At 36.4% G+C, this 60,948-nt stretch overlaps 4 protein-coding genes, 2 long non-coding RNA genes and 2 pseudogenes across 9 annotated transcripts in view; 7 read left to right on the top strand and 1 right to left on the bottom strand.

Moving 5' to 3' along the window:
* Positions 1–7,447: 7,447 nt before the first annotated feature.
* On the top strand, positions 7,448–16,707 carry LOC103947979 (annotated as a pseudogene).
* A 928-nt stretch (positions 16,708–17,635) lies between these two features.
* Positions 17,636–18,767, top strand: LOC103947924 (senescence-specific cysteine protease SAG39-like). The gene is made up of 2 exons (XM_009358897.2): positions 17,636–18,074; positions 18,175–18,767. Exons 1-2 carry the CDS (start codon positions 17,636–17,638, stop codon positions 18,765–18,767), a joined length of 1,032 nt encoding a protein of 343 aa, XP_009357172.2.
* Positions 18,768–21,086: 2,319 nt separating this feature from the next.
* Positions 21,087–23,297, top strand: LOC103947922 (senescence-specific cysteine protease SAG39-like). Its single transcript, XM_009358896.3, has 2 exons — positions 21,087–21,643; positions 21,744–23,297. Exons 1-2 carry the CDS (start codon positions 21,202–21,204, stop codon positions 22,334–22,336), a joined length of 1,035 nt encoding a protein of 344 aa, XP_009357171.2. The 5' UTR covers positions 21,087–21,201; the 3' UTR covers positions 22,337–23,297.
* Positions 23,174–28,071, bottom strand: LOC103947921 (ketol-acid reductoisomerase, chloroplastic). The gene is made up of 10 exons (XM_009358895.3): positions 27,720–28,071; positions 27,250–27,342; positions 26,562–26,627; positions 26,274–26,414; positions 25,405–25,632; positions 25,194–25,311; positions 24,955–25,094; positions 24,689–24,856; positions 24,395–24,550; positions 23,174–23,739 (listed from the first exon to the last, which is right to left on the bottom strand). The coding sequence occupies exons 1-10, from the start codon at positions 28,008–28,010 to the stop codon at positions 23,374–23,376; spliced, it is 1,767 nt and encodes a 588-aa protein (XP_009357170.2). The 5' UTR covers positions 28,011–28,071; the 3' UTR covers positions 23,174–23,373.
* Positions 28,072–42,884: 14,813 nt separating this feature from the next.
* On the top strand, positions 42,885–43,561 carry LOC125469207. The gene is made up of 3 exons (XR_007251564.1): positions 42,885–43,163; positions 43,258–43,401; positions 43,502–43,561. It is a non-coding gene; the product is annotated as an uncharacterized LOC125469207 (long non-coding RNA).
* Positions 43,562–43,599: 38 nt separating this feature from the next.
* Positions 43,600–45,178, top strand: LOC103934677. The gene is made up of 2 exons (XR_007251651.1): positions 43,600–43,838; positions 44,975–45,178. It is a non-coding gene; the product is annotated as an uncharacterized LOC103934677 (long non-coding RNA).
* Positions 45,179–49,437: 4,259 nt separating this feature from the next.
* LOC103947978 lies at positions 49,438–55,710 on the top strand (annotated as a pseudogene).
* Positions 55,711–57,499: 1,789 nt separating this feature from the next.
* LOC103947918 overlaps positions 57,500–60,948 on the top strand; it is a 3,698-nt gene continuing 249 nt past the window's right edge. Inside the window, exons 1-6 of one of the 4 annotated variants that reach the window (XM_048566491.1) lie at positions 57,500–57,652; positions 58,450–58,628; positions 59,250–59,991; positions 60,116–60,184; positions 60,534–60,652; positions 60,779–60,948. The exon at positions 60,779–60,948 is cut by the window's right edge and continues 249 nt beyond it. In XM_048566491.1, the coding sequence (XP_048422448.1) occupies positions 58,533–58,628; positions 59,250–59,991; positions 60,116–60,184; positions 60,534–60,652; positions 60,779–60,948 (1,196 nt within the window). In that variant the 5' untranslated portion in view covers positions 57,500–57,652; positions 58,450–58,532. Of the gene's footprint in view, positions 57,653–58,449; positions 58,629–59,249; positions 59,992–60,115; positions 60,185–60,494; positions 60,653–60,766 lie in introns of all 4 variants that reach the window. The other 3 variants (XM_048566490.1, XM_009358890.3, XM_009358889.3) reach the window with 3 other exon arrangements.

The following is a 60,948-nucleotide window of genomic DNA, read 5'->3' as shown; positions in this document are numbered from 1 at the left end:
TCATCCTCCAGAAAAAGAAAAGCACCACCTATTCCAAGGACAAAACAACCAACTATATTAGCTACACTAAAGAGATCTTTTTCTGAGAGATCTTGGGTTTGGGATCATGTCACTAAGTGTACCGTCTTGAAAATACAATAAGTAGAAAAGGATGGAAAGAAAGAGATGGTGGAGGTACAAGTATTGAAGGCTAAGTGTAACCATTGTAAGTCCCTTTTTGCATGTGATACTAGTAAGGGTGGAACTAGTACGTACATTAAACATATCAATAAACATTGCAAGTCATATAAACCAACTGATGAGTTCCAAAAGGTTCTAGACAGTTCTGGATCTTCTGGGGATGTTAATAACAAGCTTGTTACTAAGGGGTGGAGCTAAGAAGAGGTAGTGAAAGGTATTGTTGAGTATATTGTGATCGATGAGGTAGCTTTTAGTTGTGTGGAGAGTGAGGGGTTTAGGTGGATGATGTGGAAAGTTCAGCCTAAATTGCATGTTCCATCTCAGAGAACTATTGTGAGGAATTTATTCACTATGTATGATACCATGAAAAATCAGTTAAAAAGGGAGATACACAAGTATAGAGTGAGCTTAACTACTGATACATGGACAAGTGTGCAAAATTTGAACTACATGGTGCTAACTGCTCATTTTGTGGATGATGAATGGAATATGCACAAAAGGATTCTAAACTTTTGTTTGATTTCAAGTCATGAAGGCAAAGAAATAGGGACGTTGATTGAGCAATGTTTGGTTGAATGGGAGATTGAAAATGTGATGTGTATCTCAGTTGACAATGCATCGGCTAATAATGTGGCAATTGAGTATGTTGTTCTTGAAATGCAGAAATGGCCTAATACTAAAATGATTATGAATGGCAAGTTAACACATGTGAGGTGCTTAGCTCATATTATCAACTTGGTAGTGAAAGATGGGTTGAAAAGATTGGATAGAAGAGTGGATGCTCTTAGAAATGCCGTGCCATTTGTGAGATCAAGTCCCTGAAGGTTTAGTTATTTCAAGAAATGTTTGGAGAATGAGAAGTTGGATAGTAGGGGTCTAGTTGTTATGGATGTGCCTATGATAGGATCATATTTATGCGACTTAATTGGCTTGTTCTCGTGTATTTACGTTGTGTTTCTTTAGTTATTTTAGTCATTTATGCCATTTTCGTGTGTTTCTAGGTTAATATGGCTAAGGAGGCAAAAAGGTGCATGTCGGAGCATTTTGGAGCAAAATTGGGCTTAGAATGGAAAGCTTATGCTTGGAGCCAAAGTGTTGGACGAACTTGAAGGCCTTGTATGCACTTTGAACATAAAACAAAGGGCCTAGCCCAATCAAACAATCCTTTGAGCCATGCAAAACCTCTAGCCCAATCAAACAATCCATCAAAGCCATGCAAAACCACCATTCACACACACATGCATCCTGAAATCCTTCTTTGCCATGCCTTCCCTTTAGATTTTCAGCATTTCACTTCATCATTGCACCACATTCTCCCTCTTTAGTCCACATGCATTCATCATAATTCACCCTAGCTACCACCATTCACACACATACGCACTCACATGCATTCACATGCATTTCAAGCACCAAAACAACCTTGTGCCGTGCATCCCTTATGCCATTTTCAGATTTCCTCCTTTACATTCCACATGCATTCCATACTTCTCCTAGCTGTTTTCCATCATTATTTCAGCCACCATTCACTTTTTAATCCACATGCATTCATCATTATTCACCCTAGCTTCAATTCACATGCAAACACATGCATTTCCAACACCAAACACAACCATTGCCGTGCCTTCCACACCAATTCCAGCTTTTCTTCATTATTGCAGCCACTTTGCCCTTTTTATTTCTGCATTAAACCTATTTCCTTTCCCTAAATTGCAGCCACATTCCACACCTTTCCAACCTAGCTGCACCCTACATACATTAATTAGTCATTCTTTTCATATTGCAGCCACATTCCACACCTTTCCAACCTAGCCATATCCATTTCAGCATCCACACACTTGGTGCCGTGCATCCCCCTTCCACTTTCCAGCCATTCCATGTCATTATTGCAGCCACATCCTCTCACATTCTCACCCATTCTCTCCCTATAAAACCATGCAATCCCATCACACAATTCATTCATTCACTCTCCATTCTCATTACCACACACAAACACAAACACTTCATCCATTGCCGTGAGTTTCTCCTTCCATTTCCAGCATCCCCCTTCCATTTCCACCACTCCCCATCCATCCAAAACACTACCCAACCATTCCTCCATACAAACACCAAACCAACAACATCCCTTAGACCTTATGCTACAACGAAGAGGAGGAGAAGAGTGCCTAAACGTTCATACAATTCAAGTTTGAGTTGTTGGAATGTTTAGGTGTTTCTTTTCCTCGATTACAATGTTTAATTTCAATTCTCTTTGTCTTGTACGTATGAGGAACTAAACCCCCCCTTGGCTAGGGGGGATTCGAAATACATGTTTATGCTTGCAATATGATTTGATTACTTCTAATTACGTTTCATAAGTTGTGGATTCAATTTGTTTAACTATTTGATTGATAACCTATTTATGTATGTTTATTGAGAGTGCACGCTTAATTTTCATGCATGAATATGACGCTAGAATATAAGTGAGTTTCACCTAATAGTTATGAACTTATATTCACAAGTAGTGGAGGTTGCTTATAAACAATCGCGTTAAGTAAATTCTTGGCATAAGTTTCATGCAATCATAGTAACGAATGTCTCGTCAACACTTATAGTTTTCAAAGAACTTAATGATTCTTGCTTGTATCTCTATTATGCAATTCATGTAGGGAACTTGTGGGGAATGCTTTGGGTTGTCGTATGCAATCATCCAATTCATTAACTTAAGGAAAACTTGACGGTTAATTTAAACGGACCTAATTAACCCGGGGTGTTGAGAATTCATGGTTTATTGAAAAGCAATTAGAAATCATTTTGTATGCAAGTATAACATGTGTGGAGATGAACCCCTTAGCTAGCTTCCCATCCATTCATTTCCGTCAAATTCGTATTTACAATTTGTTTTCTTTACAATCTATCCATTTTAGTTTAAATTCGTCGAAACCTCAATTCCCCCCCCCCCCCCCCCCATATTTTGTTTAGTCTTAGTCTTATTCTATCTTATTCTGAGTTTTGCATTCTTTGAGTCTAGTATAGTGTTTTAAACTTGTTTTTACGTTTTTGAGTCAAATCCAAGTGATTAACAATCCCTCATAATCCCCGGTCCAGAACGATCCCTACTTACATACTTACTACAATTGATAAAAAGAGGGTTTAATTTGTGTGCGTATAATTCTCGCATCAGCCTACTAGGTGGAATAGCACATACATGATGCTAGAATCTTGCTTGAAGTTTAAAAAAGCATTTGAAAGGATGTACGAAGATGATGAAGCCAATATATACTCCACCTATTTTAGGGAAAAGGTGCTTAATGATGAAGGAGAAGAAGTGGCGAGTAAAGGGAAGGTTGGACCAGAAAGATTGGGATGGTGCAAAAGTGTTTGTGAAATTTTTGAAGGCCTTTTATCTTGTACCTTTGAAAGTTAGTGCAAGTATCCCACATCTAATACATCTATTCATGATGTCATTACTGTGGAGAACGAGATTGAAAAGCATTTTTTGCCTGAATATATGCAAACTGGAGGAACTGTAGAGTTGGGGCTACATGATATGGCAATGAGCATGAGAGCCAAATATTAAAAGTATTTTGGTTCAATTGAGTCCCTTAATCAAATATTTGTAGTTGCCCTTGTCTTAGACCCAAGGTTCAAATTGAGGCACTGCATGCACTTATATAGAAAACAATTATAGCTTCTTGAAGAAGAGATTGAACAAAAAAGTAATGAAGTGAAGACATTGCTGAAGGCGATGTGCGATGAATATGTTCACCAAGCTTTCTGTTCACAAACACAACAAAAGGGTAGAGAAGATTTAGTTGTTGACACTTCTTGTTCAAGGGTAAAACAATCATCTTGTAGTGTGGCAACAGAAAATTCAATGATATTTAGTCAAATGATGGATGATTAGGACAAGGAACTAGAAGACACCGGGGATATTGCGCTTCCATATGAGGTGGATAGGTATCTCCTTGACACTCTGGAGAAAGCACCACATGGTTCACCATTTGACGTTTTGAAATGGTGGAAGTTGAAAGGGAGGAGCACATATCCCACACTTGCTTTGATAGTGAAAGATGTGTTGCCAATTCAAGCGTCAACAGTTGCTAGTGAGAGTGCATTTAGTGCAGGAAAGAGAGTAATTGACCCCTTTAGATCAGCTCTCCTTCCTCAAACATTGGAGTTATTGATATGCCTCCAAAACTGATTAAGAAGTGAACCAATTAACAACATTAAGTATGAAGCAAGTTCGATGGAGCTTGAATTTTATCATGAGTGTGAAGAAGGTAATTATTTTGTTTTGTATAGTTTGGTTTATAACTTTATAATTATTGGTTTACAATTAACGTGCTTTTGTTCTTTGTTGTAGAATATTAAAGAAGAAGAGCAACAGCAAATACTATATCTACAACTACAAGTTCAACAATCTCACCAAGTGTTCCTGAAATTGAAGCTCCTCAAACAACTCGAACGAATAAAAGAAAAGGAATTGCGGTAATATTTTAAACTCAAATGAATAAACTTTAAATTTTAATGATTCAATGAGGATAATATGACGTTGGACGTTAAATATGTCATGTTTATATTCTATTTTTCCTTACAGATTCAATGAGGAATGTTGTTGGAATGTGGACATTGGATGTGATTTGATTTTTGTTAATCTATGAATTTGGAGTCTTGGATGATGTGTTGTTATTTTGGATGATGTCATGTAATATTGTTATTTTGGACTCTCGGAATTTGGATATGTTGTTATTTTGGACATTGGTAGTGCGGTGGTAGAATCATAGAATTTGTGCAATTGCAATCTATGTAGTTGTTGCAATATTGCTGCAATCTGTGCAATTGCTGCAATATTGTTTCAATTTACTATCATAATTTAGTGTTAACAGATTTTTTTAAGATGGTATGATCGCATTGCTTATGTCATCACAGACTTAGCTTGGCTAATGAATGATGATTTCAACCATTCAAGAATGTGTTCTACCAGATTCACCAAGTGGATATATCTTTTTCTTTATCTAATATATTACTAAGATTCGGCTATAGTAAATCAGTAATCAACACATCCTTCACCTCTTTTTTTTTTTTTTCCAAATATGTCGATAGTGATACAGGTAAAGAGCAAACAAAACAATAAACAGCAAATTAAGCAGACAATATGATGAGCAACTTGCTGGAGCAAATTAAACAAAATGATAATTGTTTTTTCCCAAACAAAAAAAAGGAAAAAAAAAAGAGGGAGCCATGGACCCGGACCGGACCGGCTCGTTTCAAACAGGTCGGGTTTGGTTCAATTCCTGTAATGAAATATGATGTACCTCGCCCGACCCGGCCTAGCCCTTACCCAGGCCTACATGCGATGTTGAAATCTGCAAAGAAGGAAGTTAGTCGTGCTGCACCAGTGATTAAGGACCTTGACCATGTTAATTTGGAGCTACGATCCACTTGTTTTGCAAAGGATGAGGAGCTTGTCTTCATGTATGCTGAAGTGTTTTTTTCTCAAGGATGTTGTTAGTAAACTTGAGTTCAAGGAAGTGGATCTGCAAGGTGCACTGTTTGTTAATGAGAACTTGAAGAAGGAACTGGATAAGCTGAAGGATGCTCACATTAGGCTTGTTGAGGAGAATGTGTAGCTGAAGAATGAGAAGGTTGGTCACAAAGTGGCAGTTGCTTCTTGTCAGGCCAATTTCTACAAGCTTGGCTATGTAGACCATTTCTAGGGTAGGTCGTCAGATTATAAGTTTTTCAAGAAGGACTTCGAGACATTCTCCATTTCTCCAGTTGATTTGCTTGACTTCTCATTTAAGGCTTCCTTTGGTGGAGCAGGTGAGGGCCAATCAGTCTAGGAAGGGGCGGCTGAGGATGAATTGATGGAAGCTTTGGCTACTGAGAGTGGTATGGCTGCTGAAGGCGTGGCAGTTTGGGGACCAATGGTTGTGCAGACTTAGGAATTTTCTTTTTTTCTTTTTTGTTCTACTTTATTTGAACTTTGTTGGCCTTTGAGTCGGTTTATCAATTTTCTAGAAATGTAATAAATAGTTTTCCCTGCTTTGCTTCATCCTTGTTATTTCGCCATGTCTTTTGCAAAACTTAAACCATAGAATGTCGGTCGGAAGCGCTGCTTTTGACTAAGTAGACGAGTCTGCGTAGTCATAGTAGGTGTAAATCTTAGCTTACAGATTGCCTAGGGCTACCACCCATTAGGTCGTCGACCAGATGTCTTACTTACAGAAGTAGACGACCTGCGCAACCATTTTAGGTGTTGGCCCTGGCTCTCGGAACACAACTCTATTCATTTTGCATATTTTGAACATTTGTATTTTGTAATATGCAAAAATGTTTTTTCATTAGGCTTTTATTCTGAGGTATCTAAACTTGAAAGACAAATATGTATATACTAATTTAGTACTATGTTTTACATTTTTTTGGGTCAAATTATGTTTTTCATTTTCATTATTTATTGATTTAAATATATTTTTCTTAACGGGTAATGGGTCGAGTCATATTACCTAATAATATTAACGGGTCGATTCTAGTTTGGGTCATATGACCCGTTTATTTTAACGGATGTTACATGACACAACCCGTTAAGCTATCAGGTATGACATGAACACGAGAAACACGACACGAATGCCAGATCTAAAATGAACCATTAAAAGTATAAACTCTAGCCAAACACATACATGTTATAATATGGAAGAATGAGTGAGACTATCACACTCAAACTTTCAAATGTGACTTCAACACCAAAATATAACTGAGGAATGTGAATTGAAGTATTAGAGGAGTCGGTTATGGCGCCCCTTATATATTTTTTTCCATACAGAATTTGATCAGCAACAATGCACGAACCAATTGCGGAATCAAATAATCTAAGCTAGAGTTTTCCATACATCAGAAATTTTGGAACTTCAAAGATTACAAAACCGTAACCAACGCCTTCTGAATTATAAGACATAATTAAGTGTATTAGTATTATCCCTCGTTGTTTAACTAAGGACCCATTACCGCACAAAAAGATAAAGGTTTAGCATCAAACCCAAATTATATTAAAGATTAATATATTAATCTTACAGGTCCATGTCAACATAAGTTCTAGGGCACGTACGTATATTGCAGACCAATTTTGGGGCACGGCGATATATAGCTTTAGAGGCCATTATGTAGGACCTGGATGGACTAGTATATAAATTCCCTAGCAGTCTACCATTTCAGTATTACCTGCTCATTTCATTTACTTAATCAAAACTTAGCTGCTTCATTCCAGTACACTAGCTAGTTAGCTAGCTAACATGGGGTCATTAACCTGCAGACGTGGAGATATGTGTGCTTGAGCTTGATCCTCATGCTGGGGTCCTGGTCATCCGGAGCCACTTCTCGCACCCCACAAGATGCATCGATGTACGGGAGATATGAGCAATGATTGGCTCATTATGGTCGTGTATATAACGACATTAATTAATGAGAAGGAGACTCATTTCAATATATTCAAGGAAAATGTGGCATTTATAGAATCTTCTAATAAGGATGCAAACAAACCTTGCAAATTAAGTGTCAATCAATTTGCAGACCTTACAAATGAAGAGTTCAAAGCATCAAGAAATGGATTCAACGGACACCAGTGCTCCACGAAGACAACTTCTTTCAAATATGAAAATGTGACTGCATCATTACCAGCAACAATGGATTGGAGAAAGAAAGGAGTAACCCCCGTCAAGGACCAAGGCCAATGCGGTACTTATATAAACGTCTAGCTTATTTTTTATTTATTTATGTTAAATGTTTTTGTTTGATACTTATTCTAACTTTTAATTCCAATATCAAAATACAGGATGTTGTTGGGCTTTTTCAGCAGTGGCGGCTACGGAAGGAATTACACAGCTTACAACTGGGAAATCGATGTCTTTGTCTGAGCAAGAGCTCGTTGATTGTAACACCGCTGGTGAAGACCAAGGATGTGAGGGCGGCTTGATGGACGATGCCTTCTAGTTCATCCAACAGAATCGCAGGATTAGCACAGAAGCCAATTACCACTACGACGGTGTTGATGGTATATGTAACGCCAAGAAGGAAGCCAGTCGTGCAGCCAAGATAACTGGCTTTGAAAAGGCCCTTCTTTCCGCAGTAGCTCATCAACCTTTTTCTGTTGCCATTGATGCTAGTGGTTCCGACTTCCAATTCTATTCAAGTGGTGTCTTTACGGGAACCTGTGGAACGAGCCTTGACCATTGTGTTACCGCTGTTGGTTATGGCGTGAGTGAGGATGGGACTAAGTATTGGCTAGTGAAGAACTCATGGGGTGCAGAATGGGGTACATAAGAATGCAGAGAGATGTTGATGCCGCGGAAGGACTTTGTGTAAGAGGTAATTGAAAAACAAGTTACTAGGATCACAGATAAAATATAAATCATTACAATAAACCAATCAAACAATTAAGGGAAATAAACTTATCTTTCAAAGCAAAGGAAGAAGACGCCATGACTGCAAGGGTTTGAAAAGGAGTCTTCTACACTCAAGCAGCCGAGAGTCATTGCTATCAAATAGGGTTTTTAGCACGAGATAGGATAATATTGTGAGTGCAGGGACCTCCCTATATATATCCATACTCCCTTGATATCAGGCATATTAACTGATACCTTGGATATTCCAAACTTATTAGGGTTTCGGTATAGTCCTCATAGGTATTGAACTCTTGTCAAATCTTGATAATAGGTTACTTGAATATAATTGCATGTTATTAGGACTCTTAATCTTAGCCAAGTAGGATCGGAATTTTCTCAACATGATAACTCATACACTGAGCTATCAGTTTGTCGAGAACAAGAACTCATTCTTCTTGACACTCACATCTTACATTCTCCCACTTGAGTGTCCAAGAAGAATGATATTACATAGGCTAAGACTAAGGTGATCACAAGTTCCTGAAAGCTGCAATTAAACCTTTAACGACCTATCACTTATAGCTTCGAATACTGAATCATAAATGCAGTATGTAATCTCTTCTACATGTGCACTTTATGATTACAAGTACCTACACCATAAGCATTGTGTTGTTTGACAGAATTTAAAAGTTTTAGGTTGATAAACAAAATTCAACTCCTGAACTGAGCCTTATGCAAGCATGGCTCATATTTTCTGTCAATTAAAACATAAAAATAAGAGAAGATGCAAATACAATATACTGTTACAAAATTACTCTCTTATCAAGATTTATGAATAAAATTTTACTATTAAACCATTTTCCACTAACACTTCAATTCAATAATACAAAAGCAATTTTAAACTCCCACCGATTAAAAGAGTAAAAAAAATCTCATAAACGCACATTGTGATAGCCCGTCCCGAAATATTTTTATCGATGGTGTGAAATTACTAAAGTACCCTTGAACGTTTGTGGCGTTGTGTGATTTAAGTTTTGGTTGTGGACCAATATGCTAAGTCCCTAATATTTTTGGAACTAATTAGGAACTTAGACTTAGGTTTGTTTTATTTGTTTTTGGTTGGCTGCCATCTGGAACACTCACACACACACATCCAATCCCGTTGACCCTCTCTCTCCTCCACACTCGGATTTTCTTGCCATTTTTGTACAACCTGTACGGACAACCCTCAAAACCCTTTCAAACATCGTGGATCAAGGTCGTGAATGGTGTTTTTGGACTCTTTGCAAGCTTAGGAGTCGAATGGTGGTGGTGGTTGGACGTGAAAACCTCGAAAACCTTTGAAACCAGAATTCCCGATTTGGTGCACTTTTCATGTAAACATGATCGTGAAGTTTTCAGAGAGTTTTAAGCTTTTAGGGAACTTTAGAAAATCTTCACGAAGCTCGGAGAAGAATTTTGAAGTGTTTTGGACGTTGGGAAGCTCGAGTTCATCGAGTTGTAGTGGTTGCCAGAGTGTTCAAGGTTTCCCCAGCAAGATTTCGTTTGTTTCGAACTCCAAAGTGGTAAGATCATGTTCTCCTAATTGAGAGCTTCATTTTGGTACAAATTTCATGAATTTTGGTGTTGAACTGAGTAAGTTATCAAGCTTTAAAGTTTTTCCAGAAACCGGCGACGCATCGGCGACTAGCGCCAGACTCCGGCAAACCATGGAAGGAGAAGGAGAATATTCCATCAACTTTGATGGAATGTACTAACGGCGTCAGGTATATATAACAGTATATTCTATTTTTGGACGGAATATTCCCTAACGCTGTTAGGGTTTCCGTACATGTGTCAGGTACGTGCCTGCTCGTGGTCGGTGCGTGGGTGGTCGGAAAATTTTTCTAAAAATATGAGGATGTTCGTGGTGTTAAGTAAATCACATCGGTATATTCAAACACCCTATTTGAGCAATGTATGAGAAATTATTAGCTAGTTTTGTTTATGTGCTTTAAATTAACATTTATATAGTTGTTTCGCATATAGGTGAGACCCTTCCACATACCAGTGAGTGGGCTTTTGGTTTTCCGTATATACCTATATACTTGTGATTTTTCCCAGAAAATCGATTTAAATGAATTTACGTTTGAAATGCCATGCCTATTGATTTATGCTTAGACTATAAATTTGTATGATATGTGCATATTGTGATTTGACGCGGTGGACGCTCAGGTAAGTACCAGGTGAGTTGTAGATTGTTTATGTAAATTGATGATTATGTGAGATGTGTTGAGAGCTCATAAACCTGCACCCCGGTGTTAGTGCTTTCGCCCAGAGTTAGGGCACAGTCTTTCACGTGATGTTCACCTCCCGCACCATATGCTTATCTTAGATCCAAGTTAGGTGCACAGTCCTGTCGTACAGACCACTTTAGGTGGTTCCGACTCGTAGGTGACCCGCGATTATTCGCACAGTCTTCACGTGATCGTAGCACTTGAGCATATTTATTTATACCGAGTCCTGTCGTACAGACCACTTTAAGTGGTTCCGACTCGTGTGCAGGTATATTTGTTGAGATGTGGATTTGAGCCGTACAGGTCACGTTAGGTGACTCCGACTAGATGGATGAGCTATAGATTCAATCGTACAAGTCACGTTAGGTGACTCCAACTGACATATCATTTGCATTGATTTATATCACATGGCTTACATATTTTTATGCTGAGATATTTGGCATGGCATATTGGTGAATTTTTCTATTCTGAGCATAGTTATGGTTTAGATATATATATTCTATTTTCTGGGAAATTATACAGGTTTTACGGCAAGGGATTAGAACTTTCAAGAAATGAAATGATTTTGGAAAGCTTTGTTTTTGCCCACTCACACTTTCTGTTTTGCGCCCTTCTAGGTTCTAGGTAGGAGTGCTTTTTTATGGCTTGCGAGGAATCCACGACAGCTCTGACAGATTATCACCATTGCATGGTCACCTTTGGGTGTTGTATAATTAGTATTTGTCCTGCTGGACTGCACTTAGGCTACTTATGCTCTGGTTGTGTATTTCACACTTAATCTCGCACTAGCACCTTTTCTTAGCTAGACTGCTAGTAGTTGGTTTTTATTTATTCGCATTTTTATTATTATTTTTGCTTCCACATTGTGTACGTGGCTACGTCACCCTCATGTGATGGCCAGTACGCCTTGATTTCGGTCGGGGTGTGTCACACATACCTCTTAAAAGCTCCCACTGATCAAGCATTAATCAAGGATTTAAAAGTATTGAGAATTCAACATCAACTACTAATTTTTCTGACTATATCTCTATGTCAAATATTGCGAGGAAGTGAGTGGCTAAAAACATATACAAAATCATATGGTCAGTTTTATTCATCTAAAATTTGACAAAAATAAAAAACTTCAACGAAACGTTTTTTTTTTATTGCAACAAAAACATATAATTCCATAATCATCTTTGGACATAATTTTATTATATTAGGTTTTCACAGCTAAAACATAAAATACAAGGGCAAACATATATAGTTTCAACACTTTTGAGCAGATGAAGTATATACAATCTTGTCAATTTCATGTTTAACTGTTCACTGATTTATAGTTGGACTGAATAAGAAAACACTTTTGAGCAGGTTAATTATCCATCAATAACATATAAATCACAAGTCCAATTTCTTGAACAACAAACAAGAATGAATAAGCAAAACATTTTTTAGCAGAATATACTCATTAACCCTTCTTGAATTTCTTGCAAGATTAGTTGCATATATAACAAATAAAATATAAACAAGTATGGTAATGTACGTTTTATCTACCAAAATCATGACCATTAAAAGCATGCAAAATTGATGTGTGAAGCCCATAATACATTATATCTCCCACTTGGGCAAACACTCAAAATTGCAAGTTTAAACACTAGAGAAAGTGGTTTTCATATAACAAAATATAAGCTAGTTGAATCAATAAAGATCAAATACATAATTTTTTTTTTTTTTAAGTAGGTTAGAATTAAAAAGTTCCATAAACAAAAACTTATGTAATGACTACAAATTTTATTTTATTTTAGTGTATGAGAGAAGACTCACATATGTGTCAAAGATTAGGTCATAAATTAAAATGAAACCTAATAAGAGAATCCAAACTCAATAACATCAATTTTTCAACAACATCAATTTTAATTGACATCAATTATTTTATGTGTCAAAGATTAGGTCATAAATTAGATATCTCAATAACATCAATTTTTCAACAACAATTTTAATTGACACACCCCGACCGGAATGTCCACTAGGACTCCGAGTCGAGTTGTGCTGGCCGGGCCCCCACCACATCCCGGACCGAGATGTGACATTAATCCAATTTAGAACTCAGAGAAAATTAAGGCAAAAGATTGGCAAATTTACCTACTCATTCTCGATTATGCAAGATTCATCATGGAAGTAGTCGAGTTATGGAGGATCGAACCAACTCCAAATTGCATGATTGTTACACCTTTGGGCAGAAACTAATCATGCAAAGAAAATATGTGCATAGCTAGCCAAAACACAAAATACATATAGCTTCAAAAACTTTGGCCAAATGAAAATATGTTAGAAGTACTTTATGATTTGCTATAATACTAATTTATAATTGGTGAGTGATTTCCTGAAATTCCCATTGGGACAAAAGTATTCACCATATAAATTAGAATTCTGATTTTTTTTCAAAATAATCCCTTAGAACGGTATTAAATAACTATTTTGTTGGATATTCAATGATTCTCAAAAGATTAAATCATATACAAAAGTATGTCATTATTGACATTGAACAATAGAGTTCTCGAAAAAGAAAACATGGTTATTCAATTATATAATAGGGGCCAAAATGATCAATTAGTAAACTAATGCCACTTTCCAATTTTGTCTTAAAAGACAATTATCATCATAATCAGAATTGATGACCAAGCAAAATATTGGTTTAAGCAAAATAAATCAATACACTTTTCAACCAAAATTTAATAAGTATTACCATTTCGAAAAAATTTCATGATTTTTAAATTTTTTTACAAGTGAGTAAAAAATTAATTCGAAAAGAGATGTGCTCCAGAAACTGCAAAAAAATCTGCAATGCAGACCTGAGATTAAAAATTCACTAAATACTCTGTTTTGATTCAATGTGCATAAAAATTTCCAGACATAAAGTAGACATACAATGCTACCATTTCCTAAAATTTTATAATTTTTGAAGTTTGACAAGTATACGAGAAGCAAATTCGAAATGGGATACGTACGCTGCAGAAAGTGCAGAAAATCTGCAGTACAACTGCGATGAAAAATTGACTAAATATTCATTCCATCCAATGGATATGAAAATTTCCAGAAGTGAAGTAGATACATAAAGTTGAAATATCACAACATTTCATAATTTTTGAGATTTTATAAGTGGGTCAAAAATAAAATCGAAATGGAATGTGCTGCAAAAACTGTAGAAATTCTGCACTACATACCCGAGACTAAAACAAAATTCACCAATAATTCATTGTGCAGCCAATTGTCGTGCAAATTTCCAGATTTAAACTAGATATATCAATCTATGTCATACTAAAATTTCATGAATTTGGGAGTTGAATAAGTATATCAAAATAATATCACAAACAGACAATGTTGCATAATCTCCTTTTTAAATTTTACAATAATTTCATTTCATGCCAAAATAATGTGAGAACTTTTAATTATGAAAATCATATACTAACATAGCATGATAAAATAACCTTTAGCAGGTCCATAATGTATCAAAATCTCCCTTTAAGATAAGAACATATTTCAAAAAGGGAAACCAAATCACCCAGTCATTAGTGTGTGTATTTGAGAAATTTCCCAAAAGCACTTGAGTCTCAACTTCGCAATTTTATGTTTGAAGATGAAAGTCACATAGGACAAACGCGGCAAACTTGAACTGTAATATTATATATATATATATATATATATATATATATATATAATATTAAATGAAGGATAAATTAGACTTATTAATCCAACAACTCATACTTGATATTAGAAAAGAAAGTCTCAACATTAATTGGTCCCGACCATCAGTCATAGGGCTGGTTTGGTATTGTTGTGCTTTGAAAAAAAACTGTTTTTGCTGTGCTGTGAGAATAAGCAGCTGTAAAATAAAACAGCAGAGTGTTTGGTAAACTTTTTTGTAAAAAAAAAAAAAAAATGTATTATAGTGTTTGGTAAACTTTTATATAAAACAGATGTGAAAAAAAGCCTGTTTTTCAAAGCTGGATTTTGCAGCTTCTTGTTTTTGGGTTTTTTTTCACCCAAAACTGTGAAAAAAAACTGAAGCTGAATGTTTACCAAACACAAAAACAGCTCCCAACTTTTTTCAGAATCATCTCAATACTAAACCAGGCCATAGAAGCATAAGGGAAATCAAAAGTTACCAAATTCTTATTCCTAAAGAGGGACGCTTCCACGCATAATGATAGATGCATGGAAGTGTCAATCAACTTAATTAATATGTATGGGAAAGTTAGTTTGCAAAAGTAGATGGACCTTATATTCAAATTAGTTCAACTAATCAACTAATACACCAAAGTGGCCATACCATTATTCTTGTAAACCATTACTCAAAAATATGCAGCGGACTGGAATAAATGAAATTTAAATGCAATTGAGGAAAATCCTCAAAGCCTCATTCTAGGCATTAGGAATTGAAGGCCCAGAAAACTTAAAATGTGAACATGATATATGATCACAATAGCTCACCCAAGTTATCTCCTGATGGCAAGTGATTCACATTAAAAAAAACCTTCGAAAACAACCAAAATTTTAAACCTGATCATTGACACGGTGCGCTAGGAGAGAGGAGCGTGCAAAATAATTATTAATTTAAAATGGGATTCCAAAACAAGAAACCCTAACCACTGCCCAGAAGCAACACAAATGCCATCCAAGCGGATCAAAGCCAATCTTGATATTAATCATGTTAAAAAATAATAATAGTTAAATCAAATTATTTAGATGCATACGTGTCAAGCCTTCGAACTTTATATCCAATGCAAAATTATTATTATTATTATTATTATTATATATATATATATATATATATATATATATATATTAGAGGCATAGCCATATATAAAGCAATCAGATTTGCTTCTTAATTAATCATTATCGCGAAAAATACTCTAAAAATAAGCGGAAGCCTCAGGATCGATAAGTAAAAGACCTTTAACTAAAACACAAACTAATTGTGCCTTCAGTTTGTCAAAAATGTGTTCAAACAGATTACCTTTAATCCGAACCTCCAAGCTTTGCAAATTCCCTAGCTAGCAGATTCGTATTTGCAGACAAGAATAATACAACTACACGCAGAAGTAATTTCTGCAGATGGGTCAGATTAAAAATAATAACAATAACATCTAAATAATTATTTGCAAAGCCAATATGATAATCAATCCACATATTGAATTATCAGCAATTAAATCAATGAATCATATTATTCGCGGAAGCTTTACACATTGTAAAGGATAAAAAGTGATGGCATGATATTAGAACTTTACCATTATATTCAAAACCAACCATCATCGAAATTCTGAATCCTAGACGTGTTAAGAGGCTTTGATACCACATGTAAGAGGTAATTAAAAAACAACAAGTTACTAGGATCACAGATAAAACATAAATAATTACAATAAACCAATCAAACAATTAAGGGAAATAAACTTATCTTCCAAAGTAGAAGAAGAAGATGCCATGACTGCTAGGGTTTCAAAAGGAGTCTTCTACGCTCAAGTAGCCGAGAGTCATTGCTATCAAATAGGGTTTTTAGCACGAGATAGGATAATATTGTGAGTGAAGGGACCTCCCTATATATATATATATATATATATATATATATATCCATATCAGGCCTATGAACTGATACCTTGGACATTCCAAACTGATTAGGGTTTCGGTATAGTCATCATAGGTATTGAACTCTTGTCAAGTCTTGATAAGGTTACTTGAATATAATTGCATGTTATTAGGACTCTTAATCTTAGCCAAGTAGGATCGGAATTTCCTCAACATGATAACTCATACACTAAGCTATCAGCTTGTCGAGAACAAGAACTCATTCTTCTTGACACTCACATCTTACACTTTGTAGCATTGCTATGGCTGCCTCTTACCCCACCACAGCTTAGTTAATTTTACCATCAACAATTAAATCAATGCCTACTATATATATGCGTTGTAGGCACTATTAGATCTAAGAAACTCCTACGTAAAATATTTGTAAGATCTACGTATTTTGGCTGCAAGAACTAGACATTTTATTGAACTTTATATCGTAAAAGTGTAGGCTTTCCTAACAAAATGGTAAACAAATTTCCATGCGTTAATAAACTGTTAACAGCTAACTAAATCATTCGGGTAAGATCAGTGTGGCAGTTTATTCTTATCATTTAAAGAATCCCAGCAATCGCAATATTCTAGATGGATTTTGAGCAACCGTACACTAGGGCGATTCAAATTCATCCAAATTACAGGAAGGGAGGGAGATAGTTTAATTGGAATGACGTTGAAGAGCAATCCACAATATAATTGAGGAATGTGAATTGAAGTATTAGAGGAGTCGGTTATGGCGCCCCTTATATTTTTTTTCCATTCAGAATTTGATCAGCAACTATGCACGAACCAATTGAGCAATAAAATAATCTATGATAGGGTTTTCCATACATCAGAAATTTTGAAACTTCGAAGATTACAAAACAGTAATGAACGCCTTCTGAATTATGAGACATAATTAATTGTATTAGTATTATCCCTCGTTGTTTACTTAAGGACCCATTACCGCACGAAAAGATAAAGGTTTAGCGTCAAACCCAAATTATTTAAAGATTAACATATAATCTTACAGGTCCATATCAACATAAATTCTAGGGCACGTATACGTATATTGCAAATCAATTTTTGGGGCACGGCGATAGCTCCATCGAGAGCCATTATGTAGTACCTGGATGGACTAGTATATAAATCCAAGCAGCGTACCATTTCAGTATTACCTGCTCATATCATTTACATAATCAAAACTTAGCTGCTTCATTCTAGTACACTAGCTAGCTAGCTTGCATGGGGTTCATTAACCTGCTGCCGTGGAAATATATGTGCTTGAGCTTGATCCTCATGCTGGGGGCCTGGTCATCCGGAGCCACTTCTCGCACTCTACAAGATGCAAGGATGTACGGGAGATACGAGCAATGGTTGACTCGTTATGGTCGCATATATAACGACGTTAATGAGAAGGAGACTCGTTTCAAGATATTCAAGGAAAATGTGGCGTTTATAGAATCTTCTAATAAGGATGCCAACAAACCTTACAGATTAAGTGTCAATCAATTTGCAGACCTTACAAATGAAGAGTTCAAAACCTCAAGAAATGGATTCAAGGGACACGAGTGCTCCACGAAGACTTCTTTCAAATATAAAAATTTGACTGCATCATTACCAGCAACAATGGATTGGAGAAAGAAAGGAGCAGTAACCCCCATCAAGGACCAAGGCCAATGCGGTAGTTATATAAACGTCTAGCTTATTTTTTATTTATTCATATTAAATGGTTTTGTTTGATACTTGTTCTAACTACTTTTAGATCCAATATCAAAATACAGGATGCTGTTGGGCTTTTTCAGCAGTGGCCGCCACGGAAGGAATTACACAGCTTACAACTGGGAAATTGATCTCTTTGTCTGAGCAAGAGCTCGTTGATTGTGACACCGCTGGTGAAGACCAAGGATGTGAGGGCGGCTTGATGGATGATGCCTTCCAGTTCATCCAACAAAATCGCGGGATTAGCACAGAAGCTAATTACCCTTACGACGGTGTTGATGGTACATGTAACGCTAAGAAGGAAGCCAGCCGTGCAGCCAAGATAACTGGCTTTGAAGATGTCCCTGCAAACAGTGAAAAGGCCCTTCTTACCGCAGTAGCTCACCAACCTGTTTCTGTTGCCATTGATGCTAGTGGTTCTGACTTCCAGTTCTATTCAAGTGGTGTCTTTACCGGGACCTGTGGAACAAGCCTTGACCATGGTGTTACCGCTGTTGGTTATGGCGTGAGCGAGGATGGGACTAAGTATTGGCTAGTGAAGAACTCATGGGGTGCAGAATGGGGTGAAGGTGGGTACATAAGAATGCAGAGAGATGTTGCTGCGGCGGAAGGACTTTGTGGCATTGCTATGGCTGCCTCTTACCCCACAGCTTAGTTAATTTTACCATCAACAATAAATCAATATGCCTACTATATTTATGCGTTGTTGGTACCATGAAATCTAAGAAACTCCAATGTGTCAAATACTTGTATGATCTATGTATTTTGGCTGTAAGAACTAGCCATTCTATTGAACTTTATATCGTAAAAGCGTAGACTTTACCAATCCACAAGATAAATCCACCAATTTTTGTGAAGTCACAATTTTGGCTCTCCACATTTGTACTTTGTAGAGTCTATTGTGGATGCTCTAATCAAATCATTTTTATTTCATCACACGCTTTTCCGTTTTACAACAATCTTGCCATTATGGAGTAATTTTTTAATGACCGTAACATCACTGAATTGTGTTATCAATTCTTTGTTTACGTACATGATAGAATAGCTACCTAGTTAGGATTCCTTGCTATGATTTTATCGCTTCAATTTGTTATGCGCAATGGCTTGACTTCGAGCACTGTCGACTATTCCCTTTATATCGCATCTGATCTTTCATCAGATAAGGTAAAATAGTTGATGAAGTCATCGGTACAATGGGTGAACGCAAGTCTCAAATTTAAGAAAGTATGCATTTGTAGTAAAACTTACAAAGCCTCGCTATGGTAAAATCCAATGGTATGGGGAAAACCCATAGACTAAAGTGAAAAGTAAGAAGTACGCATAATAATATCTAAACAAGCATCAAACAGGACGAAAGTAGTTAACTCAACGAAGTATGATCATCCCAGGATGGGTGCCTCATTAAAACCTCATTAGGTAGCAAAAACCCAATCAGAAAAATGCTCTTAATCATAGGAAAAAGAGTACATTAAGATCAAGTAAGTATGCTTCTAGATACTCCCCCTAAGTTAGACATAACTTCTAAATAAGAGAACTACAAGTGATTTAACTCAGATAATTTATGCATATCGATTCTTGGACGAGCTTCTGAAAAGTAAACTTGGGTAATGACTTGGTGAAGAGATCGGCCAAGTTGTCCTGGGAACGGATTTGCTTGAATTCAATGTTCTAATGTTGCTGCTGCTGCTGGTGTGAGTAAAAGAACTTCGGTTCTATGAGCTTGGTGTTGTCTCCCTTGATGTATCCCTTCTTTAACTACTCGATACATGCTGCATTGTTTTCAAAGATCATCATAGGAAGGTCAACGACTGATGTAAGACCACTAGTGCTTCAAATATGTTCCATAACTTCTCTCAACCAAAAGCATTCATGTAATGCTTCATGTCGGGCGAGAATCTCAACATGGTTCGACGAAGTCGCAACTAGCGTTTGCTTGGTAAACCTCCAAGATATAGTGATGTCTCCAACGGTAAAGACATAGCCCGTTTGAGAATGTGCCCTATGTGGGTCAAACAAATATCCAGCATCTGCGTAACCAATAAGGCAAGAATCAATCTAAGGACTATAAGGGGAGGCAACACTCGAAGATTCGCGAGTATAGAACAAGCCCAAATCCATCATACCCTTAAGGTAGCGAAAAATGTCTTTAACACCATTCCAATGCCTACGTGTGGGCACATTGTTGTATTTTGCCAAAAGATTAACAACAAAGGAGATGTCGGGTCTAGTGCATTGAGCCAAGTACAATAAAGCCACAATTGCACTTAGGTAAGGAACTTCGGGTTCTAAAATCTCTTCCTCGTCCTCCTTTGGATGAAAGGGATCTCGTTTAGCATCTAGAGTCTGAACGACCATGGGTGTACTCGAAGGCTTTGCTTTATCCTCATTAAAATGTTGCAACACCTTTTGGGTGTAGTTCGATTGATGTACTACGATTCCATCCAGACAATGCTTGATCTCCAGGCCGAGACACTATCGAGTTTTCCCAAGATCCTTTATCTCAAATTCCGATTTCAAGCGTGCAGTAATTTCCTCAAGCTCTAGGGGAGTCCCGATGAGGTTCATATCATTAACATAAACTGCAATGATTTGACCTCCAAAATACCCAAAATATCCAGAAACGTCAATCTGGAATTTTGACACAATCATGTCGAAAGACTCATGAACATCCTCCAATTGGAATCATTCCAAAATTCATCCATTTGATCAATTTTTGCTTAAGAGGAAGTCGAATATTCTACATTGAAAAAACATAACAAATGATCAAAATTCTACTAAAATAACCAATAAACTATAACCAAGAATAGAGTAAAATATATAGTATAATATGGACACATCAAGCATCAAACCCAAATTATATTAAAGACATATTAATCTTACAGGTCCGTATCAACATAAATTCCAGGGCACGTACGTATATTGCAGATCAATTTTTGGGGCACGGCGATAGCTCGAGAGGCCATTATGCCGTACCTGGATGGAGTAGTATATAAACCCAAACAGTCTACCGTTTCAGTATTACCTGCTCATATCATTTACTTAATCAAAACTTTGCTGCTTCATTCCAGTACACTAGCTAGCCAGCTAACATGGGGTTCATTAACCTGCAGCCGTGGAAATATACGTGCTTGAGCTTGATCCTCATGCTGGGGGCCTGGTCATCCGCAGCCACTTCTCGCACTCTACAAGATGCATCGATATATGGGAGATACGAGCAATGGTTGACTCGTTATGGTCGTGTATATAACGATGTTAATGAGAAGGAGACTCGTTTCAAGATATTCAAGGAAAATGTGGCGTTTATAGAATCTTCTAATAAGGATGCCAACAAACCTTATAGATTAAGTGTCAATCAATTTGCAGACCTTACAAATGAAGAGTTCAAAGCCTCAAGAAATGGATTCAAGGGACACGAGTGCTCCACGAAGACTTCGTCTTTCAAATATGAAAATGTGACTGCATCATTACCAGCAACAATGGATTGGAGAAAGAAAGGAGCAGTAACCCCCGTCAAGGACCAAGGCCAATGCGGTAGTTATATAGACGTCTAGCTTATTTTTTATTTATTTATATTAACTGGTTTTATTTGATACTTATTCTAACCACTTTTAATTCCAATATCAAAATACAGGATGTTGCTGGGCTTTTTCAGCGGTGGCCGCCACGGAAGGAATTACACAGCTTACAACTGGGACATTGATCTCTTTGTCTGAGCAAGAGCTCGTTGATTGTGACACTGCTAGTGAAGACCAAGGATGTGAGGGCGGCTTGATGGACGATGCCTTCCAGTTCATCCAACAAAATCACGGGATTAGCACAGAAGCTAATTACCCCTACGAAGGCGTTGATGGTACATGTAACGCCAAGAAGGAAGCCAGCCATGCAGCCAAGATAACTGGCTTTGAAGATGTCCCTGCAAACAGTGAAAAGGACCTTCTTGCCGCAGTAGCTCATCAACCTGTTTCTGTTGCCATTGATGCTAGTGGTTCCGACTTCCAGTTCTATTCAAGCGGTGTCTTTAGCGGAACCTGTGGAACAAGCCTTGACCATGGTGTTACCGCTGTTGGTTATGGCGTGAGTGAGGATGGGACTAAGTATTGGCTAGTGAAGAACTCATGGGGTGCAGAATGGGGTGAAGCTGGGTACATAAGAATGCAGAGAGATGTTGCTGCAGCGGAAGGACTTTGTGGCATTGCTATGGCTGCCTCTTACCCCACAGCTTAGATAATTTTACCATCAACAATTAACTATATAATATGCGTTAGAGGCTGTATGATATGTATCAATTTGTATGAATATTATACGATATTGTGGCTGTAAGAAAAAGTAGCTTGCCATCTTGTGAAAATCCTCTTCGGTTTCGTCTGTTTGAACTAAATACATAGTGCATGCTCTTTTCAATTCATTTCCTTTACCAAATCCTGAATCTCAGCTTCTTCCAAGAATCTCATCAATCAAAATGATGAGATTAGCTCTGAGGCAAATTACAACACCGGTGTTGACCATACTTGCAACAGCCATGCCCCTCACGCATCGATATAACTGGCTATGGCCATGAAGACCTGCCGGGAAGCAATGACAAGGCCCTTCCCAAGGCTATTGCTAATCAACTTGTATCTATTGCATTGATGCCGGAGGAGAAGATTTCATGTCCTATAAAAGTGGCGTCTTTAAAGGCGTATGTGGACTAGCCATCGACCATTGTGATTCCACTATTGGTTATGAGATCAGTGATGATGGAGAACTTACATGGCACAAGATATACAGCCACGTAGAGTTCCATACCAATGAAATAAGGACATGTGAACAAACTTACACGCGTCTTTTATTTTGTTGGGCAGGATGCCACTGTGGCAATGTCCCATACCATTTAACTCATATTATTGTGTATCAGATTGTATACTCAAACGAACCACCAATTTCACAACTGCAGAAGCAGAGACATTGCTTCAAGGGGCATGCAGAAGTGTGTGTCCTTTCTTTTCCCTTTGAAACTACATCCATAAACCAATCACCAGACCTTTGAATGAACCACCATGCGCAGTAACATGGACTCAAAAATGCAAACATTATTAATAGTATAGCTACTTGTTACTCCCGCAAAATCATAATACAACATTCAGCGTTAAACACAACTTGCAATGTGCTGAAGTACACATGTAAAGTAAAAACAGATTAAACTAGGCAAAACTACAGCACACCTTAAATATGGAGCCAAATGGAAGTTCGTAGGCCAGCTCAGGCAGAAGGTTCTTTGAGTTTTAGTTGCTCTGACGCAACTCTGGTCGCACAAAGTCTGCATCAGCAGGCACTGAAATGTCAACTGTAGGTCTCAGTTCAGCGCATAACTTGATGGCTCCATGCACTGGATCTGACATGAAGTTGCTGATGAGGTCTCCGTTGATGGGTGCACCATTGTCCACAGAAACTAAGGCCTGCTGAGTAAGGATGTAATCAAATCGTGGAGCCCATTTCCTTGATCCCAACCGAGCTGTTGTTGAACAGTTATCCACCATGAAAGAAACTCCCCGAGCATGCATAAAAGGATTCAAAGAATCCACCGACTCAATAACACTTTCATTAATGATCTCCGAATATGAATGTCCTTTCTTCCTCAACACTTCGATCTGGAAATTCATAAAGCGGTTAAAATCACATGCAGAAGAAATTATCCCCAGTTAACTAACAAAATCATTCATTTCTTATTAGGAAAAAATAAAATAAATTCCCAGCATTTATGTTCCAAGGAACTGAAGTTTCAATTGATAGAAAGAAACCTACAATTTGCATTATGAAACATTCAGTGAATGTTCATCGTTTCTACCACAGATGATGATAACTTAAAATACATATTTGAAGTAGATGTTTCATGATTTTGACTAGATATATTGACAGAATAATAACCCTTTATGAAATCCACATTCTTAACTATATGGTCGAGAGCTGATATGCATCTTAGTGTGACAAAAAGTAAAACCATGAAAATATTTTCATATACCAATCTTTTGTTGCCAATTTTCTAATATTTTATAGGCACACACTTGCTATTCGGACTGTTTAATTAACTTAGTCTGGTGTCAATATAAAGTAATCGATGAAACCCTATTAATTTTGGCAAGTTAGTATGAGAACATGTATCATTATAGTCTACTAAACTTTGAGATCAGAACAAAAGGAAAATATCATTCATTTGTAAGCAACTCAGAACGATTGCTTGTTGGAAGGTTATCTCTTCTTTTGCAATGTTACGTTCTCACCCATTCTAAAGAGTTAGGCTAATACCTGCGCCATCATTAAGGCAACAAAAACACCAGCAGTGAAAGGATGCAATGGGCCTAGATCACCAGCTGGCCTTGTCGATCGGACACGCTCACCGACTTTCCACATGCGGGTCTGATCAATTTTACCCATTGGGAATGCAGGCAGACCCTCCTTCTCCTGTAAACAAAGGCATGTTCATTATCAATTTGCATAACATGAATATTTGTTTACTTAAAGTATTCAAAGTACTATGACACTGAGAATCATGTAATTAAAATAGGGATTTCACCAATTGAAGACAGATGGAGAACATACGTAAAAGCGACGACCGGCCAAGACAACACTGCGGATCTCGCTGCCACTGGCAACATCTTCATAGCATTCATACAAGATGTCCATGCATGGATAAAATGAGGCACTATATGCAGCCTCAAATTCCTTTTTGCCATCTTCAGACAAAGAGTTGTAAATCTCTAACATGCCCTGTTGGGAAAAATAATTAAATTGATATACAAGCACGGATGTGCACAGGAACACATAGATCTAAACTACAAATAATGAAATCCATACGTGGGCAGTACCTTAGTCGAGATGGTCCTTGACACAACTCCAGTTATGCATTCAACAGTGTTTTTATAAGCCAAATCCTCACTCATTCCATTTTCGGTGTACCTTCTAAATAGTGACTCCACAATTCCATGAACAGCACCAAGTAATATGCCTACAAAGCAAAGAAGAAGAGATGAGATATCAAGTTTACTGGATTCAAAGCATAAGCAAAGAAAAGAGAGAAAGTTACGATGAAGCAAATAAAACATACCTCGTTCACCAAAGATGTCACTTTTGTATTCCTGCTCTAGTGTAGTGGCAAATGTGAAAGGAGAACCAAGGGCAACTGACCAGCCCAGGGCCACATCTGTGGCTCTACCATCAACATCCTGTACAAACACAGAGCATTTAGTATCCAGGATATCAGTTATATTAAGGCCAGAAAATATGTAGTGAGAGAGAGAGAGAGAGAAAGAGCTGACCTGGTGGACTGCAAAACTGGAATTAATTCCAGCACCATTTATCTCTTTGCCTTGGACATAAAGCCTCCTTACAGATGGACCCATTCCCTTGGGACATACAGCAATTACACTGATGTTCTTGGGAAAGTCAAGTCCCACTGACTGCAAATGCCCTAGAAGGAAACCATGGGAAAGACCAAGTATACTATTTGGTTTCATGTGTGAAAATACCTTCTCATAATTATCGGCCTGCAACATGAGACAGTTCAACCCTTTCAGAAAGATACTTTTAAGGGTACCCAGAAAACAGGCTCGTTCACCCACACACCCATGACTTCATTCCATTAGAGATTACTTCTGTAATATGACCTGATTCTCAACAAAGTAAAACTTCACCAAGCAAACTCTACTTACATTAGCACGGCATCAAATAATTTCTAACCAGCAAACAAAATCATGCATAATTATGAAGATATCCATGAGATGACAACTACATACTGAGCCTAATACCACTCTGGTTTAATGCTAACAAATGACATGTTAAGTACTCACATGGTAGAGAACTTAAAAACACTTGATAATCAACACCATCTCAACACCTTTCAGCAGATACAGTCCGCAATATTACATCAAAGAAAAATAAAAAAAAAATATAACCATGTAATCGCATTATCAGTACTTCAGTCTTTCTTAACCTATTTTCCTAAGTGACTTATTAGTAAGTACGACAAGTCAGTGCCCAGGGACAAGAAGATAAAGATGGTTTAAAATGATAAATGGATTAGCAGACCAAAAATTATTTTAGCAGAACAGAACAGAAGCACCTGTGCAACTACAAGTTACAGCCAATATTAGAAGGAATAAAATTTCCAAAAGTGCAATCAACAGACCTGCGCAGAATCAGAAATTAGCAGCAACACGAGATCACTGCCTGAAACTGTTTCGTATATATCACCCAAAGTGCCATTCTCCTCAGTGAAACCAGCTGCACAAGCTTCAGCACAAGAACGGGAACCCTTCCTGAGCCCAATCTGTAAAGTCACGGCAGGTTATATAATATGTATGTATAAGAAAAAGATAACCGCAACACACTGAAAACATAAGTCGGTAACTAAATTTTTTTTTTTTTTTTTTTTCGTATGAAATGCATTTTTGAGTGTAAACAGGAAAGTATTTACCTTGACAACAATGTCAGACTTTGCTTCAACTAGAGAATCTCTTAGATTCTGAGCTTGAGCAGGTCCCTGAGGTGAAGATAGGTTAAAGACCCAAATAACATATAGTGACTGAGACAGAAAAATGCATTCACATTAAGGTTATTTGAAAGAAGCAATGTTAGAGCATAGTCCGCAAGCTAGACTTCTACATTCTCACATGCTCTGCAGTAGAATTTTACAACAAAACCTCATGTACCTTACTGTCAGTCTGTCAAACAACCCATGTGCAACTCACAAATTATTCCAACCGTCCGGCCTAATTATGGTGCTCCATGAGAAATTGAGAAGAGACAACACTCAACTTATACACATATTCGGATTCAGTTTGTTAGTAATATAGGATCCTGAAGCAAATAAATTTACTCATACCAGATTACCATAAGTAACCTATTGACATAGAGAAAAAAGAAAACAGAAAAGAAATCAACACCCATAAGTCATGCATTTCTTTCTGCTACTCGTTTAAAAGGACAGATAATCTCCAATTATTTAAAGCAGGTGCTTCTGGTTTCGTTTTCACAAGGAACCGTACAGATACATAAATGATGCGAAAATCTAAGAAACAATGCAGACACAAATGCTAATCATTATGTTCAATAAATACAGCCATTTAACAAATAGATAAAAGATATGAGAGAAGTTCATTCACCTGAGAACCCCAACCAATAACACCAATTTGCTTAATACCCTTGAAAGCATCGGGCAATAAATGGAACAGATCCCTTCCTCCTCTCACAATATACTGCAGTTGGCATCAAACCCAACACACACAACAATAAGAAACTCCAAATGGAAATCATTTCTCTATCATTATTAGTAATATGCATAAATGCATATAATATCAAGAAATAGATAAAACTGTACATGTATTTGCATACACGGAGAACAGCTCAACACTTTTCCATCATTTTCCATTCCTTTAACCTAACTGCCTTGTTTAGCTTTCCATTTCCTACCTTTCTATTGTTTGTTAGTTAATGATAAGTACAAAGAGCTTCCCATTCTCTTTCCCCAAACCCATTTATCGAAATCCAAGCAAAACCCATAAACTCAATTAGTAAATTAACTGAGCAATATCGGAATGCGTTTGTACAAATAGACAGATAGTAAGAGAGAGACCTCGTCGTGACCAGCGAGGTTGATCTTCTCTTTGGTGAAAACAGAGGTCTCAAAATCGAGAGAAGGAGGGGACTTAATGGACGGCATTGACACCATGCAAGCTCCGAGAGCTGAGCCAGTGCCGGAGACATTATTACCGCCGCGCGTAGCTTTCGCTCTGAGAGGGTTGATAGACTTGGAGATGGCGGATGAAAACCCTAAACTGGAGGGAGCCACATGGGTTTTGGATGCTGACGATGATTGGGGAGCAGGGCAGAGGGCAGGAGAGAAAGAGGAAGTAGCCGCCGCCATTGATAACACAGAGCAAGAGCGCGCAGAGAGAATCAGAGGGTGTGAGTTTTGGCGTTTAAGCCCCTTTTTATGGTCGAGGTTGCTCTGGTGGGATGTGGCTAACGTGCGCCGAATGCTTAAATCGTTTTTTCTTTTTTCTTTTTTCTTTTTTTTCTTTTTCTTCTTCTTTTTTTTTTTTTTTTTTTTTCTTTTTTTCCTTGTCAAACGATAAATTTTGTTATATTAGTCATCGACGGAGTTTGAACTCACGTCATTATAGCTCAACACATTTTTACTATTGTGGTAAAACGTATTGGTTTTGCCTTTTTTGGGAAAGAGGATATGCCAACTGGTTTCCCATTTGCCTTTCTCATAGCATCCCTAACAATGAGCTTTATATAGGGTTAGAAAAATAGTGGATATAGCTCAATTTAGAACTCTGAAAAATCTTTGGGACTCTAAAAAATAATATCTTCCAATGAAGGAGAAAAACTTGTATGGGGCTTGGCTTGCCATTAGATTTCGCTGAATGACACTACAATCCACTTAAAACTTGTCACATGACAAGTCTTAAATATATTCTTTTATCATTCTTTTATATTTAAAATTTTTATGATTATTTTTTTAACTAATTAATATATTATATATATTAATGTTATGTTTCCTTTTTTATTTCTTTCCCCCTATTTTTTTTCTTTCCAAATCCCCCCCCCCAACGTTGCAAGTTTTAAATATATTCTTTTATCATTCTTTTATATTTAAAATTTTTATAATTATTTTTTTAACTAATTAATATATTATATATATTAATGTTATGTTTCCTTTTTTATTTCTTTCCCCTTATTTTTTTTCTTCCCAAATCCCGCCCCCCCCCCAACACTTTGTTTTGCCGTAGGTCATAGGACTCCCTCCCCTTTCTTTCTTACCCAGTTTCATTTATTTCTTTCTTTAAATAAAATAAAATAAAATAAAATAAAGTTATGCACCCACTCCAAGTTTATCATGGAAAGCAACCAAGTATCTGTAAGCTTCAGCGTCTGAATGCACCACCATTCCGATTTTCAGATCTTCTTCAAACTCCATTGCCTCAGCAGCAACCTATCAATTGAAAAAAAAAATCAAAGATTAGACAAATGTATTAATTAAAGACTCGTAATAAAGAAGGTAGCAAACATAGAAGATACCCTAATTCATATTATAAATATAAAAAATCCAAAAAACCTCACCTGAACCCAAAAACCCCCAATTAAAAGAAAAGAAAATAACCCTACTACATCTATATATGTGGGTTATTCATGTCACATGATCAAAGCAACTATTGTATAAAGAAAGAAAAAAAACTTACAGATTCTTAGTTGCTTTCCATGATAAAATTGGAGTGGGTGTAGAACTTTTTTTTTTTTTTTTTTAAAGAAAGAAAGAAACGAAACTGGGAAAGAAAGAAAGGGGTGAGAGTATTGAAACCTAAGATCTACGGCAAAACAAAGTTGCCCGGGGGGGGGGGGTGGTGTGGGGTGGATTTGGGAAGAAAAAATATAGGGGGAAAGAAATAAAAAAGGAAACATAACATTAATTTATATAATATATTAATTAGTTAAAAAAATAATTATAAAAATTTTAAATATAAAAGAATGATAAAATAATATATTTAAGACTTGCCACGTGGCGAGTTTTGAGTGGATTGTAGTGCCACTCAACGAAATCCAGTGGTAAGCCAAGCCCCACACAAGTTTTTCTCCCAATGAAGGGCTATACATTTTTCGGGCTTTATATGAGACCATATATTTTATATATATAGTAATTTGATTACGGTAAATTTATTTTTGTCTTCACTTTTTTTAACTTAATTTTTAGACGTGTTATCTTAAATTTTAATTTATGAACATTTTAACCTAAAAAAATTCAAATTCTGACAAAGTTAGATTTCATCACTTGTGCACTATTGTAGCTCTCTTATCTCAATCTCATTCGTTGGTTTGTGTCTATGAAATCAAACAAAATAAGATTTCATTTCATAACAACCATTGTATTTGATTATCTCATCTCAATCTCATCCGTTGGCTTATTTCTCTAATTAACACATTCTCCGAAATCAAACAACATTTTCCTTTCATAACAACTATTGGGTTGGATTATTTTATCACATTTTAGTTATATTATTTGTTTATATATTTGGTTTAGGTTTCTAAACTACCAATGTTAAATTTCATCACTTTTTTATGAACTTTTCAATCTAGAAAACTAAATACAAAGCATTACGTCTTTTTTTTTTTAATCAATCTCACAAAAAATAGTCGTTGTTTGTATATGTTTTCTTAATCAAACAAACTGTTGAAAAAAACCCTTAGAATCCTAATTGGTTGAAAAATAAACCCTTAAAATCACGTTCTGGAATTAAAAATGGGGTCACCCATTTCTAAACTAAAAACAAACAAAAAACCAATATTGGGCCCTCAAATTGGTGTGGGTCCCCTACTTTTTGGAGCTAAATATAGCCTACCATTTTGCTACCTAAGGATTGAAGCTGCCAGCCCATGTGGTGGATGTAGCCCTATTTTTCGACCCATTAAGAATGAAAATTCTCATTATAGCTACAAATGTGGTAGCCTCAAGGAGGATAAAGCCCCCATTGGGGATGCTCTCACTTGCCTCTCCTCTGCGAGAAAAACTTGTGTGGATCTTGACTTGCCATTGAATTTTGCTAAGTGGCACTACAATCCATTCAAAAAATGCAACGTGGCAAGTCTTAAATATAATTTTTCCTATTTTGTTATATTTAAGATTCCCACTAATTAATATACATCAATCTAATTAGGGATGTCAACTGTTCTTTTCGAGGATTAATTGTCAACAAGCCAGATCATATAAATAAGAAGAAGCAAAAATCCGGGATCATTCATTCAATTCATACATCTTCAATCCATGAAATTTATGTTTCTAGCATTTGCTCAATTTTTTGAAGCATGCTTGAAGTAGAAGAGCTAAAGTTGTGTTATTCAAAATGTCCACTACCATTAACGTAAATCATTTAAACAAAATGTTAGAATAATAATACAAATTGCAACATAGAACCCCAAGTATAAGTTTCAATACAAAATTGACTATAGAAGTCATAAAACGATGGATATGAGGTTGTCATATTTGATAAAGCATTGATAGAACATTCACAATGGATCCAGTGCGCTTGACAAGATCTTCTTCTTTAATAGTGGTAGTTTCTTGATTATGTTTCTCTACAAGTGTACATATATTCATTACATAATAATAAAACATAATCATGATAAAAAGTATAAAGTGTACATTATAGAAGGAGTATTACCATAAAGTATAGTATTAGGTGGCGACACTTGAGAGGTATGTCTAACTTTTGCCACTTTGTTCGATTTTTCCAAAGCACTTTTTAATCTCTTATTGGTTACCACTTTAGCTCTCACGGTTGGAGGATCCAATATAGGTCATCTTGAACTCCAGAAGTAAAGAGGCTATTTTTCTTGTTAAGCTTATTTGAGACTTTCTTTGCTTTCATGTCCTTTTCAACCAACTTCATTGCTTCTAATAATTTTTCATCAACAATGTGAGCAGCCTAACCACTCATTAACGCTAAGCTGAAAGGAATATTTCCCTTATGCATTAATTGACTAAGACGTAATGAATGAGCAGATTTTAGATTTCTATGCGGTGACGAATCATCTGTCACTACTCAACACCACCTCTTCCTTGACCGTTTTGATCCATCTCCTTAATACATATTAAATTGATATGTAATATTTTGAATCAAACAACCTTCAAAGCATAATCACACAATATACCCTTAACTTCAAACATTTTACATGAGCATGAAACCATGGAAGTATGAGAGATACACTCAATTGTGTTCACTCTTTTATGACCTTCTTCGATTGCTTCATAGACGGTAATACCCAAACCGGCCCTGAGGGAGTGCAGAAGGTGCACCTGCACAGAGCCTCTGATTTTGAAGTACCTGAATTTTTTAACGTGATACAAGACATATAGGTTATATATGATGTTGTGCACTAATATAGCAAGTTTTCTCTTAGAACGAGTGGTGTTTCTTTGTTCAATTTCATGTGAGGTTGTGGGTTCTAATCCATCACTGCCTCAAGTCCTCTTTTTCTTATTAAGGGTCTTAGTCTTTTAAAGTTTTGCATCTCCAAAATCTCAAGGTTGGCCCTGGTAACCCATTATTCATTACTAACTTCTCTTAACCTTATTGTCAAACAACTCATGTACTCAATTTCAAAGAACTTGAATATTTTATTAGTGTACACCCTATCTACAAGACACAAAATTCCACTCATTACTTTGGGACGAGGAATACTTTGTTTACAGCGAAAATCTTCTTACAACTTTGTTAAACACGTCTTCTAGGTCTTTTTCATAATGATGCACAAACTCAGTAATACTTGCTGTCTTTGTGCACATTTGATGGAAAACATTATTTGTACTCTCCACTCTTTGAGTGGATTTCATTTTTGCATAGAAGGTATCTCGTGCAGCTAGAAATTATGGCACACTCTGGCAACCACCAAACACCTTGTTAAAATGTGTTTTGAACTTCGGATTGGCATAAAGGCTAGAAAGATTCATTATAGCATTATGTGCGATGTGCCAAGTACACAACTGATGACATGTCTCTGTAAACACTTGCTCAATTGCATTTGCCATTGCTTATTCTTCATCAGTGAAAATTGTCTTTAATTGTTTATTACCCATCGACTCTAAGAATGTCTTAAATAACCAAACATATGATTTGGTGTTTTCGTCTAACAAAAAAGCACAACCAAGTATCACATTCTTCCAATGATGATTAACTCCAACAAATACAACACAAATCAAATTGTAATTGTTAATTCAAAATGTAGTATCGAAGCATAAAGCATAAAGCATCTCCAAATGATTAAATAAACTGTGTGCAATTGCTTCTTCTATAGTTTCAAATTTCTTCCTATACAAAAATTTTGACAATCTTTTTTCGTGAATCCAACATTTTCAACCCCTCCACCTTATTGTGCTAAGTAATAGTATGACTTTGATGGCTTTCTATCTGCATCCACCTTTGAACTAATGACCTAATATGAGCATCGTGTATTTTTCTACCTGATCTTCGAAATTGTCTGTCTTCAGGCATGTGGCCTCTAAAACTGCGGCACGAAGATAGCAATGATAAGGGATGTCATGTTACTTGTGCATAATAAATAAGGGACATCTCTTTTGCACTATTGATTGCATAAACAAATCTCAAGGCGAGGCATTCCAAATTCAACGATGAGATCACTTAGCACCTCCTTTTTAAATACCTCATACTTGGCCCTATTTTATCAAATCATTTCCTTTGAGTTCAACATGGATCCTTCTTGTTTCTTTCATGCTTCAACTTTCATACCTAATCTCCACTTTGAGCCTTCGATGATTAGGATGCATAGCCAAGGAACTTGCCACATCTCTATTTACCTATGTCAAGAAATATCAAATGCAGTGGGGATAAGTCATAACCTTTCAATGGTAAACCTTGCTTCCTTTAATAGGTTTCTTAGCCTCCACATTTTGCTTCGTAACAAAAAGCGACATCATCATCGCAATCTTTACATATGAGTTTAACATGAGAAGAGTGTTGAGGTCTTTGGGTAGGTTCTTCTTCATTGGAACCCTCCTAGTGTTCACTCAAAGTGAGCCAAACAAGCTGATACAAGTACCACTGCTAGTAGAAAGTAGTATCCTTAGAAGAAAAAAACAATTATGCTAAAGATGAAGGCATGTCTCCCCCAAAAACTATACATATTCTGACCTAATCATGAAACTTTGATAACAAAAAAGCACTTGGAACTTTTCATCATTTGTTTCCTAATCATGGAATAAGACTTTAATCTGACAAAACTTTCTAAAGTAATCTAACTTCAAAGTAATGTGTGACGGAGTGAAACACGATTTGTAGGCTAAGAACAGAGCTCGAAGCCTCTTAGGTAACGTTGATTTTCAAAGAAATATTAGCTCCCAAACTTGGTGCTTGTGAAAATTATCATTATGATAGAATACCACCTTATTTCAACACTGGGTACAAATCTCATGAGAATCTTTTACTCCATACTATGCATCGGTTGGGTTAAGGATGAAAAAGTGAAGGAATTTGTCTACAAAGGCCTCCGGCTTTTTGACTTTGATAAGTTCATTTCTCTTCAAATAAACGTTCTTTATTTATTCATTCATCAAAAGTAGACATGGCATTTGTGTCGTGTTTTCCGTGTTCGTGTTGTTTTCATGTCATACCCAATATCTTAAAGGGTCAAGTCATGTAACACCCTTTAAAATAAACAGGTAAAATGACCTGAACCAAAATCGACCCAATAATATTAACAGGTAGTATGACCCGACCCGTTACCCGTTAAGGAAAATATATTTTAAACCAATATATAATCAAATGAAAAACATAATACTAAATAAGTATATACATACCATATTGTCACATCCAAAACATAAAAACACAATTTTCTTTTAAGTATATTTTCGCTTACCTAAATTGATTGCTCTAGCCTTTTTCTTTGCAAGACTTGTATTTGTATTGTCAATACTTTTGCTTCTAAGATCTCGTTCTGTTCCCATTATAATCTCCACAAACTCCTCATCACTAAGGTTTACTGAATCTGAATCTCTAGCATCCATTGCTTCTGAAACAAAATGGGTATAAATTAATTAATAGCTTTTTAAACAGGTAGGATTCTAGGAACACTCGAACTTAATCCAATTTATAAAAGCATGAACAAACAGTAACACACACCAATAATGGATATTACTAAGCAATGAAGTGACTAATTAAACATGCCTAGTATCGACATTATTTTAGTACAACTTATAATTCAAATAACAACACAAAGACGATAGTAATTTAAAAGAAATTGGTTGAAGAGTTGAGTAAGGTAAATCCACCCATAACCCAACCTCTAGGAAAAGTTAAGTGTTCAATTTCATGACGCATAGATCCACCCTTCACTCTCTAATATATATAAACTAATAATTGTATCAAAGAATCGTCACCAATGACATAAATCAAATAGTTTACTTTGTAGAAATTTTGGAAATGAAACATTAAAAGCAACCATTGTTACCAGAATCTACCTTCAGATATAAATTTGGTAGGACAAATGTAAGCAACTCCTATTCACAAGTGTAAGCAATTACTAAAAAGCATGACATAAACTTTAATCCTAGACAACATACTTAAGCTTGCTAATTCCACACTACTAATTCAAATGTCATTTTGGTTTAAAATAGAAATGCCGTACTCAAAACACTTAATAGTTATATAAAAGCTTTGTCATTACACTCTAACTTATGCTTCGTTCCACACACACACACACATATGTATATATGTATGTATATCATGTCAGTGGAGAGTATAAGCATAAACACCGATTACCAACATGCTTCTTTAACAATACACATATATCCATACATATATATGCAGTAGAAAAAGTACTTAATAAGCATATCAGTCTTTTGCATTCGACCAACAACTTCTACATATAATAGATCAAAGCAAGTATCTGCATAAAACTGGCCCTGACTAATATATAATGCAAAAATCGACTCCACTTGATCAATCCATATCATACAAAACATGCGTTTTAGCTTTTATACAAAACTAGGGTTTAGGTATCTGCATGTAAAACTAGTTATTGTATCAAATAAGTATTTGCATAGAAAAGCTTGCACAAACATCTGCATATAAAACTAGGTTTCCCTAACAGCATTCATAGAAATAACCATGAAAGGAAACAAGTTTTAGGAATAATTACCAGAGCCTTACAAGCTGTAGGTCAACAGGATTTGGAATCATAAACCCACATGTTTCTTCGCTAACCCCGATCTCCCTTTTCGTATCCTCTCTGATCGAACTTTCTCTAGTCCTTTTTCTTTCTCTCCAATTCGACATGATATATACATACACGGATCCCCATCCTAGGCTTCCCAAAATCCATATCCTCATCCTTTTTAAACCTCTAAATTCCCTCCCCACAATGAATCTTAATCAACATCATCAGGCAATTCTAAATACAGTAAAACTTTGTTCTTGCAAATATCGATTAAAGCAGTAACATAACTTAAAATGAAAAAGCAGTAACTGAACTTATTCATGAAATAGCCAAAGTCTTACACACTTTTCATCCAAGTAAATAGCCAAATTAAGAGGCAAAATCGAACCTAAAGTGGAATCTGGAGAATAAAGATGCAGAGATATAGAGACGACTAGAGATGACAAGGATGATTCCATCCACTTCATGAGGGAGGAGAAAAGAGAGACTGAGAAAGGCTATCGGAAGAACTGAACATACGACAAGAGAAAAGGGCTAGGAAAAATAAATGGCAAGATCGGGAGAGAGGGTTACGGGAGTGGGGAGAAAGAAAGGGATTAAGGCTTTTGTTTTGATCAAATGGTAAAATTGAAAAATATTGGAATAGAGAAGGGGTTTTTTTCGTCCAAAAAAGTTCTAATAATATAAGTGAAATAGAATCCAATGGTACATATTTACTCTCATTTATCTTATGAATGTTATTTAAGTAAAGTTTTTAATAGTTTTTTTAATTAATGTAGAAGTGTAAAAAATATAGAAAAATATATATAAACGCTCGTAATGATAAGTTTTACAACTTTCATGAAGAGCTTAACTTTGAAATTCGCCACTATAATCATATAAATCATAAATCAAAATATAACTGTTGATTGTTGTTTACATTTACACTTCATTATTATCATCAAATTTTGGTTTTTCAGATTTTCTTTTTTGAAAACATGATATATTAAATGTGACAACTCGTCCCGAAATATAATATATTTTATCTTCGATAGCGTGGAATGACTATTTTACCCTTGAGCGTTGGGTTGTGAATGTATTATTGGGCTAAGAAAATGGACTAATTATTTTCATTTCTTACTTCTTTGGACCCAATTGAAACTTGGGATTGTTTTGGATGAATCTTACCCTACAATTGGTAGTCTAATTAGGGCTTAAGGATTTTATATGGATACCCAATCCGGACACACGCACGTATAGACTTCTCTCTCTCCCTATCTTGAGTCTTCCCGTCCATAAAATCTATACGTCCAATCTCTCTACCAGCTTCATCTCTCATAGATCAAGCTAGTGGAGGTTGTTTTTGAACCCCTTGCAAGTCTTAGAGTCGAGCGATGCCTTAGGTTTGAGGAAAAGACTAATAGAACCCGAGATGCACAAGTTCCGACAAGGAGTGGAATTTTCTTCTATGTGATCGAGAAGATATTAGCTAGATTTAGGACTTAAGAAGGTAAGAATTCATCTTCTCTAACATGTTAGGCTAGTTTTGGTTAAGTTTGGACGTCGAAATGAGCTTGGTTGTGGGATTGCAGGAATAACCAGTTTTTCAAGGATTTTTCTGGGCATTTTTCGTTGGGTTTAGAACGTAAAAGTGGTAAGAACTAGTTCTACTCGTTTAGAGCTTCATTTTGGTACAAATTTCATGAAATTTGGTTGAGAAATGGTGAAGATTTTTAAGTTTTAAGTTTTTCCAGAAACCGGTGAGTGCAGCGGTGGCCAGCGTCGGAATTCGGCAAACCATCGGAGAACAAGGAGAATAGTCCGTCAATTTTGATGGAATATGCTAACGACGTCAAGTAAAATTAACGGTATATGCTGTTATTTAACGAAATATTCCTTAACAGCGCGTAAGGGCGCGTGGGAACTTAGAAAATTATTCTAAAAATATGGGGATGTTCGTGGGGTTGAATAGGCCATGCTGGTATATTCAAATACCCCAATTGAGCAACGTATGAGAAGTTATTACCTAGTTTTTATTATGTGCTTAAAATAACGTTAAAATAGTTTTTTCACATATAGGTGAGTGGGTATTTGGACGAATTTTAAACTTAAAACAAACAAACTTGCAAAAACAAAGTAAAAGGGTATGAATTTGGGTGAATGAATGGGTGAAAGGCTAGCTAGAGAATCCTTCTCCACACATGATACATATGCAACACAAATCGATTTCCAGTTACTATTCCTTTAAACCATGAATGAAAATGCCCCAAATTAATCATGAGAAGCATAAATTAACTTTTAGATTTCCCTAAATTCATTGAATTGGACTCAGTGATGTAATCAAATTATTCTTATCAAGTTCCCTATATGAACTGCATGATAGAGATACATATCTTTAAGTTCTATGTAAATCATAAGCATTGACAAGGCATTCGTAACTATGAACTGTGTGATACTTCTGCCATGGATTTACTTAACACAACCATGACTAGTGACTTTAACTACTTATAAATATAAGTTCATAACAATTAGGTGAAATTTCCTTTTATTTTAGCATTAAATTCATGCATGCAAACTAAGTATGCATCCTTAATCAACATACAAGAAAAAGCTATCAATCAAACAGATAAGTAAATCACATTCATGTTTTACGAAACAATAACTAGAGCAAATCAATTCATATAAAACATGTCCATGGCTTTGAATTCGCCTTTAACTAAAAAGAATTTAGTTCCTCATGTTCATCATAATTGAAAATCAAATTAAAATAAACATCAAACTAAAACAAAGGATAGAAAAAACCCAGAAACGCTCAAACACTCTAAAGCAAGCAGCGGCACTCCCTTGGATGGTGGTGGGCACGGCACTCTTCCTCTCCTTGCTTCCTTGCATGGCATAAGTCTCTAAAAAATCTTAGAAACCTGTGGCACACTCTTTGAATTTTTCTGAATTTTTCTCATGTGTGTTGTCCCTCATTTTCTACGGCAGATTTATGTATTTATATGCTAAGGTTTCACGACACAAAGCCTTGGAGGACAAGGATAGGGCACGGATAGCACAATCCTAGGGGGAAAAGGTTAGGGTTAGGTGTAGCAAAAATTAGGATTTCTAGAAAGGATATTGTGACAGGTTTCTAGAAGAAAAAGGGCTAAGATATGCGGCACAACCTTAGGGCAGAGAATAGGGCTTCTAGAACTTAATATTTAGGTGATTTAATGTGAAGAGGAGTCTCATTTGCAGTTGGAATTAAGGTAGCAAAAGATTAGGATAGGATAAGATTGTTGGAAATGTGCCCTAAAACCAATCATATGATGATACTTTATGGACATTTCACATGTTAAACTAATCTAGTTTAATATTAAGGGCAAACATTATTGTTTGAGCCGTCTCATATAAATGTTATATGCTTAAACGATAAGTCCAAGGAATATGTGATTGGAAGAATGCGATCTAAAGAAGTTAGATTCATGAGACCATTCTTTCGTTGACACATCCTAAACGTTCCTGATCATAGGATTGTCAATTGGGCATTAACAGTCCGTTAAGATCAGTACGTGCTATGTCTTCTCTCAGGGAGAGTGACTAGTCTCGAGTCATTGGTGTGTGTGACATCAAGACAAGTACGTAGGTGCTCAATAAAGAATGAGTTCACTGAACACGATCAACGAAGAGTTTTCATATTCATGTCACATGAGAACTCATGGTTGGGATAATGCAAATTAGTCTTTTGACCTGAGGCATCACAGTTGTCTTGTGGTTAGGTCCTTAATCTTTGATTATGTCAAAGTCACTCCATCATGAGGGTGTCCATGGCATCGTTGGGGTTAAGCCACTTAGCCATGGAGGCACGTGAATGCGCAACAAGGGATCTCTAACCTTCAAACTGTTTGAGGGAGAATACTCTATGATATGATTTAGAATCTCTGGCCAGAGTATGAATGAGATGTTGGAATGCGTTCCAGATCACATTCAAGGTAATCATATAAGTACAAGATTCACATTGGATAGTAGACATGAATAAACTATCAAACCAAACAATGTGGTCAAGAGTATTGTATTAGAGAAAGACCGTATTGCATTTGTAATCCTAAACTGAATAGGTTCTCCACCTCTTCTGATTAGCTTGGGTAACCATGACATGCTGCTAGGCGTCAACCATGGTTTGTGGAAGCCCTAAAAGTGTATTATCACTAACGGGAGAATTGAAAGTAAGTTTCAATTCACAATCGATTAGAAAGAGTTTTAATCGCCCACTGTCTCGCTAAAAGGAACCTAATGGATCGTTCACCGAGTAAGGTAGAGTTTGAAGAAACAACGGAGATGAGTAAGAATAATTAAATGGTTTAATTATTTATCTAAGGCTAGGATTAATTAATATGTTAATTAATCAAACGAATAAGTTCGTTAAAGACCTCGGGTTAGTTTTGGGCCGCAAGGCCCAATGGGATTTGAATGTCAAGCCCATTAACTCAAGTTGTATGACAACTTGAATAAAACAAAGGGCTTGAAAGCCCAATAAACCTATAGGCCATGTGTAAAAGAATAGGGCTTTTGGTCCATTAGGTCACTTATTTGAAGGGACTATATAAAGGACTTGATAGCCTAAAATTTACCAAGGGTTATTTTTGGGGAAATGATGAGAACACAAGCTCTCCTTTCTCTCAAAAATTTCGGCCACCTTGGAGGGATCATCTAGCAATCAAACTCCTCCAAGGTCACTCATTTCTTCTTCATTATGCCTTGGTGATGAATCATTAGAGGTTCTCAATTTTGGGAACTTGGAGAAACCTTTTCATCCATCCAAATCCATGGATCTAAGATGCAAGGAATGAAGGCCCTTTCTTTGGGTGATTAACCTTTGCTTATGCAAAGAGGAATCTACAAAGGTAGTGATTTCTCAACTCACTTTGTTTTGAGTTGAGTCTTGGTTCACCTATCTACTAGGCTTTGAATTTCATGGGTAAATGTTTTGTTTTTAAGTGCATACAAGCATGATTCCGCCTTTAATTGTTAATTTCATGCTATTGATGTTGCTTAAATGAACATGTTTTTCACAAATCTTCCTTCAAAGATAAGATTGGATAAGGTTTGGATAAGACAAGGTAATTTGGATAATGTCTCTTTCTTCTTAGCTGATTCCTTATCTTCCAAGCTTCCAAATTTGTTTCTCCAGATATTAAGCACATTCCTAGCCTGTTTTGAAACTTTAAATTCGTCCATCCACCTTGCTCCATATGCAAGCTATCCATTCCAACCCAAAAATGCTCTAAAATGCACCAAAATGCACTTTCTTACCTCTTTTGCCATTTAAACCTACAAACACACGAAAATAGCTTAAATCACTATAATAAATAGAAACTAACTATGTAAATGCAAGAAAAAAAGCTAACTAAGTCGCATGAATATGCTACTATCACCTACACCCTGGTGTTAGTGCTGTTGCCCATGGTCAGGGCACAGTCATTCACGTGATGTTCACCTCCCACACCATACGCTCACCTTGGATCCAAGTTAGGTGCACAATCCTGTCGTACAGACCACTATAGGTGGTTTCGACTCGTAGGTGACCCGCAATCATTTGCACAGTCTTTACGTGATCGTAGCACTTGAGCATATTTATTTACACTCAGTCCTGTCGTACAGACCACTTTAGGTGGTTCCGACTCGTGTGCAATCATACTTGTTGAGCTATTGGTTAAGCCGTACATGTTATATTAAGTTACTCCGGCTAGATGGATGAGTTATAGATTCAGCTGTACAGGTCATATTAAGTGACTTCGGCTGACATATCATTTACATTGATTTATATCACATGGCTTACATATTTTATGCTAAGATATTTGACATGGCATATATGTGGATTTTGCTATTCCGAGCATGGTTTGGATATACATATATATTCTATTTCCTAGGAAATTATACAAGTTTTACAGTGAGGGGTTATTACCTTTGACAAGTGAAATGGTTTTGAAAAGCTTTGTTTTTGCCCACTCACACTTTCTGTTTTGCGCCCCTCCAGGTTTTAGGTAGGAGTGCTTGTTGGTGGCTTACAAGGAATTGACGGCGGTGCTGACATATTATCACTAATGTAGGACCACCTCTAATATTGTATAATTAGTACTTGTCCTGCTGGACTGCACTTTGGCTACGTATGCTCTGATTATTGTGTAACCACACTTAAATATCGGGATTGCACTTTTATTTTCTTAGTGTAAATTAGTTAGCTTGGTTCTTGGTTATTCACATTTCTTTATATCATTATCATTTCTACACTGCGAACATGGCTACGTCACCCTCACGTGACGGCCAACACACCTTGATTTTGGTCGGAGTGTGTCATTAGAGTATGCAGGAAGATGAACAGTTTGGATCGTTGATATTATATTCGAATTTTACGGTTGGTGAAAATATTGCTTAATGTTTATAAAGTTTCTAAAAACTATATGACATCGACTCATATTTCAGATAACTGTAAATATCGAAACGTAATATCAAAGATCTGAACCGTTCATCTTCTTACATCCGCCAGATGATCATGTTTTCAAAAAAGAAAATTTAAAAAATGAAATTCAGTAAGAAGAATAAAACATAAATGATAATCGACAGTTAAATATAAATTTAAGGTTTATGGATTATAGTGTTGGATTTCGAAGCTGATCCCTTCATGAAAGTTGTAAAGCTTATCACCATAAGTGATTGTGTATGTGTGTGTATATATATATATATATATATATATATATTACACTTTTTACACTTCTATAATAATTATTATTAATTTTGCCCTCAAATAAAAAACATTATTCATGAGGGTTTGGAGGATTTTAAAAATCTAAATGATAATATAAGTGTAACCATTATCTACTCATGGAGGAATAATGATGAATCACGAGTGTTTATGTATATTCTTTCATATTTTTCATACTTGTATGAATGTCTTCTTAGTTCTTGCCTATACAAATAGTATACTAGTTTATTTTAATTTTGGACAACATGTGAAGTAAAATTTATCCTAGTAATGATAATAAGGAACTCTCATAATAAAAATGTCACAACCCGTCCCGGAATTTTAATTCCGAGGACGTGAAGTTATGAAAATGCCCTTAAACGGGACTAAGGGGCGTAAAATATGTTGTAACTTGATGATTTCGGGATTGGGTAGGATCCCACATCCCTCAAATCTCTCCCTCATTCCCGTACCTTGTCTCTCTCTCTCTTCTCCCTCACAAATCTCAGAGCTCTCTCTCTCTCTCTCTCCTTCGAACTCACACGGACCACCCACAAACCACCCTAAAACTATACCAACGAAGGATCTAAGACCACCATCGTATTCCTGAGGACCACACGAACACGATGGTACCAATTTCAGGTGAGTTTCACTTCGGAAAACATGGATTTCGATTTCACTGTGCGTGTGCACTGTTCATGCACACGTAAAGCTTGATGTTTTTGGGATTTTGAAGCTTGTAGGAAGCTTGGTGAGGTCCTAAGGAAGCTCGGAGTGCTTCGTTGGACAAATTTGGACGTCGGGATAGCTTGGTTCAAAGTTGGCCGGAGCTTTCGAGGCTTTTTCTGGCGAATCCATGGCGAGTTAGGGGTCAAGGCAGGTATGGATGTGTTCGTCTCGTCAATACCTTCATTTTGATATAAAGAACGTCGAAAATGGTTAAGAAACGAAGAAGTTATGACACTTTGAAATTTACCCAGAAATTCCGGCAAACACCCACCTCCGGCGAAACCAGTCCGGCGACGCGAGGAAGAAGACGCGCGCGTGGGCAGCGCGTAGACTGGGCGCGTGAGGGCGCGTGGGACCTCCAAATTGAGTTCTGAAAATTGTCACGCGTTCGTGACGTCGTGTAGATCACCGTGGTATATTCACATACCCAAATAGAGCAACGTATGAGAAAGTTATTGACGAATGTTTGGTGTATGCGCGTTAAATAATGTCAATTTGGTTACTTTTTGTATAGGTGAAAATTATACAGAAGAAGAATGTAACCAATCTAGGGGAGGCTCAGGGACCCACGAGACGTCGATGTGATCTGTGAGTGGGCAGTTCTGTTTTCCATATATATATACTTGACGTATTTCCCAGAAAACGTATTTTAAAATAAATACGAATTAAATATCCTGTCATACATGCATCATATTTTAATATGTGCATTACCATAATTATGCATATTGTTGCATGGTGCTGAGGAGGCCCAGGTAAGCTACATTTGATATACGTATGAAATACATTCGATATACGCATGAAATACGTTTGGTATACGATTGAAATACTATGGAAATACAAATGAAATATGAGTGTGATATGATTGAGATGCGATTTTGACATGATCGAGATATGTTTGTGATATAATTGAAATATGATTGTGATATGATTGAAATACGATTGAGATATGAAGAATAAGTAGCTTGAGATGCTTAGAGAGCTCATAACCTGATCCCCGGTGTTAGTGCTCGCCCTGAGCAGGGCCAGTCCTTCACGTGATGTTCACCTCCCCGCACCTTATGCTCAGCTTGGATCCAAGCTAGGTGCATAGCCTGTCGTACAGACCACATGAGGTGGTTCCGACTCGTAGGTGACGTGCGATTATTCGCCCAGTCTTACGTGATCGTAGCACTAGAAAGTATATATACGTAACACCCAGGCCTATCGTACAGACCACATTAGGTGGTTCCGACTCGTGGGCAGGTTCAGTTGTTTAGTTATTGTGAGTGTGATATGAGCTCTATATGCAGCCGTACAGGTCACGTTAGGTGACTCCGGCTGCCAGATGTTATGCTGTTGATGTGATGAGTTGATTATGAGCTATATATGCAGTCGCTGACTGAGTTGATTATGATGAGTTAATTATGAGTTATATATACAGCCGAGGGCTGAGTTGATTAGAATGAAAGAGTATGAACTATGTTTATAGCCGAATGTTGAATTGATTATATGTTATTCCATCATATTCACATAGAGATGATGAGCATTCTGTTATGATACTTGGCATGACATACATTCATATTGTCTAGCATAATTTGAGATATATTACGTATATGAGTATATACTTTATTTCTGGGAAAGTATACAAGTTTTACGGAGAGGGGTTACAAAGTTTTGAGAAGTGTTTGGATTTGGAAAAGATTTGTTTTACTGACCCACTCAATTTTGGTTTTGCGCCCCTCCAGGTTCAAGAATTGCAAAGGTGTGGTAACTACGAGGAAATTCAACGGTGTTCTGACAGAATGGACCGAATGAGAACTCACTTTCGGGTGGTTCATCTTAGAAGTTGTATATTTGTAAAGCTTCCGAACTGTGTAAATGGTTACGTCACTCTCACGTGACGGCCAGCATGCCCTCCTTCGGGACGAGGTGTGTCAAAAAATAAATAATGACTAAAACTTTTTTTTTTAACTTATATAGAATAATAATACAAAATTTTATATTTAATATAGAATATATTGTATATATAAATATGGCTATTGTATTTTATAATAAATCTTTTATTAATTAAACTTTAAAATTATCAAAATAATTTTTTTCTTAACCGGTCGAAATGGGTTACCCATGTGTATACCCGTTAATGACCCGATTAGTTATTGTGTTGATCCGAAACCCATTATTTTCGTGTCATGTCAGAAACTGCCGGATCTAACAAAAAGGTCGCAACATGTCACTAGGAAGGGGCTTTCCTTCCAGCCCAAATTGTGTGTTCATCCTTAGTGACTCTTAGACGAACTTTAGGGAATTGGTCACTCGCATGTGAATCGGAAATATGTTCGGAATACTTTTGTCAAACCCTATGTGTCAGACTTGAGAGTTTCTGGTCGGACTATATTTAGTTGACTTAGCTAAGGCATTTCTATGTATCAGAGTCATTTGGAACAAAACTCCTCTTGAGGATTCCTAGTCTAGATGCCTTATTCGAGCTTGCATAAACACATGGTATCGCAAAACGTACTTAACTGAGTACGTTGGTCGATGATGGAAGTAATCATACTCAAGATCGGAGTTCATAGCCACCCATCGGCTGATTTCTGGATTGCCCTTTTGATTATTTCTTTGAATGATGTAAAGCTCAAGTTTGAATTTCATAAACCACAAATCCCTCCCCTTCTATAGAATTTACCCGATCTTTCGCTCTTATAGTAGGAGGCGGTACATCAGTAGAATTATATTTATCATAGCAAATTATACCCAATGCAAAATCCAATCCAGAATTTTTGTTCAGTTACTGTTATCGGCATATCTACAAAAGAGCAACATGAACTAACGCAGTAGTAAAAACACAAGCATTCACATTGGGTAGGACCGGTGTATTAAACTATCAAGAAAAATATAACTTTACCATAACATGATTATGTTACACAAGCAATCTCTAAGCCCAGATGACAGTATCTCAAATGAACCCAACCTAATGACATCTAACTATAAGCAGCAACTTCATAGTTCATACCATAATGAACTAAAGAGTAGCGTAACACTGCAACATTTGCTATTGTAAACAAATGAAAAGGCCGCACACAAAAATAGCAACCGCATTCAGTAATTCATGTTAAGTTGAATATAAGTTTCTGAACTTTATGTTTTTCGTATCGTTTTCATGGCAATGGAAATGTACTTATCTTGACATTATGGATAAGATCATGGCCTCTCTTCATTGTCATAAAGCAAGAAGACGGTACTGGTAAAGCGAAACAGCGATTCGAGAAACTAATTGAAAGAAAAATAGTAAAAATACGTCACTTCTATTAAAGATTTAAATTCAACGTACATAACAGAATATCAAAGTACTAAGTTCCCAACCAACATAACTAAACATGAGTCATCTCATTGCCCTCGTCAACGGCAAATAATGTTAACTCAAACTAAAGTTCATCAGGAGTAGCAAGAAATTAACACAAATTGCAACCAACTAACAAGCAATTATCAAAGCATTAGGTTTAGAGCAACCAGAAAACAATTAATTATAAAAATCAAAGCAATCAACTTAATAAAAAATCAGTTAACAATTAACCCATATCACACATAACATACATTAAGGCAACCATTGAGAAAGAAGTAGAGAACCCACCTCAGAACTGAGAAGAACGGAGAAGGGACAAGGGCGACTTGGTGACTCGATGCAACCAGAAACTGAAAAGAACAGAGCAAAGAAAATAAATGGGCTATGGACCAATACCGAATTTAACCGGCCGAGCCCTGCCAAAATTAAGTAGGTCCGGATGGTTTGGTTATCTTTTGAAAACTGAATTGAACCACATATTTATCTTGTTAGTTCGGTTCACAATTTTAAGAGTGAATCGGTATCAAGTCTATTGAAAGAATGCCCTATCTTATTAGCATTGGACTCCACATAACATAATACATAAAATAATATTTGTGTCATGTTACTTTTTTTTTCAAGTCGGTAAAATATTGACTACGCTGTGGGGTACATCATTAGTGTAGCTAGGATTTTTGAGTAATGAGGCCATTAGATCAACCAAAAAAGTTTCATTGGACCATTTTGTTGAGCACCTAGTAAACACCTTACAATTCTTGTCAACATCTGCCAAAAATTTATGCCAACATATGTCTACAACTACTATTATTTGTAGAGGCTTGTCGGTAGTGGATGTATGATACTGTGAGAGAAAAGGAAGACAAATATAATATATAAAAATAAAAGTAGTAGGAAGAAGAGATTGTAATTTAATTTTGCTTTAGCTATTTATAGGGATCAAATATAATATTCAACCAAATAAGCATGAACTTTTTAAGTTGTTGGGATCAAGGACAATCAATAATCTCATGCTGGTTCCGCCACTAAGTACATGTGACTGCTTCAGATTGCAAGTTGTTGAAGATGATAAAAATATTTAAAACTTATATCTAAATTTTATTTTTCTTTTATTTAAAGGTAAGTTTGGTTGGGTGAATATATTTAAAATTTTGAGAGTAAAAATAGCCCTTCAAATAGCCCCTCATGTAGCGTTGGAGCCCTCCCCCTAAGCAATGCACTATTCAATCCACCTAATGAACAGTAACTGCCCTTAATAAACAGTAATAGCCCTGGCAATAGCATTTGCATCACCACCGTTACACTTCAATAGCCCTGGCAATAGGCAATAAAATATTAGTATTTTTTTTATTTATAAAATAATACAAAATAATTTTAATTGTAATATCGGATAAGATTTTTAACCGTTCTCATTGCGTCACGTGTCATTATCCGAAGTATTATTAAATAATTTTAATTGTAATATCGGATAAGATTTTTAATCGTTCTTATTGCGTCACGTGTCATTATCCGAAGTATTATTAAATAATTTTAATTGTAATATCCGATAAATTTTTTAATCGTACTCGTTATGCCACGTGTCATTATCCGAAAATACAATTATTGGTGATGGATTTCTGATAAGATTATTAACCAATTACGTCGCGCCATGTGTCATCTGTTCACAATCCTTGAGGATAGATTTCCATCAGATTTTTAACGAATGACGGCATGCCACGTGTCATAATCTGTTCACAATCTTTGAAGATAGATTTCCATCAGATTTTTAACGAATGATAGCATGCCACGTGGCATTATGTACAACCTAATCCTTTCTGAATCTTCTATATAATCCACCATCCATCCTCACAAATCTCACACTAATTTTCTCAAGATCTCTACCATTATTCATAGTTTCTACTTCCTTCTTCACAAAAATCTGTATCATTATTCATAGTTTTTGCTTCTTTCTTACAATGTCTTCTTCTTCCTCAAGTATGATGTGGGAACTCGATCAGGAAAAGGAAGAATTGTTTAACCAATCAGAAGCAATGTTCAATCACCAGGGGGCAAACAATGAAAGGGAAGAGGATGAGGAGCGTAGAAGGAGAGATGACGAAGTAAGAATGGGCAGAACCTCACATTCCCGTTGAGTCATCCAAGCTACGGCTCAGATCTGCAGGCCCAGCCGTTCCAGAAACCTTGATAGAAGTAGGCAACGACGAGGTATGGAACTCTTGGATGATTAGTTTGTTTCTAATAGTGCATTCCCTGATACATACTTTAGACATTGTTTTAGAATGGAATGACATTTGTTCAACAAAATCATGATTGCTGTTTGCAACCATGATTCTTACTTTGTGCAAAAGAAAGATGCTTTTAGTGCTATGGGTCTACTGCCAGAGCAAAAAATTACTGCTGCCTTGCGGATGCTTGCATATGGAGCATCTGCAGACCAAGTCGATGAGATAACGAGGATGGGGAAATCAACCATTCTTGAGTCCCTGATGAGGTTTTGCGGAGCAATCGAACCTATCTACACCGCTGAGTACCTCTGCAAACCTACAAACATGGACTTGGAACGGCTGTTGAAGAAAGCGGAGATGCGTGGCTTTTCTGGGATGATTGAAAGCATTGAATGTATGCACTGGACGTGGAAAAACTGTCCAAGTGCACGGCAAGGCGCTTACGGGGACAGAAAATGAGCAAAAAGTATCATTCTGGAGGCGCCAAAAGTTACTTATGAGGTCAACGGACGTATGTACGACGGGCCATACTACCTAGTTGACGGCATTTACCCGGGATGGTCAACATTTGTCAAAACAGTGCCACGTTCGCAGAGTGCAAAGGAAAAACACTTTGCAAGCTGTCAAGAGGGGTGCAGGAAGGATGTGGAGCATTGTTTCAGTATCCTCCAAGCTCGCTGGGCAATCGTCAGGAGTACTGCCAGATTGTTTGATGTAGAGTCGCTTCGATCCATCATGATGACGTGCATCATTCTTCACAACATGATTGTGGAAGATGAGTACGATTATGAAGCCGTTGATGAATATGAGCCAGACACGATGAACAATTCAAGAACACGTATATATTGTGCTCATGACGCCACCGATGAGCCCGTGCAACATGAGCCATTACAAAGGGATGGACGTTACAATGAAAGGCTTATTCAACGATATACTGCATTTCAAATGCCAAACATGCACAATGCCTGACAAATTGACTTGATAGAGCACCAGTAGGCATTGAAACAAGCTGAAGATAATTAAGTTCATTTAGTGTGTTTTTTTGAATTTGGTATGTTTATGTTATTTTATTTGGTGTGTTTTATTATTTGGTATGTTTATGTAATTTTTTTAGTGAGTTTTTAATTATTCTGTATGCTTATGTAATTTTATTTGGTGTGTTTTTGTCATTTCAATAAATATTCTCTTAGTATAAATAACTTACCAAATTAATTTGAATAAATATTCAATAAATTGGAAACAACATAAATAATACAAACAATAAATAATAAATTACAACCCAAAGTGATTAGAAAATTATGGGCTCCGATTACAAAAAGTACTCTATTCATCATCACTTAACCAATTTATGGTGCTAGGATGATCTTCTCTTGTGGTGCTAGAACCACCTTGGCTTGTTATCGCTTCTCTTGCATGCCTCCTTTGCACCACGTCCGTTTTCTCTGACGTCCAAAAAAATTTAGAATTTGGAGACTTTCCTTCAAAAGGCGTGTTCATAATCTGACGATCTTGTTGAGCCCGTCTTTCTTCTCTAACATGTTCCCTTTCTTGCCTAAGTAGCTCTCGTTCTCTCTCATTAGCATGAAATTCTCTCTCAATAGCTGCTGCTTTTGCGTCCTCTCTAGCCTTATCAGCCTCATATTTCGCCAGTTCCCTCGCCAAAGTCAATTCACCTTGGCGAGTAAGTTTTTCCATGAACTTTGCATAATCATTCTTGGAAGCACTCCCTTTTCTCTTTGAAGCCTTCTTACCTTGATGCCTAATTGGATAACGGCTTGAACCCGACGCTTGTTCAGGGAAGGGCGTTTCGGGCACTTCTTCTGCATCATCTTCATGAACATGATCGGGTGTAGAGTGTAGAGGGGTGATGTTCATGTGCACTTCTGGACCGACTGGCACAACTCTAAATTTAGGACAATCTTTGACAATATTCCAACATTCCCACCAGTTGAATGATTTATTTTTGCTTTTGGTTTTGGCAGCGTACCAAGCTTGTGCTTAAAGTTCCTACACAATGAAAATAAGTAACAAATAAATAATACAAATAAATAATTATAATGAAAATAAGTAACAAATAAATAATACAAATAAATAATTATAATGAAAATAAGTAACAAATAAATAATACAAACAACATAATTATAATGTAAGTAGGTAACAAATAAATAATACAAACAATAAATAATAAATTACGTAGGTAACGAATAAATAATACAAACAAATAATTATAATGTAAATTTGGGTATCAAATAAATAATATATTGTTACCTGATCCGAGTAATTTTCCCCACTTCGAATATTACTACTAGCTTGTGCCAAGACGTCTCTCCATGTACTAAACGATTGGCTAAGTAATTTCCAACGACTAGACATTGATTCTTTGGTTCTTTTCCCACCAATTTTCTCAAGATAATTGGTATGAATAAGACTCCACATTTCTCGCAACTGCATCTCATTACCCGTAAGCGAACTATGAGTAACTTCAACCCAGCTAGTACATAACGCAACATCTTCAATAAGCGACCAATTCGTACCTGCATCAGTGGTCATTTTGTTGAAAAAAATGGATTCAAACTTTGAGACAAAGAAAGGAATGTGATTGAAAGTAGTTGAGAAAATATGAAATTGTTGTGTAAGGTAGATGATAATGAGAAGGTATTTATAGAAAAGTAAAACAATTTTTTTTACAATTTTTTTCAGAGTTTTCAGATTTTTTTTTTTTGAATTTTTTTGAATTTTTTACAATTTTTTTAAAATTTTTATTCAATTAATTAATCTCTACTGTTGGATATAAAACAATTTGAATTCCAACACTCCAGATTGTGTCACGTGTCACAACGGTAACTTTTCTTAATTTTAAAACTATTTTTTCTTTTATTTTTTTATTTATAAAGAATATTAATATCCATCATTAATCTCAGATAGAACGGTGGATATTAAATAAGACTTTTTTATTTTTTTTACCGTTGAGATCGAACGGTCCAAATTAAGTAACCGTTGAGATCTAACGGATCGTGGGAAGCCACGTGGCTTCCCAACGGTAATTGACAAAGTTTTTTTTTTTTTTTTTTTTCTGATTTTGTGTCGGCGACGTGCCCCCACGAACGAGTGGGGTGCACGCGCCTAACACAAAAAAAATTAAATATTACGCTGATGCCAGGCTGACGTCAACGCTGACGTCACATGGCCTCAGGCTCTCGGGCTGGCAATTCCCTACGAACCCGGAGCTCAGGCCTCCACCTTCACTCAGGCTAGCCCACGCTGGAGCTGATCCACCGGGCCTCGAGCCTTTGGTCTGTCCCCTGTCCCCTGAGATATAGCCCACGCTGGGCTTGCTCTTAAGCTTGTGCTTGGGGCAATCCAAAGCATATTCCCTTGTACCTATGAGATGAGGTGACCCTCCAACTTCAACCAATCTCTCTCACTACATCAAATCACAGTTTTGGTTGACTCCAATCTCCCATAGACTTTCCGCTCATCACAACCGTTGAAAAATCCCAATTTTTTGCTTAATCAGCAAACAGTAAAAGCCCCAGATTGACTATACTAACCGTAGGATTAGAAAAAGTAATCTCATCCAACGGTCCCTGTTGTATCTTGTAAAATTACCGACCAGAACACTCGTAGAAAAGACTGGAAGAGGAAGAAGAAACTCGAACGCCTTGTGATCGTCTAAGAGAGGGAGAGAAGGAAGAGGGAGGGGGGAGAGAGAGAGTACCAAATATCCGACCAAATTCCGATCAACTCCCAACCCTCAGAAACCAGTAGTTTCAAATTCAAATTTCCATCTCACTGGTTCTGAATCCTAATCCCAAATCTGGAAGATGGAGAAGGAACTGGCGGTACCAACTGATCAAGAAGAGACGGAAGCTGAAGCTCTGGAGCTTGTTCTTTTTCAAGTGCCTGAATGTTACGTATACTTGGTAAGATACATACATATATACATACATAGATACATCGTTTGTCCAAATCCTTGTGTTTTCCTAAATTTTTTGAGTAATTCTGTTAATTGGTATCTTGGGAATGCATAATCCAACTAGATTTCTTGATGAACATTGATGCATGTATTAGTTGAATGAATGAATTTTATAGGCTGGCAAATTGCAAATGTTGGTTAATTCCTGAATAAAATGTAAATTATATATATTTTTTAATTTTTGTTGATTTGAGTGCAAAATTAGGGTAATGGAGGAATAGATTGAATATTTTTCATAGTTCAAGTGTTGACTTCAGTTAGTAACCACTTAGTGCTTGATTTCGATATGTCATCGAATACAAAATCATGATTCTTGATTTTGAGTTTACAAGTAATCATAAGGAATCGATAATGTGAGAAATGTTTGGTTACTCTTGTTCGGGGTTCTTGAAGTTACCTGTGGTGTTAAACTATTTTGTAATGTTTTGCAGATACCGCCAAGGAAAAGTGCAGCTTCATACAAGTTTTGCTCAACTCATGGAATAGAAAATAGGATATTCATTTGACAGTTTATGTATGATTGATCTGATACGATGCCATCTGTTTTCAAGGTTGATATGATGCATTTGTAATTTTGATGCTTCCATCCACACATCGATCAGTAACATTGGAATGATCTTAAAATTAGGGTAGATTGTATGAGGTTTTGTATGGGCTATTTTGAGAATAAGTTTTCCGAGGTTGAGTTAGATTGACGCATAAGCAAGGAATCAACAAGGAGGCAAACATACAGAGATGAGTTTTATTAGTACTGATATTACATGCTTCTTAATCTTAGATCGAACAAACAAAAAGAAGAGTGCTCTATCGATTGGCATTGATTACTTCCTGAACTCTGTTTTGCATGTGTTGGAGATGAATTTTAAGTCTCTGAAGTGTATTTCAGGGCGGATGAATGGGATGTAAACAAATGGGTATGGGACGGGATATTGAAAGTAATCAGCAAAGGAGAAGAGTGCATTATCAGACTTGAAGATAAGAAAACGAGTGAGGATATTTTAGTTTTTATAAGATGAAAGTTGTGTTATATGCCTTCCTTTTGTACCATGAGACATTTGTTATTTAAACTATTCTGTGATATGTCCTTGCAGATGAACTATATGCTCGGGCATTTTTGAGAAATGGAGAGCCTCATCCAGTGTAACCTGTAATTGATAGCAGCAGGCTTATCCTAATTCTCACTGAACTAGAGCATATCTTTATCAGACTCTTAATGTTAAAACATCATGCGACTACAATACTCACAAGAAAGATACCTTTACATTAAGTTTATTGAATCGCAGAATCTTAATAAATTTTTTACTGTTATATAGAGGGTGACAAAAAAATGTTTTTTATTCTACAGATATTTCGTTCTACGTGTAGAGGAGAACATTGGTGAGTTTTTATTGTTGTAATCTTTAATGTTTTAGTGAATCCTGTAACCTAAAGTTGGAACAATTCAAAGAGTGTTTTTTAGTTTGTATTTCCATCTGTTATCGACTCCTAAGGTAGATGTTCCCCCCGCCCATTTTACTGTTGCACATTGACCTATGATTCATATATAGAAGGTATTGAGTGAAAAATTGCTATAGATCAAGAGAAACCACGGAAATTCATCCTCTGATGCATATCCATTCTAGGCATGAAAGCTCATGCATTACTGCGTGCATAACTTTTAAAATTTCAAATAGATGCCTGGTAGTGGGAGAGGGGCTAATATTTACAAGCCTCCCATTTTCCCTTAGTGGCTTGGACAAGAGTAGACCAGAACATTGAAGTTAATTAGTGCTATCATAACAAAATCATAGTCCAGGAAGTTGACCAAGAATTGTGGCTCGTATCTAAGTATAGTGCCACTTCTTTTGTTTCACTTTATTTTTCTTATCTCTTGTATTCCTGTTTTCCCAAAGTTTTGTACCAGACAGCGATGCAATTTCGGGCTTCTGAGTTATATTTTTATTTCCAGTGATTTGTTCATGTTTGATCCTCATTACTTTGAAATTTATGCAGATGGCCGGCTTCGGCATGCTTTCATTGGCATTGGATTTTGAGAAAGAACAGAAGCTTATGATTTCCAAGCGGCCTTGCATGATCACATGAAGTATGTCCTATATGTATAGTTACAATTTTGCTTGTTCTTCATTTTCTACTATAAAATGTTTAGAAGCTTGGGATTTGATTTTTTAATGCATGCATATCAGAGGATGAATTTCCGTCTATCAAGCTCATATACCTTTCTAAATTGTTTTGAAGATATCTGGACAAAAAGAAAACTGCAGAAGAGATGGAACAAAAATTTCGGCAAACTTCCTTAGTTGATTACAGCTTAAAAGAGGGGGAGACTATTGTACTACAATTAAAGAACGTTAGTGTTCTGCGTCGCATTTTCTTTCAAAATGTGTGCTTTTACTTATGCTACTTACTGGAGCATGCTGATTGAATTTCTTTTCGATGTCAACAAAAAACTGCCGAAATCGTGAAGTCCAAGGTTTCTGAGAACAACTCACCAGATAAAAAGGCTAACCAAAAAGAACCCTTGATTTGTATCAGACCACCACCTCCTCCTCCGGCACCACTTTCGCCTTCTGCTACTGTTGACAAGTCTTCCTCAAACTTGCCTCCAAATCTCAATCTCGAGGGAACTTCTAAGCACGAGGCCTCGGAATCAACGGAACATGAGTCGAAAGAAACAAGCCCTTCTGGGAATGAAAGCACTCAAGATATACCAAATGACGACTTTGGGGATTTTCAGGCAGCTGTTTAATATGAATTTATAGAATCTGATGTGAGATATTAAACGCCAGAACATGTCTTCTGCTTTTTGATGCAATGGGGTTGTGACGGTTTAGATTTTGTTTGAAAAATATTTGTTTGATCTGGTGTATATCTATAAATTAACTAAAGTGAAGTTACTGAGAAAGCAAAATTTGCAAATTATAAAGAGGGGAAATTGAATTGTTTTTGGTCTTTTGGTATAATTTTTATTACCATTTAATGTTCAGACATTTCTTGATGTTAGAGAAGGCATCTACTTGAACAAAAAAGAATTCAACCATCAACCGTCATAATATGTTGGTCTTAAAATGGTCTCCTTAGCATTTTCTTTTTCCACATGTGTCCCATCGGTGATGTAAAGCGTTACCATGATAAAATTTTAACAGAATAGCATTATTAGTAGCATCTAATGACAGTCTCATCTGAGATAAGGGTTTTTATTTTTTATTTTTTGGTTAAATGATAAATTTATTAGGTTAGATGTTAGATTAAAGAGCTGACAGGGTTCGAAAGCAAGTCGTGATGTAAGGGCAACACTCATTTTCCACCACAGTGGTAAGGACCCACTTGCTCATCTGAGAGAAGGTTCACCGAGTTTAGTTATTTACCACAAAGAAAAGACCAACTTGCTCGTTGCTCATTTGAGAGAAGGTTCACTTTGTTTAGTTATTTACCCACAAAGAAAGAAAGTTGAGTTAATTAAAGATAAAAATTTAGCCCAACCATGCATTCATTTAGTTTTATCAAATTTTCTGAATACTTAACAGTTAGTTATTTAAAAATATTGAAATGATAAATATCACTCGTCTTTTATTTTGAAGTACATGATGAGTAGAGCACACAAAGACTATGATGAATTTTTAAATGTGTAAAGTCAAATACAATTAATGAATTTGCTGATGTGAAATCTAGTCAATGGGTTTTATTTGAGAAAAAAACTTATGACGGGTTATCCAGCAGAGGTTGAAGTAAAGAGTCTGAACAGGACAACGCCACGGAGTTGCACCCGTTTACTGCAGCTTGTTGATTTTGCAGCTCCCATGCTTTCCTTTCTTGAACTCTACTAGTACTTTGATTGATTGGATTGGAAGCAAGAAATTCCTTAACAACAGGATTCAAGTAAGATGGACATGTCAAGGATTTAATACGCGAAACCAACTCCCGCGTTTCTTTCCTTGCTTGGCTCCCCCGCTGGATAACTTGGCAACCAATATAACAGGAAACGTTCTTTCATTGACACGTGCCAAGAGTACACACTATCATTCACTAACAATCAAATATTTGAAAAGGAATGAGGATGATTTCCGTTCCCGCATTTACTAACACCTAAGTAATGAAAAAGTGAATGGATAATAAATTTTGAGCATCTTGCACATTCTCAGACCTAAAGAAAAAAAAATCAAGATATAAAATTATTATGGGATCTCATTCATTCTCATGACAAGTAAACATGCTTTAAATTGCAAATCTTTTAAGCTTATATAAGATGGTAAGACTAGCATTATTTTTTCAAATACGTCGTTGACGATTTGTTTGGGCTTGTTCCACAAAGTATTCTTGTGATCCGAACAATTTATTTTGCAAGTCATCATTCATAGATCATTTTTGTAAAGATTTACTCCAATCAATAATCATTTAGCTCTTTAGTTAATATTGTGAACATTTCATTGTTTATTAATAACATTGTGTTCGTCTATCTACGAGACCATAATTAAATATCTAAACAACTTCCAAATTTAGTAATTTTTGGTAAAGTTGATATTTTAGGTTTTTTGATTAATTAATAAATAAGTGATTTGCTATGTATTAAGTTATTAATTAGCTAGTGATTAGATCCTATACGAATGTAAGAACATGGCAAATATGTGAAAACAAAATTATCAGCAAGACTGAGATTTTAATAAATATTCCACTAAAAAAAATTAAATTGGACACGTGGAGGGTAGAAGAATCCCCCAACGAAATAATTGTGTCTTTACGTTTCTTGTACCTCTCTCCTTCCGTATTATATTTTAGCTTCCAACGGGGGTTTATGCATTAATCCAAGACTCTTCTCAGAGATTTTGGGTTTCTGTTCTTCTCTTCTGGGTTTCCGTTCTTCTGCTCTCACAATTCACAGCAACAAGTAAGTTCTCAATCCTCAATTTTCATCACGATCATCAAACTTTGCTGCTTCTGATCATGATTACAATCCACAAGCAAGCTCTCTTTGGTTACCTGGAAAATGGAAATTCATATGAAGTAGCTATTTTTTCAAATCAATTTTGTGCTTTCTGCGTTGTGAGAGAGAAATTGTAATTTAATTGGAGGGTTCTATGTGGGTTTCCGTTGATTGCAGATGGGTTGTTTTCCTTTTCAAGTTAAGGATCGTTTATGCTGTTGCTTCCTGAAATAAATAGGTTTTGTTTTATATTAAAATATATTTGATCATTTGTTTGGGGGTCTCTCAAACTCTGGGGCATTTGTTTTCCTTTTGGAAAAATTGGAAGTAACAATAGGATGATGAGACTTGCAATCATGTTATGATAGGGGTTCCAATCAATAATATTTCAACCTCTGTTTCACTAAACTAAATTGTACCGAATACCCGTCAAACCTTATCCTGTGGTGCTTGATGATAATCCTCTTTTGAGGTGATATACAGTGTACAATTGGTCACTGGATAAAGTTACCGTTCAATCAGTTTCCTTGTTTGTCGGATTTATTTGGTTCGCGGGGTGAAACTATAACATGGTTCTTATGTAGAACACTCACAGTTTTTATGGAAACATGGTGTAATTCTGCTGAACTTTATGTGTTCTTACAACTTAGTGTCATTTTGAGGGATGGAAGATCTCAACGTTCTATGGGGTTCTTCTTCCTAAGAGCTATTTTTATGCATTCTTTGTGGGCTTCTAATAAATTTCATATGATTTCGTGCAGATAAATACCAATTTGATGTAGAAACTGAGTGGGGGAATTACAAAATACCAGTAGACATACAACGATTCTGTAAAGTTTAATATATGATCAGTATGGATGTGAAAGGTATAACCTGGGTTGGGGGTGTATACCAGAAATTTGAGACAATGTGCTTGGAGGTAGAAGAAGATATGTACCAGGTAAGCCCTTTGGCAGTCCTTTTATGTCTCTCGGACTCCTAAATTGAGGTCTCATCTACATAAAAGGAATGATGACCACAGACTGCTGGTCTGGAAGTGTTCATCATAAGTTTTCATCTATCCTTCCTGTTCCTCTTCATCCTCCCACTTTCAGTGCTTATAAAAATATTTTTGTCGTGTGTATTTTTCTTTGGAGTAATTTGTTTGAGATCACCAAAAAAATTCAGCACTAGGCGTGAGTCAATTAACATTTTAGTGCTTTTAGAGAGACGTCAATGAATAGAAAGTTTACCAAGTGGTGTTGACCTTAGTTGGAGAGGAAAATTGTTTTAAATGAACCTTAGCTGAAGAGGAAAATTTCTTCTGTTGACCTTGTGTTAAAAAAAGAAATGTCTATTAACCCATTCAGAAACATGAAATTGAACTAAACCAATTTTTTATATATTTATCTTCTACTGGGGTTTTCAATACACAATTATTTCTGTGCTTATTTGTATTAGTGTGGTCTATGCCAAATATGGTGTTTATGTGGTTCAGTGATTATATGAGATAGTGGTCATGTTAATTTTGTTCCGGAGTCCAGTTAATTTGTTTTGTTGATCATTCTTTTATTTGGAACAGGACACAGTCAAATTTGTTGAAAATCAGGTACAGACTGTTGGTGCAAGTGTTAAGAAGTTCTATGCAGATGTAATGCAAGATTTGGTTTGTGACTCTGCAATGGATCCAGAGGCTGTGCCTGCCTCTGGGGACCCTGTAGAAAATAATTTTCATGTTGATAGTTCTAAAAAATCAAGGGTTAGCAAGAAAGGAGAGCCGGTAAAAGTTGACGTTGAAAAAGTAAATGGGGATTCAGAGGTGATTACTGCAATGAATATGGATGTGGACCATAAATCATTGTTCCATGGACAGCACATGGATGAATATCGCATGCTATCCTCAGGGAATTGTGCAAGAGGAGCGTGCTTTGATGTATACTCAAGACAAGACCATGATAGGAGTAATTTTAATAATTCAAACTCGGTTGTCAAAGAAAACCCAATCAAGGACAGATTTCCCAGGGCAATAACTCCTGTTGAATCTGATTTGAGCAGGCACTCAACATCCTGCCGTGTAAATTTGGATGATACCCATGAAGTTTCGAGCGACCATAGAGATACACCTATAACCCCATCTATAACCGAAGGTGTAACGTGTAAGTTCACAAGGGAAAGTTGTGTGATTGCAAATGCAAGCCAATGTACAGCTGATGCTTCAGTTGACTGCCGAACATCTAATATGTTTGTTTTGGATGAATTGGAAGCAAAAGGGTGGAAGGAAATATTAGATTCATCCTTTGGTTGCTCATCAGTAGAAAGAAATGGTGGCTATTCTTTTTAACCCTATAAAAGTGTTTGTTTTGACCAGCCTTGCTACTTGTTCTCTTTCGATTTCCGGTTTGGCTGCTGCAGACAATTGTTTGAGCTATTCGTTTATTTCTTTGTTAGGATCCTCTCCAAGTGGACAAGCACACTGTGAAAAAAATGCTGACAAGGAAATTTCTTCGTCTCATCCTGGTAACACTGAGTACATCTCATTCAGATGCACAATAACCTCATATCAGTTTTTATATTGACAACTATTGACTCAGAAATGTCTATGCAGAGATAATAACTCTCAGAAAATAATGGAGAGATTTTTTTTTTTCAACTATGGACCATAATTGATTTACATTCATGTGGGGTCTAGAATTATACTAGTTCACGAAAAATTGCACCTTTTTTTATACATGTAGAGTTGTGTACTTGATGTGTTTACTGGTTCATGATAAATTGAATGTTATTTTGTGCTCCTAGTAGTAGTAGTAACCAATGACTAATTTCCCAGGAGGTTTGCATGACTCAACTGAGAGTAATACTGTTGTAGATGGAACGGAAACCATTCAACAATCTGAAAGGGCAAAGCTTGAGGAGACTTGTGTAATGGTGACTGGTGAGGATGTTCATTTTGTTCCTCATATGGAAGGCAAGCGTAGGCCTTACAAGGTTTTCTCTCTCCCCCTCTTCCTCTCCCTCTCCCTCTTCCTCTCTCTCCCCTGATTCTCTCTCACCCCCTATCTTCTACCACTTAATTGGCTTTAATTGGGACCCTTTTTCTAGAAAAAAATTCAGAATGCCTTGAGAATGAGGTCAGCAAGGAAGCAAGAGTATGAGCAGCTTGCATTATGGTATGGGGATGACGGGAAATCAAATGTAGAAAGTGGAGAACGTCTCGGGCATTCTCCGACTCTGGAGGAGACACAGAAATCACCAGCTCATGAATTTTGTGAATCTGAATGGGA

The sequence above is a fragment of a genome, unplaced genomic scaffold (genome assembly GCF_019419815.1).
Source record: "Pyrus x bretschneideri cultivar Hongxiangsu unplaced genomic scaffold, Pyrus_bretschneideri_v1 Contig41, whole genome shotgun sequence".
Taxonomy (NCBI): domain Eukaryota; kingdom Viridiplantae; phylum Streptophyta; class Magnoliopsida; order Rosales; family Rosaceae; genus Pyrus; species Pyrus x bretschneideri.
This window is presented reverse-complemented; position numbering and strand designations above follow the sequence as displayed.

Bases quoted from the DNA above. Each gene is read 5' to 3' on its own strand.
- LOC103947924 (XM_009358897.2), top strand. From the start codon at position 17,636: ATGGGGTTCATTAACCTGCTGCCGTGGAAATATATGTGCTTGAGCTTG. The intron at 18,075-18,174 runs GTAGTTATATAA...ATCAAAATACAG, and splicing joins CAAGGACCAAGGCCAATGCG to GATGCTGTTGGGCTTTTTCA.
- LOC103947922 (XM_009358896.3), top strand. From the start codon at position 21,202: ATGGGGTTCATTAACCTGCAGCCGTGGAAATATACGTGCTTGAGCTTG. The intron at 21,644-21,743 runs GTAGTTATATAG...ATCAAAATACAG, and splicing joins CAAGGACCAAGGCCAATGCG to GATGTTGCTGGGCTTTTTCA.
- LOC103947921 (XM_009358895.3), bottom strand. From the start codon at position 28,010: ATGGCGGCGGCTACTTCCTCTTTCTCTCCTGCCCTCTGCCCTGCTCCC. The intron at 26,628-27,249 runs GTGAATGAACTT...TCTTCACCTCAG, and splicing joins TTATTGGTTGGGGTTCTCAG to GGACCTGCTCAAGCTCAGAA. The intron at 25,312-25,404 runs GTCAGCTCTTTC...GTGTTTGTACAG, and splicing joins CCAGTTTTGCAGTCCACCAG to GATGTTGATGGTAGAGCCAC.